The sequence below is a fragment of the Gracilinanus agilis genome, chromosome 2, assembly GCF_016433145.1.
Source record: "Gracilinanus agilis isolate LMUSP501 chromosome 2, AgileGrace, whole genome shotgun sequence".
Classification (NCBI taxonomy): Eukaryota; Metazoa; Chordata; class Mammalia; order Didelphimorphia; family Didelphidae; genus Gracilinanus; species Gracilinanus agilis.
In genome coordinates this window covers 44,033,491-44,104,910 of record NC_058131.1, presented here as the reverse complement: position 1 = coordinate 44,104,910, position 71,420 = coordinate 44,033,491, and the positions used below count along the sequence as shown (strand labels likewise).

The following is a 71,420-nucleotide window of genomic DNA, read 5'->3' as shown; positions in this document are numbered from 1 at the left end:
AAATAATCTATTATAGGGATCAGATCGGTACAGAATCCTTTCAAGGGAAGTCTAATTTTTCCTCTCACAAAGTGCAGTACCATTGGCTGGCTCTCCAATTCATTCTCCACCAAGGACTCAAGAGAGAGAAGGGATCGGCATTTTAGATTTGGTATATCCTAGAGTGCCCAGCCCAGTCTTGTCCTTGGAAATGATCTATGGGCTTTAAAGTATTTAAATGAGGTAATAATATGGAAAGAGCATGAGCAATGTCAGTCTGCATAAAGGGTAAGTCATTGAGAGGAAAGGTAGGAAAACGTAAGAATATATCACCAGTAGTCAGCAGATAACAAGCAATATTCAGACCAACTCTCAGGGAACACAATACAACATGAGGCTTTACTTTGAAAAAATATAGATTCATCAGCTGCCCCAGAGGCCTCTGTTTACCTATATGCCTTTGACTTGGGAGAAAAAGAAAAAAGTGAGTCAGGTCCCAAGGAAAAGACATTTCTTTCTTATTTTAAAGGTATTTAAGTTATAGATATTCAGCTTCCTGGCAGTAACTTAGCCCTAATTTGTGCTTTTAAGCCAAGAAAAAAGATGAGTTGCCCTGAGAGCGTGAGCATATAGAGGTATAAATATTTTCATTCACACCCATAGCTGTTTTGTTCCTGGTTGTCCTTGCTAAGCCTTGCCTTTTTATCTCCCACTGTTCAAGGTATGGCCAGAGAGGGTTGTGGGATTAATCCACAGTCCATAAGGCAAGAGCTGTGAAGGAGATCAAAAGAGGGGAGGGTCAAACACAAGCAGAGTTAACACCATTTTTGGTTCTATCTGGCTATCACAAGGCACTTGAACTCATTTTTTTTTTTTTGCTAACGTTTGGACATAAATATGTATGCAGAGATTCATTTAAGCACATGTAGTCATATACAACAGCATGCTCACATATGTGCACATAGAGAAACATATTTAGATTCAGAAGCATTCAGCTGACCAGAGTTGTTTTCTTGCATTTGGTTGCGTAGTGTTAGGGGATCCCAAGAGGAGAGAGAAGATTCAATGATAGATTTCTCTGATCTTGCTCAGACAATACAGGAAGGTAACCCATCTGGTTCATGGAATCTCTACAAATATTCTGTAATCGGACCACCTCATTATAAGGTAAGGACCAGCGCCAGGCCTGGGAAACATTTTGGGCATTCCTGGAGTTTGTCTTGAAGGCATGTCCTCCCATGCCCTTGCCCTGCGTGATGTTATGCACCCAGGTTTGGAGGTGAGGCAAGAAGGGTAACCCTGCAAATCCATACAATTTGGAGGTTTGGGTAAGTGGGTCATGCACCAAGTCCTCATAGCGTATTAGCAGGTAGCGTTTTCTTAGGGAGTCTGGTAGCAACTTTGCTGCCTTATAAATCTCATTTTGGCTTTGGCAAATTATCTTCATCACGTGATAGGGCCGGTTCTCATTCTTTAGTTTATCCCACAGCCTACCCATGACAACATGGCTGTCGCGTGCCAGCTCTAATCCTGTGCGTTGCCGAGAGCGGAATGTGGCCCTGGGATCCCGTATGAGATGAATGATGTGCAAGTTGAGGGAAGGGTCCCTCAGCAATGGATAGAGGGCTTCCAGATTGAAGAAACGCACCTCCTTGATCACCACATGACTGTAGGACTTACAGGTTTCTTCCATTATGTTGAAGGGCTCCTTGGCACATAAAATCCTGCAGTCATCTGGAGAGATGATGACCTCCCTCTTAAAGAGGTGGCATGAGGGTGGGGAACACAGTGCTCTACTAGTCTCCCATTGGAAGAGTTTAGACAGTGTCTTTGGACCCTGATCCATATAGGCATCAAAGACAGTCATATCACAGAGGAAGACAGAACGAATCAGGTCTCTCACAGCCATCTGCAACTGCCCAGCATTGCCAGAGGAAAGGCTCACCCACACGTGCCAGGCTGGCTCCATCAGGTAAAAGACATCCGGATGCTGGCTGAAGAGCTGGCCCACAAAGGAAGAACCTGAGCGCCAAGAGGACAAGATAAGCACATGCATAGGACCTGACTTCTCTGCTAGACCAGGGCAGTGCCTGGGGCCATACAAATACTGGAAGAAGAAGAAGAAAGCAACAGCTTGGAGCATCAGAAGGACTAACAATCTTGGCTTCTTTACCCAGAACATTGTGCAGGAAGTAAGTAGTCAGCCTGGTGGGGACAAGAAAAACAGATTGTATGAGACCATTGGGTACCCATCTGCCTGCACATCCCCATTCCAGCCAACCTAACCTCCCTCCCTCCAACCCCTACATTGTCATGGCTCAGCCCCACAATGTCTGAACACAATTCTACCTTACTGCCTTTCCCATCATCTCCTACAAGATATGCATAAGTCCCTTTGATCTCATTTCTTAGAGCAAGAATTTTTAACTTGGGGCCTCTATACCTTCAAATGGTATAGGGATACATTTCAGGGAATCTATGAATGTCAATCGTTTAAAATTTTTATCTTTTCATAGAATCAGTTTTCTTTGTAATCTTATGTATTTAATATATTTAAAATTATTAGCCTAAGAAGTGATCCACACTTCCCAGGAAAATCTGCCAAAGGGATCCAGAATACAAAAAAAAAAAATAGAATCTCTCAGAGTTTAAAGAAAAATGTCAATTTTCACCCCATTTTTCACTCAAACTCTTGGTAATTATTAATCAGAGATTTTTAGATATTATCTCTTTGCTAGTTATCTCACGTATTGAAAAACCAAAGAGAAGCAAGTGCCTTCATGAATACTGAAACACGCCCAAAATCCAGGACATGAACCCAGTTTTAGGAGAGAAGATATATATTGTGCTTCTTGGAATGCTCTGGAATTTGCAAATTCCAAGAAAGGCCATTTCTTGATGACTACTTTCTTAATATCAGATTTTTCCTTCATTCTTTTTTCTTTTAAGTACATCAAAAATAATAATCAGTCTAGATATGGTATAAGTTTCCAAGTACAGTTCTCAAATTCAGCATGTTTGCATTCTGATAAAAAAAAAACACAAATAATACAAATTAAGACAAAATGTGAGCAATAACACATTTATATAATATATATAATAATATAATATGCACATTTATGTCCCTTTCCAAATCCTGTTATGTGAGCAAAGATCTACTCCTTTTCTTGCAGTTGATGAGAATACTGTTATACTAAGTATGTAAGCGGTTCTCATTCTGCTGATCTTACTTTGTAAGCATTTCATACACATTTTTCTATTGTCCTTCACCTTCATATTTCTTAAATTTATGCACACTTTTATTTCTCATTCATGCTGTCAAAGGTTTTATGAAGACTGGCTAACCATCCCTCTAATGTCAGAGAATAGAAATTTAAGAATATAAAAGAAAGAATGGATTTTAGAAGAGCAAACAGGAAGAAGACAAAGGAAAATCTAATAACCGAGAAATTCAGTGACAAGATGAGGTAGTCATGAGAATATGACTTTAGTTATGACACGAGAGGTTGTGATCTGATTCCTGAAAAGGTTTGTTTATGTTTAATCTCTTCTCAGGCTTCCCTTGGAAATCCCCTGCCCCCATCTGCTTGCATCCTGAAGAAATGGCAAAGTTGTCATCTTACCCCGTTCAGAATAAATATTATAATGATACAAAAACTTTACATTCCATTAATTCCAGTGTTTTTACCCATATATTTTAGAGAAATGGAGGAAGACCAATATCTCATTTAAAAAAAGTGCACAGAAAGCCCTTTGTTTGGTTCCCATATTCTTCAGAATACTTGCCCAACAAGAAAGTCATAGAGAACCTTTTCAAGAGTGTGAAGTTTGGGGGCAGCTGGGTAGCTCAGTGGATTGAGAACCAGGCCTAAGGATGGGAGGTCCTAGGTTCAAATCTGCCTCAGACACTTCCTACCTGTGTGACCCTGGGTAAGACACTTTACCCCCATTGCCTAGCACTTATCACTCTTCTGCCTTGGAGCCAATGCACAGTATTGGCTCCAAGACAGAAGGTAAGGGTTTAAAAAAAAAAAAAAAAGAGTGTAAAGTTCACTAGCAATGATAGAATAAGGAAGGGCTCACCTAAGAAAGGGAAAAAGTCTTTAAAACTCAAAGGTCTTTCCTAAGAGAAATACGAGGAACAAGAATGAGGACAGAAAACAATCAAGAAAAAGGACTAGAATATTTTATATGATAATACATGTATAATCCAGATCAAATTGTTCAGAAAATGTATGTTGAAAATTGTTACTACATGTAATTGGGAAAATAAAGTATCTTTGAATAAAAAAGAAAAGAAGGGATTGGGGAGGAAGGAGGGAAGGATGTTAACCTATAAATCCACTGCAATAAACCTATGAAATACAGTAACTGGGACTGTTAAAAATAGATGACTAGGGCATTATTCAGTAGTGCTTGAGAACAAAAGAACCCCTTTTAACTTCTCAGTTTCTAGCCCTGGGTCTTTTCTATTCCACTTTCTCTCGTGGGCTCTCAACCATGCTTACCTGAAGACTCTGCAGTCTTGAGGTCACTCAAGCTCTTTCTGTCCTGGGGCCTCATCTCCCCGACTATGTTTTTCGATTCATCTCAATTGCCTAAGACATCTGACAAAGTTTTTCTTCTCTGTTGCTTTCTTTCCATAGGCAAGTTCCCTAGCCCCAGTGAGGGAAGACTAAATTCTCTTGATAACTGAATCCTCTTACTTGTCCCTGGCTTCTGAGAAATGTATTGGTTCCAGATGACTGGTCCATGAGAGGACTTCTCCCAGCCAAATTCAGGGGGAGTCATTCTGCATTCTAGGCTTCCCTCTGAATCTCTCAGTCATCCATCATCAGCCCTAAGGGGGAAATGTTTGATGACCTTGTCTAGCCACAGAAGAATCTTTGAAAGCAGAAAAGGGCTACCTTCTAAGCAGAGCCTTCCCATGAAGACTTCAGATTAGACCCCTTGCCAGGAGAAAAGCCACAAGGCATAGGTGGTCAAATAAACAGGGAACATCTTGGTGTACGTGTGAAAAATTTCAGTTGTATAGAAGATATGGGGATATATTTGGGTGCAGGAAATGAAAGAGTAGGGCTACGGGAGATGGAAGAGCAAGGAAGATAGAGGAGTCTCTGGTTGTTCCCAATTGAGTTAATTCCCTAATTCAAGAAACTTCTGTTAGGTGTTTGAGGAAGAGAGTCATTGTGGAGAGATTAGAAAGACTAGAAGTGTCTAAATAACCACCAAGTCAAGAAAACAGTTTTTACAGAAATCAGAGATAAATACTTTTCTGCTCTTCTACAATTACTACTCAGCTGTATCCATAGTTCTCCATAGAATGAAATGAATGAAAAGTCCCTTACTCTATTAAACCGCTACTATATATCAGGCATTGTTCTAGGCACCAAGGGTAGGACTATACAAATGAGACAGGTGTAACAATATAGCATTTATAGGGGAATGATGATCTGGGGTGTCAGGGATTTGGGGTAGAGTTGTAAGGCAGTTAGGGGAAAGAAGCAACAATGGTCTCTGGAGGTCCAAAACATTAAACTCAAACTCCCACCAGTAGCTTCCCATATCTGTTCCAGCCTAATCTACTTTTAATAGGTATATCTAAATGGAACCTAGTCCAAAAAAAAAAAAATCCCTTATTGGGCATACTGTAAAAATAAAAAGGAGACTGTAAAAATAAATGGGGAAAACTATGCAAATAAAGGTTCAAAACAATACTTATTTTTCTAATATCATCCTTATAATGCACAGAGAGACTCTACATTTTCACTTCGATTTTAGAAAGACAAATGCATACGGAAATATAGAAAGGTACTCTTTTTCTGCCATGTACTACTACTATGAACCAGAAAGATAAATGTTTTCTGGGAAAAAAGGAAGGAAATGGGCTTTTATTAAGCACTTACCATGTGCCAGAAACTGTGCTAAGTAGGGGATAAAATTACAAGCAAAAAGATAGTCCCTCCCTTCCCATTTCTAGTGTGCTTTGTCAACACAGAAAGAAAGTTTATAGCCTTTGTTTTACTTATACAACACCAGATGAGATTTAGCACATATCTTTGGTTATCTCATTTTCTGGTTAGATTAGCAGATTTTCAACCTAAAGAATATCTTTTTAATCACAGATAAAGTATGGAAAAGGGTAATTATGGGGCAATGCTGAAGAGGGAAACTAGAGATCTGAGTTTAAAAATCTCACCTATGACACCAGTTATGTGACTTTTGGAGAAATCCTTTAACCTTACTGAGGTCTAAATGTTCTTCTGTGTAAAATGGAGATCAAAACACTTGCATAGGGGCAGCTGGGTAGCTCAGTGGAGTGAGAGTCAGGCCTAGAGACAGGAGGTCCTAGGTTCAAACCCGGCCTCAGCCACTTCCCAGCTGTGTGACCCTGGGCAAGTCACTTGACCCCCATTGCCCACCCTTACCAATCTTCCACCTATGAGACAATACACCGAAGTACAAGGGTTTAAAAAAAAAAAAAAAAAAGTAAAAAAAAAAAAAAAAAAAAACACTTGCATAACAAAGAAAGTCTTTTTGTAAATCTTAAAACTCTGGAGCAGTTAATATTAATAATATTCTGTTAATGGAGTTAATATTGCTGTGTAAATGTTTGTGAGAGTTATTATTGTGTAATGTTACTGTATAAATATTCCCACGGTGCTGTGCATCTGGTAGATTGAAAAGGAGAGAACTCCCAATAAGTATCACTAGTTATCACTCGCCAGTCCAGGTTGATAAGGGGCCAGCAGACATCTCTAACTTTCAAAGTCATTTTAATTTGAAAGACACTTATTGAGGGACAGTGAGGTAGCTCTGTGGATAGAGTGCCAGGCCTGGAGACTGGAGGACCTGGGTTCAAATTAGATCTCAGACACTTCCTAGCTATGTAACCCTACTTGGGTTACTTACCCCCATTGCCTACTCCCTGCCACTCTTCTGTCTTAGAACTGATACTGAGACAGAAGGTAAGGGTTTCATTAAAAAAAAAATCTGAGTGCCTACTATATGAAGGATAATAAGCTAACTACTTACTGAAGGGGATTCAAATAAGTACACAGTCCCAATCCAAAAGCTCATTAGGATCTAATAGAGGATACGAAAAACTTACAATGACTTTAATACTTCAAGAATCTATAATTTTCATTTCAAATTGAGAGGCATTTATTATTCACCTATCATGTGCCAAGCACTATGGGAAAGACAGGGAATATGCATTTATATAATATCAACTATGTACCAGGGACAATACCGACCCTTTACAAGTATTATCTCATTTTATCTTCTCGACAACCCTGGGAAAAAGGTGCCATGATGATCCCCATTTTACAGTTGATGAAACTGGGGCAACTAAATGACTTACAGCAATTAAGTGTCTGAGGCCACATTTGAACTGATGTCTTCCTGACTCCCAATCCAGAGCTCTAACTATTGGACCACTTAGCAGCTCCGACTGTGCTAAGCACGAGGGATGCAGAAAAAAGGCAAAAACAGTTGGTCTCCTCAAGGAGCTCTCAGTCTAATGGAGGAGACAACATGCAGATAGATGGCCATGTGTATAGGAGACATATTGGGTAAACTGGAGGTAATCTCAAGAGGGAGGTACTAGTATTAAGGGGGACTAGGAAAGGTTTCATACAGAAGGTAGGACTTTAACCAATGAAAATACAGAGTTAGGAAAGGTAGTAACTTTTTTCGAAGGACAGCAAAGAGGCCAGAGTTACTAGATCACAGAGTAGTGGGGAAAAGAATGGGGTATATGTGATAAGAGGGAATGCAAAATATAAGAAGACTGAAAAGTAGGAAGAAACCAGGTTATGAAGGACTTTAAAACTCCAACAGAGAATTTACTGTTTGATTCTGGAGATAATAGGGAGCCCTGGTCACTGGAAATGACATGGTAGACTTGGGTTTTAATATCCTTTTGGTAGCTGAGTAGAAGATAAACTGAACTGGGGCAGAGACTTAAGGCACGCAGATCAGGCTTTTGCAAAATCCTGGAATAAAGTGATGAGGGTCTGCACCAAAGTAGTGGTAGCATCAAAGCAGAGGAGATGGAATAAAGACAGACTCAATAGAAGTTGGCAACAGATTGGATGTGTGGGTGGGATAAGAGTAAGAAATGGAGAAATGGATAAGAGTGAGGATGATACATAGATTATGAGCCTGGATCATCTGGAAGATGGTGGCACCTTCCACAGTAATAGGGAAGCTGGGAAGAGGAGAGAAAGACAATGAGTTCAATTTTGGACATGGTCAGTTTAAGATATCTATGGGACAGTCAGGTCCCAATCAACAGCTGAAGATATGGGACTGGAGGTTGGAAGAAAGGTTAGTATCCATTATGGCTCTATACATATGTGTCTATGGGTATCATATTATAATAGATCTGAGGATCATTCGCATGCAGATGCTAAAGGAATGAGATCACCAAGTGAAATTGTATAGAAGGAGAAGAGATCACAAGACAAGAACTTGAAGGAGCCCACAAATAGTGGGCATGACCTAGATCAATGGTTCCCAAACTTTTTTGGCCTACTGCTCCCTTTCCAGAAAAAATATTACTTAGCGCCCCCTGTCACATACTATCACCACCCCCTTACAGTTTATTCACTGCCCCCAAATGCACCTGTGGCCATCACCATCTTCTTGGATTGCTGCAGCACCCACTAGGGGGCAGTAGTGCCCACTTTTAGAATCACTGACCTAGATGAAGATGTAGCAAAGGAGGCTGAATCAGGAGAGGTCAGATAGGCAAGAGAAGAACCAGGGGAGAACAATGTCATGAAGACCTAGAAAGAGACTATCAAGGAGAAGATGATTGACAGTGTTAAAGGCTGCACAGAAGTCTAGAATGAAGATTGAGAAGTCATTAGATTTAGCTAGTAAGAGATCATTGATAACTTTACAGAGAATAGTTTCAGTTGAATGATGAGGTCAGAAGCCAAATTGCAGAGAATTTAGAAAAGAGTGAAAACAAAGAAGGGACAGTTAGATGGTACAGTGGATAAAGTACTCTGGAATCAGGAAAACTCCCTTCTTGAGTTCAAATCTGACCTCAGACACATGCTAGCTGTGTGACTCTGGGCAAGTCATTGAACCTGTTTGCCTCAGTTTCCTCATCTGTAAAAAATAAGCTGGAGAAGGAAATGGCAAACCATTCCAATATTTTTGCTAAGAAAGCCCCAATTCTGAAACAACTGAACAAGAGAACAAAGAAAGTGAAGGCAGCAAAAATAGATGACATTCTCAAGGAATTTAACCTCAAAAGAGAGGAGAGAGATATGGATAGGATTTTCATCAAGCTCAGAAATTCCATAAAAAAAGGTACAATGAGAAGCATCCTTAGTTAGGAAAGTGGCTAATAATAAACTTTTACAGTAATTGGGAGAAGAGACAAAGATATTTATCACCGTAGATGGGACATAGAGTCACAATGACAGTCCCTGGAAACCAATAGGAGAAATAAGCATAAGGGAACCACAGAGAGCCATTGATTCCTGACATTTTTAATGTCCCTTTTTGACACGACCCATTTCATCTTCACAGTGTCTCTCTGAGATGGACAGGGCAGATACTGTTATGTTTTACAAATATAAAATTATCCTTAAGTGGTGATTGATAAAGAAGTCCTAGAATTTAGAACTTGGTATCATAGAACTTTAGAAGCTGGAAGGGATTTAAGAGTTTAAATTTTTCGGATAAGGAAACTGAGGCCCAAAGTGACTCCACAGTAGACCCTGACAATGTCTCCTGCTGTGACCTTGGTCCATCCTCCTCACTTCTGTGGGTCTCAGTTTCCTCATCTGTAAAGGATCCCAGCCAGCTCTGAAACGCTATTATTCTTGGATTCCAAGAGCTCTTCTTGCTGTGTTTAGAAATAGCTAACAACTCAAATAACACTCCCTTCTCTCCCCCCACCTCCATCTCACTCCCCCACGCCCTGCCCCGGGGCACAAGGGAAGCTCTAACTGCCCAGGGGACTGCCTTGCAGGAGATGGACACAGAGGAGTTGTGTTCTTACCTCTTCTTCTGGGCTGCTGCTGGCCAGTGCTGGCAGCGGTCTTCCTCTGACTCAGGACCTCCTCTCCCTCAGCTTCCAGCCTCCTACTACATTTTGCATAACTGTTCCTCTGCGAGCCTCTTTTCTTAGGAGCAGTTTTTGTGTCTTCTGGCAGCCAAGCAATGAGCCCTCCTCCTAAGACTGCTGTGGGACAGACGGCAGAGCCTGTCAGGGAGCGGTGCTGGGGACAGCTCTGAGAGCCACATGCCAAGTGGGGTGAGCAGTGCGACCACAAGGCTAGCTAAAGCCCGGGGGAAGTTTCCAGCGCGGAAGCTTCCCTGCTTCTGGGCAGGGAGGAGCAGAGGAGGAGGAGGAAGAGGAGGAGGAGGAAGCATTCACTCCCCTGGATAGCAGGGTGACTCTAGCACGGGGACTCCTCCTGGGGCAGGAGCTTTCCGACTGCCTCAGGAATGGGTGAGAACAGAAGGAACGTGAGCAGACGGGGTGGGGGTGAGGCCAGCTAGGGGGAAGCCACAGACCCACCAAGGACCACTAGGATGCCCCAACCTCCATCCTGCACTGATCATAGAGAGCTTTTATCTCCCTGAGATCTTCCCAGAGGAGCAGAAAAGGGGAAAGCTGGGCTCCCACTCTTTTGAGTCTACAATCACTGAAGTCTGAGTTGGGAGGAGCGGGGAGAGAGGTTTAAAATCCCCTGTCTTTGGCAGAGTGGAGAACAGAGCTTCTGCCTTCTTTCTAGAAGAGAGGACACTAAGCTCCCTGGAAAGGAGGCATATTAGGGTGTGTTTGGGGCAAAGGTAGAAGAAACACCTTATCTAGTCTCACTCTTTTTTTCTGCTGCTATTGGCTGATGTCATCAGACCTAATGAATTGAATGGCACATCTCCATCCCTTTAAGAAGAATCCTGGGTCTTGGGAGAGCTAATTTTGGGTTCACCTTAGAATCCCTTTTCTTTGGTTTCAATCAATGAAGATTTGGCTCACCTATCATTCAGTACAGGTGTGTAAGCCTCATCATCACCACAAATCGTCAGAAGCTGAGGCCATAGTCCCAGTTGTCCATGAATCTCATTGGCCAAGCCACCTTAAGGAGACGTAATGAAAACACTCCCTTTTTATTCCCCTTAAGGCTCATAAACATTTACTAAACCCCTCCTAGAGTAGGTTAACCTAATTCCCATTCTCCCTATAGAGAAAAAGATTTTTTAAAAAAGTTTATAATGCAAAGGGAAGACAGACTACAATTCAAGTAACTATATAATGAAAAGGAGAACATGAAGAAGTCGAAGCTAGATACCAATCAAATGTCATCCAGGATCTGAGAGAAAAAAAGATAATAACTGACTCATCCTTTTGTGAACATCTTAACTTAAAATAAATTATAAAGATGAGCCTTATTGCGTAAGACAACAAAGGTTTGTTAGCTTCCTCTAGTGCTTGCTTCAAAAATCACATCAGGTTCATACCAGGCATTCTAGAATGATTCAACAACAGGAAAACAATTTTAAAAATTTTGACATTGTTTCTTTGGTAGATACTAACCCAACCGTTTCTTCCCTGTGCCTTCTGGTATTTTAAATGGGAACAGTTGTATCTTGTAAAAAATATTTTCTGCATCTATTGATCTAATTTTATGATTTTTGTTGGTTTTGTTATTAAAATGGTCAAGTATGTTTGTAGTTTTCCTAATATTGGTATACTCTTGGTATACATCCAGCACAATCATACTATATAATCGTTGTAATAGGTTGCTGTGGTCTCCTTGCTATGTTATTTAAAATTTGAGTATCAATATTCATTAGGGATGTTGGTTTACAGTTTTCTTTATTTTGATTCTCATGATCATATTTGTGTCATAGGAGAAATTTGATGGGACCTCTTGGTTTCCTATTTTTTGAAACAGTTTATTTAATATTAAAATGAATTGTTTTTTTAATATTTGGTAGTATTCACTTATAAATCCATCTGGTCTGGGTTTGGTTTTTTCCCCATTTGGAATCATTTATCATTTGTTCATTTTCTTTTCCTGAGATGGGGCTAAGTTGCCTATTTTCTGCCCTGCTAATCTGGGCAATTTATATTTTTGTAAATATTTATCCATTTTATTTAGATTGTCAGTTTTATTGGCATATACATAAAGCTGAACAATTAGCTTCTAATTGTTGCTTTTAGTATTTCTTCATTGGTTGTGAAATCACTTTAAAATTTTTTGATAATAGTAATTTGATTTTCTTTTTTAAATCAGGCTAGCTAATGACATCTATTTATTAATCTAATGTCTTGTTTTTTATTTTAATTTTGTTCATCTTTCCTTTGATTTTCAGGATTTCTATTTTGGTGTTTAATTAGAAGGTTTTAAGTTATTGGTTTTCTAGGGGTTTTTAGTTGCATGCCTAATTCATTGATCTACACTTTCTCTTTTTCATTGATGAAAATGTTTAAAGAAATAAATTTTCCCCTAATGACTGCTTTGGCTCAATCCTAAAAATATTGGTATGTTGTTTCATTTAATTGAATTATAGGTAGTTTTTATGAGTTTCCTTTGACCCATCCATTCTTTAGAATTAAGTTAGTTCCTAATTATATGTTATCTTTGTTCCATAGGTCCAGTATACAATATAATTTTATGGCATTATGGTCCAATAAACAAGCACTTAATATTTCTGCTTTTTGCATTTATTTGTAAGATTTTTATGTTCTAATAAGTGGCCAATTTTTTGTAAAGGTACCATGCACAGCTGAAAAAGAGGTCTACTCAGCATACTCCAGAGATCTAGCATATATATTCAGATCCTTCTTGTGTATTTTGTAGTTAGATTTATCTAGGTCTGAAAAGAGTAAATTGAGGTCTCCCAGTATTATAGTTTTACTGCTTATTTCTTCCTATAATTAATTTTAAATTTCCTTTAAGAATTTAGATGCTATGCCATTTGGTGCATATATGTTTAGCAATAATATTAATTCATTATCTTTGTTAGTTTTCATTAAAATGCAACTTATATCTCTTAATTAGGTTTATTTTTGCTAAAAGCAAAAATTGTCTGAAATTGTTATTTCAGACATCCTTACCATTTGATTTCAGCTAAAGCATAATAGATTATTTTATTGCCCCTTATTTTAACTCTGTGTATGTCTTTCTGTTTCAAGTATGTTTCTTGTAAATAACATATTGTTGGAGTAGAGTTTTTACTCCATTCTTTTACCTTCCATTTTATGAGTGAGTTCATTCTATTCACTTTCATAGCTATGTTTGTTAATTGTGTATTTTCCTCTTTCCTATTTTCTTCAACTTTTTCTTTTTCATCGTTTCCCATCCTGCTATAAGAGTTTGTTTTGTCTCAGACCAATCCTTCCTTAATCTTCACTATTTCTTAACTATCCTTTCCCTTGACACACTTTCCCTCCTGTTTCCTTTTGGAGTGAAATATATTTCTGCAACCTGCTATGTATGGATGTTATATGTATTCTTTCCTCCTTTGATCAATTAAGATGGAAATGAGGAACAAATGGCACCCCTTCTTCAGACTCCCTCCTTCTTCTTGCATAGATTTCTATTTGTGTACTCCATTTACATAAGATAATACCTCCCCAATATTCCTCTCCTCACCCAACTCAGTATATTACTCTTCTCCCTTTCCATTCTTCTAAGGTAATCAAAACATAGAGAATCACTCCCAATGCCTTTGTGTTGGTTGGTTCTTGTCCTTCATAGTAGAAGATGACCAAAATGATATCACTGTTGGAGTCAACATAAAAAATGTGTCCTTCTGTGGCTGATCAGACCAATACAAGCTTGGGAGGCTCTCTGGAGAATCTTTATAGGGCAATAAGATAACCAAATTTATGGAAGACTCATTGTATGTATAAATCATTAGGCACGAATTAACATAGTCTGTGCTCTAAAGTTTATGATATCAATGGGGGAAAACACATAATCCAAAAAATATTTTCATGTAGATTTAAACAATTCTGAGATACCAATTCATACCTATCAGAACAACAAGATGAAAGAGATGGAGGTTAAGACAATGTAGTGGCCAACACCTAACCCCGAGGTTCATTTGACCTTCAGACTGCAGGCTTGAGGAGACAAGATTTGAGTCCCAATTCAATTCAAATATCCAGAAATCAATTATTTGAAATATTAGAAATATATCTATAAGTCTGGTGTATTAACGCATTGCTCATAAGAGTCAGCTATTGAATGCATCTTTAATACTTTCATGATTTGTTCATACCTGGAGCCCTACATCTGGTCTGTGTTTTATTTTACAACATGGAATATATATGGAAATATACTTTTCAGGACTTCACATGTATAATCTTTATCAAATGGTTTGCCTTCTCAAGGAAGAGGGAGAGATGGGAGGGAGAATTTGGAATTTAACATTTTTTTAAGGTTTTTATTTTTTTATTTTTGTAGTTGAAAAGGAATCTGTTTTATTTAGGTTCTTAGAGTTTTCCTTTAAAGGACTGTTGGAGGCATGACTCTGGATCAGTACTCTCATACTTCAAGTTAACTTCTGGAGAAAAATCGGGAACTTTCAGTTATTGAACATTCCCAAAAGGCGGTTTTCTCTACCCTTAACAAGGGTGTATATAAGGTTTTTAAAAATGTACACGTATTTTAGAAAAAAAATTTAAAGCATGAAACCAAAATAAGCTTTGAACAAATATAAATAGTAGGTGTATGTATATGTATGTACATATATAAATGTGTATAGACACGTTTTTATATACTCACACACATACACACCTATGTATGTAAGCAAATGCTAGAGGAATATCAGAATGATTATGAGTACCAAAGACTGTGTAGGATTTGTTTCAGAAATTCCTGTAGAGAGGATTTTAAAGAGATTTTTGAAGGAAAGAAAGGTTAGGTTTTGGTGGGGAAAAAAAGAAGAGGAGAGGAGAGGAAGAGGAAGAGGAAGAGGGAATTGTGAATTGTGAAAGGCAGAAATGGCAGAATAAGGTTATATGTGAAGAACTTAATGATAGAAGATAAATTTCCTGTGGAATGAAATCAAAAGCAAATGGACTAGAAGTTTGGAAGTACAACTATTTCTTGTATTCCTACTGTGCGCAAGTGGAAATGTTGTCTTACTTTTTGGAGACTGACCCTTCCCAAATCCCTCTTATTCCTCATCTTCACATCTCAAATCTATGTTGGGTTCCTCCCTGTGGCTACATTTTCCTCTCTTCATATTGGAAGGGAGCTACACTGGCCAATGACTTTTCACTAGTCGGATCTAAATTCCAGCTTGGGAAAGGGAGAGAAAAAAGATAATGAAAGAAGGAGGCAAGGAACTTACCTGAGGGGAGTGTGAAGTTTTCTTTCTTGTAGCAAATATTTCCTCATTTTTTAAGTTGTAAGGAGACAACTGTCCATGCCTCAAGAACATCAAACTATGGAAACCAAGTGTAAATGGACAAAATCTTAGTTAGGAAGTATGACTATCATCTAAGCTAGTAGTAGCTCATTTCCTCAAATCTTTGGGTCATTAGAGGAAATATCCTGCTAGTCTAAATGGGACCCACCTGGCAGGGGCAAAACCTCTGATAATTCTGGCAAAGAGTTCAAGCTCGGGTACATTTTTCCATGCTATTTTAATTTACTTATGATATCACCCTTTATGTCTAAATAATATACCTATTTTGATTTTATCTTGGTATATACTATGAGATATTGGTCTATGCCACATTGCTTTCCATTTTTCCCAGAAATTTTTGTCAAATGTTGAGTTCTTACCACAGAAGTTTGGATCTTTGGGTTTATCAAACATTAGATTAGTATGATCATTTACTATTGTGTTTTATGCACCTAATTCCAATGATCTATTATTCTATTTCTTAGCCAATACCAGATTGTTTTTTGATAATAATGATTTCATAATATAGTTTGAAATCTGGAACTGATAAGCCACCATCCTTAACAATTTTTATCATTGATTCCCTTGATATTCTTGACTTTTTGCTCTTCCAGATAACCTATGCTACTATTTTTTGTAGCTCTATAAAATAATCCTTTGGTAATTTGATTGGTATGGTACTGAATACATAATTAAATTAGGTAGCATTGTCATTTTTATTATATTGGCTCAGCCTACCAATGAGCAATTAATATTTCTAGAATTGTTTAGATCTGTCTTTATTTGTGTGAAAAGTGTTATTTAATTGTGTTCATATAATCCCTGGGGTATCTTGGCAAGTGGATTCCCAATAATTTTATATTGTCTGCAATAGTTTTAAATGGAATTTCTCTTTCTTGCTCTTTCTGCTGGATTTTGCTAGTTGTACATAGAAATTCTAATGATTTATGTGGTTTCATTCTATATCTTGCCACTTTGCTGAAGTTGTTTCAACTAATTTTTAGTTGATTCTCTGGGTTTCTTCATATGCCGTCCTATCTGCATAGAGTGATAGTTCTGTTTACTTGTTGCCTATTTTATTCTTTCACTTTCTTTTTCTTGTTTTATTGTTATAAGCTACCATTTCTATCTAGTACAATATTGAATAATAGTGATGATGATAGGCATTCTTGCTGCATGGCTGCTCTTACTGAAAAGGCTGCAAGTTCATCTCTATCATAAATAATGGTTACTTTTAGTTTCAGATGGGTATTACTTATCATTTTTTAAAAGGCTCCATTGATTCCTACACTTTGTAATTTTTTTAAAACTCTTACCATCTGTCTTAGTTGTCTTAGCATTAGCAACTGAACAAGTATCAGTTCCAAAGCAGAAGATAGGATAGGCAATTGGAGTCAAGTAACTTGCATAGGATCACACAGCTAGGAAGTGTCTGAGGTCAAATTTGAACCCAGGACCTCCTAACTCTATTCTAACAACCAAATAGCCTAGCTGCCCTTTCTAGTGGTTTGTTTGTTTGTTTGTTTGTTTTTTAATAGGAATTCATTTTGTATTTTATCAAAGACTTTTTCTGCATCTATTGACATAATTATATTATTTTATTGTTATTGATATGGTCAATTATGTTTATAACTTTCTTACTATTGAACCAGTCCTCCATTCCTGATATAAATCTCCCCTAGTCATAGTATATAATCTTTGTGATATATTGCTATAATCTAGTTGCTAATATTTTATTTAAATTTTTTGCATAGTATTCATTCAACAAACTGGTCTATAGTTTTCTTCCTCTGTTTTTGCTCTCCTGATTTAGGAACTTAAATTATTTTTGTGTTATAAAAGCAATTAGTGGTAGGACTCCTTTATTTTTTCAAATTGTTTATATAGTGTTGAAATTAGTTGTTCCTTAAAGTTATGGTAGAATTAATTTGTGAATCCTTCTGGTCCTGGGAATTTTTTCCGTGGGAGGTTCATTGATGGCTTGTTCAATTTATTTTTCTCAGGTAGCATTATTTAAGTATTCTCTTTCCTCTTCTGTTAATTTGGGAAGTTTATTTTTTGTAAATATTCATCCTTTTCACTTAGATTATCAGTTTTACCTGCATATAATTGAGCAAAATACCTCCTAAAATTGCTTTAATTTTGTCTTCATTATTGGTACATTCACTATTTTTGTTTTTAGTCCTAGCAATTTGGTTTTCTTCTTTCTTTTTTAAAAATAAAATTAGCCAATGGTCTTTATATTTTATTGGGTATTTTTTATAAAACCAACTCCTGGTTTTATTTAAATAGTTCAATGGTATTTTTAATATCTCTTTTTTGATTTTCAGGAGTTCCATTTTGGTATTTAATTGGAGTTTTTCATTAGTTTTTAATTTTTTTGTTAAATGCCCATCTCATTAATCTGTGCTTTATTTTATTGACATATACATTTCCCCCCAAGTACTGTTTTGGCTACATTCCTCAAAATTTGGAATTAGTGTCTTGTAGTTTTTGTTAATAAAATTACTTATTGTTTCTGTGTTTTGTTCTTTGATCTACTCATTCTTTAGGATCAGATTATTTAATTTTAAATTAATTTTAACATCATCTGTTTATTGTATTTTTATTTATTTTGTTAAATATTTTCCAATTATATTTTAAAGTATTTTAAAATTTATCTTTTTTTTAAACCCTTAACTTCTGTGCATTGGCTCATAGGTGGAAGAGTGGTAAGGGTGAGTAATGGGGGTCAAGTGACTTGCCCAGGGTCACACAGCTGGGAAGTGTCTGAGGCCGGATTTGAACCCAGGACCTCCCGTCTCTAGGCCTGGCTCTCAATCCACTGAGCTACCCAGCTGCCCCTTTATCCTTTATTTTTAATATTCTTTTCTCTTTTTAAATTTTGAGTTCCAAATTCTCTCCTCTCCCACTCTCACTCACTGAGAAGACAAGCAATATATGATATTAATTGTATATGTCAATCATATTTGCAAACTGTATTTCCATATTAGCCATATATTTTTTTAAAACAAGAAATTAAAGAAAGAACATTATACTTCAATTTGCACTCAGAGTCCATAGTTCTTTCTTTGGAAATAGACAGTATTCTTTCATTATGAATCCTTTGTAATTGTCTGAGATCCTTGAATTGATCAGACCAGTCTTTCTTGATTGATCATCATTACAGCATTTCTGTGACTGCAAAACGATCTCCTGGTTCTTCTCACTTCACTTTACATCAGTTTATATTGGTCTTGCCATAGTCTGAAATCAACCCCCCTCCCTATTTTACACAGCACAAAAGTACTCCATCATAGTTATATGTCACAACTTGTTCATCCATTCCCCAATTGATTAGCATCCTTTCAAATTTTAGTTCTTCAGTACCATAAAAGAGTTGCTATAAATATTTTTGTATATGTAGGGACTTTTCCTGTTTCTTCTCTTTCGGATACAGATCCAGTAGCAGGACTGCTGGGTCACAGTTTTATAAATAGCAAAAGTAAGAAAATCTGTAATATACTCTCTAAAATATACACATCATTAGTAGAGAGAGTGAGCATGCATTAGGATGATGCATGAGGAGCATTCAAAGGCAATACACACAGATGGAAGCAACTCACATAAAAGGGAGGTGCATGCAGAAGGGCAACTGAAACTCTAACACTGCAAGACTACCTATGTTTTGTGGTCACCATTATTGCTCTGTTTTAATTTCCTAGAAATATTTTTCACTGAAAATTACAGCCTACTCTTCCTCTGTATTCTAACACTGTATGCGTGTATATTTTTCTTCTTGCTCTCATGAACCTTGGTTGTGGTTGGATCTTTTTAAAAGTTTTTTTTTAGCTCAAATGATTATTAGATTATTTCTTTTAAATTCTAGTTCTAATGATTATTAAATTATCTCTTTTAAATTCTAGTTCTAATGATTATTAAATTATCTCTTTTAAGTTCTATTCCATTATCCTTATGAAGTTTTCAAGTCCTTTTCCACTTGAATAATCCTTTGGTTTGTTTGCTACATTTTCTGTGGCTTCTACCAGTTGACCTTCTTTTATATTGATTCTATCCTTTTTTTTTTTCAAATTTTCCACATTTTTTAATTGCTATGGATTTTTGGGATCAAATTGTTTTGTTTCATTTTTAATGAAGATAGATTTCTCAAGAAATCAGACCTACAGAAACCATACTTTAGTGGTAATATGTCTTTCATTTCTTTTGAAGTGTTTATATTCATTTTGATATGTATTATATCAAGCTTAGCTTCATTTGAGAGGACACTCTTTAGGATCTTTTAATCCACAGTATTTATTCATCATATTTTCTCATTTCCTCATATCTTATTTTTCCTTCTCTGAGAGGCACTTTTGAGTGCCCTTATTTGTCCCCCTTCTTTCCTCTTAATTATTTGGGGAAAGTTTTACTCAATCTGGAGGTGGGTTGGGTGGGAAATTGAGATTTGGCACTTTATGACCTCTCTCTTCCATTTTGCCTGAATGCTGGTCAGAACTTCTTAGAATAGGAAAGTCAATGGATCTTCCATTGAATCTACTTAGCCATCAGATTAGGGTAGTTATCTATTATTTCCTTAAGGAGATGTATCCTAGCCTTCCAAATAAAGAAAGCTGATTATTTATTATAGTGCAGATATTGACTTTGAGTTAAAAAGAAAGTTTTGTTTTGTTTTGTTTTAAATTAGATCAGACTATCTCATTGATATGTACAATACTAATGCTTGTGGAATAGTCTGAGACAGTACAGACACCTACCATTTGGGGAGCACCTCTCTCAGGATATCACTGTTCTTAGGGAAAGAAAATGAGAGATCATCTAATCTAACTTTATTTTACATATGATGAAATTGAGGCTCAGTAAGAGATTTGAACTTGGGTCTTCTAACTCCAAATCTAGTATTCTTTTCTCTATACAATGTCATCTCCCTCTTAGAGGTATATTTTAGAACTGCTTGCTCTTGGGGGCAGTGAGGTAGCTCAGTGGATTGAGAGTCAGGTCTTGAGATGGGAAGTCCTGGATTCAAATTTGACCTCAGATACTTTCTCCTTGTGTGACCCTGGGCAAGTCACTTAACCCCCATTGCCTAGCTCTTACTGATCTTCTGCCTTGGAGCCAATACACAGTAGTAATTCTAAGATGGAAGGTAAGGGTTTAAAAACAAAAACCAACTCTGAGTTCTTACCTCTCACCCATCAGATCAGCAAAGATGACAGAAAAAGAACGTGACAATATCTGAGGGACTTTGGGAGCAGGAGCCATGTAAGATCCTGTCATGGGGTCCCATCAGTTCCTAGCAGACCACTGTGCTTTGAGTGTGGGGTGAGGTCAAGGCAAAGGTGAGGGGAAGGGGCAGAGGAGGGCTGGGCAACTCCCTGATTCTGTAAAATATGGAGGAGTGATATGAGAGCTCCTCCCACCCAGGGTTGTTGTAAGGATCAAAATGAGATCATATTTGTAAATGTAAAAACTTGAAAGCACCATATAAATGCTAGATACTGTTTTTATGAACAACAATGACAATACCAAGAATAATATGGATGTTTTTGCATGACTGCACATGTCTAACCTAAATCAAATTGTAGATAAATTGGCTTTGCTACCCAGAGACATTCCTAGTTGTGGTTCAAGAGGTGGTGAATTCCCCTTTTGAAGGTCATCGGGGGCTGGCCGGGTGGCCACTGATGTTCTAGCATGGATTCTTTGGGGGTACAGGTTGGACTAGAAGGTCATTATGGATCCTTCTTAAGTCAAATTCTGTGACTCTGTGAACTCCACCTAGATATTCTATGGGCATCTTAAATTTAACACATCTAAAACTACATTTCCTCAAAACTCATCCTTCTTCTTTTGAGGTTCCTGACCTTATTTGACGTGGCCTCTATTATTAGGTAAACTCTCATCATATCTTCTTTAGAGGGTTGCTGGCCTCCTTGCCTTTCTTTCTTCCCTTCTTTGTTGAATTAAATTGAATGGAGAGACTTGTGATGAATGTACCTAGGTGGCATCCTATTTTAAATGATGGTTTACTCTTGTAGCTCCCCCAGCCAGCTTTCAAGGAATGAAGAGGTAACTCCCTAGAGGTGAGAGTTGGCCATTGACAGCAGCTATGTGGGTAGGGAGAGGGATTGGGAGGAATGTGACAAGGAAGTATTAAACTGATTGGGATCTGGATTAAAGAGACAGCAGAGACTATTCCAGCAAACTAGATGTCCAGCACCATCAATTGAGAAGGCTAGCAGATGGGGTCTTCTTTCTTCCACTTTAGTATCCCCCTTCCTGGGCCAGCTGGAGAGGACTTTCTCCTCTAGTCTTCTTTCATTTCACCCCACCTTCACATACTCCCTTTCTCTAGAGACTTAGGAGAGCAGAAATGATTAGCTTCAGGGACCTGCTAGGTTATTCCATGGTGATTATAATCTAATAAAAACGAAAGATAGGCTCATGGCCTGAAGATAAGGGAGAAAGCAAGCTCCAAATTTTGTCTCTGGGAGGTTAGTTATAAAACATATTTAGAATAAATGATTCATTAAAACATTTCACCAGGAGGTTGATTCTCTTAATTACCAAGCCAGGACTTGGGTCCTATCTGGGATATTCTTTAAAGTATGAAGAAAAAACATCTTCTCAGTACCATCTCTCCATTTATCACATTGGGATGGTTTCACTATCATACTCAGTAATCTTTAAGCTTAACAAAAAACACCATTGCCCAGTGAGAGAGTGGTGTAATGGGAGTATAAAGTTCTAGCAGGAAAAGTCCTCAACTGTCCACCTGGAGATAAAGGAAAAAAGGAAGAGAAAAATCACCCTTGCATGACTACCTGCCTTTGAAACCAAGGGATCAACGACTATGTCAGCTCCTCTGCCTATTGTAGATATCTGTTCTCTCTCCAACTGACTCTTTGTCCCCCATTTTCCCAACTGTAAGCAGTAAATTACTGAAATATTTCATATTCTCTCTTCCACAAATCACTGAGACCTGCTAGTCAACTAATTCTTCTCTTCAGGAAACTATTTCTTTCAAGTTTCTGGAATCTTTCTGGAAGGCTACATGCACAGGAAATGGTATAAAGAATAGCTCTGTGAAAATGTATGATCAATGAAGAAAGTGGGCCAGTCGACACTCTGGGAGCATGGTAGAGCTGGATATCCTGAATTCAATTTAATTGAGGGACCTTGGTATCACATGAACAGCAGGAGGGAAGCTCAGTAACTTTCTTAAAATCACTTAAATTCTCCAAACAACTTTCCTCTCCCCACAAGTGAAACAGTCAACCAAAATACAAAGTAATGATAGATAAAGCCACAGAATAAGAAGACTGAATCCTTGACAAGGTTTTTACCTTTCATATAATTCAGAAAATCCTTTATGAACACCAGAGAATTATAATACTTAGAACACTTCCTTGGCACTCCTCTCCTACCAGCCTTTCCTCTACCAGCACAAACAAATTAGCAGCTCACATAGGGCGCAATTCTATGGTAGGGAGATTCTGTGGCTTCAATGATATTGAACAAATTTCCCTTTAAACACATAAGAAATGGCAGACACCGCCTCAACCCAGATACATGAAGGAAAAAAGAATGAAGGAAGAACTGGGCAGGCTTAAAATAGATCACTTCCTGACCTGGGCACAGTTTTAGGATAAAGACTAGCCCCAAAGCTGAGCTGAGGCTCAGTGTTAGGCTAGGAAACAGCCTAAGTTCAGAGAGGTTCAAAAGCAGGCTTGATTGCAAGCTGTTGAATTTTGAGCCATAGTAGTTCCTGGAGACTATTTCAGTTTGGTGGAAGAAGTGACCACACCAATTAAATCATTGGTATGATAGTAATTTAAAATACTTACCTACTCCACCTCTGTGCTAAATGGGCATTTACTCTTTTATCCTTAAGTCAAGAAGATGTGAGAAGACACAGCTCCCATCAAAATGGAAGTTAGCAATGAGTAAGTCCTTAGTCTGACGATTTTGAAGAAAGGCATTCATTATCTTTGAAGAAGGGCAACATCTCCTTTTTGTTTTGTACAAGGGTAAATTTGTAGAAGGGCATTAAAGCTGTCATCTTAATAAATCTACTTCCTGTTAACCAATTTTTATAATAGACAAGATTAAGACCAAAGCCAGTCAAGCCTTTGTACATAGCTTACTACTTTAAGCTTTTAGTAGCCACTTCCTCACGCCTGTGAAGGTTTCAGAGAGCTGATATCATGAGATCATTTTTCTTAAAGGCTCCCTTTCTAAGTCCAACAGGTTTTTGATTATGTACCCAGGCATCTTAACCAGAAGACTGGGTTGATTTGGATTCAACTGCTCACACATCTTAAGGCATGCACCTTTATGTAGGTACAAGATGCCCAAACATTGTCAGTCTCCCAACAAAAATCAGATCCTAAATAACTTGGGGGTGGAGGGGATCCCAATGGATTTCAGACTCAGTATCTTTTGGAAGACAGAAGGAAACTCGGTTTTACCAGAAGTGCATCCAGGACCTTTTTCTATTCCATATCATTCATAAGAACTACTGAGAATATGTGTGTGTGTGTGTGCATGGGCTCTCTGGCTTCCAGACTCATCTAAACCAATAATGCTGCAAGGTCACCGATAATCTCTTTATTACTAAATCCAGTAGCCTTTTCTAGCTTCCATCACAAATCACTCCTGTTACAACAGGAGTGTAAAGCTACAAATAGCAGCTTTAAGGATTACAAAGGGCTTTACAAATGTTATCTCTTTATCTTCACAAAAACTCAAGAAGGTAGATACTATTATTGATTTACATTTTATAGATAAGGAAACTGAGGCAAGCAGAGATCGAATAACTTGCCCAGGTTCAAATAAGGATCCTCTGAGGTTGGTCTTCCTAACAACAGATCCACACTTTCACCCATACCACCTAGCTGTTTCACATACACTAAATTTAGGGAATAGGAAAAATAACAAGTAATAGTACTATTTTGATAGTGTTCTGCCAGTACTGATAGGGGCCCAGAAAGAGCATGCTACATTCCTGCAGATATGCCAATGATTACTAACCTTTGCTTTAAAAAACAAAAAACAATACTAATTAGCATCAGTTTAAAGGGGAGAAAATGATAAACCCCAATTCTGAATACTTTCTCCCCTGGGTTTTTGTGCCCCCTACTCAGTTGTGGTTTTCTTCCTTAACCATCTATTTCTTCTCAATATCCTTTGCAGGTTAGTCATCTATATTGGGTCCCCAATGCCTGTCCCTAGAGCTGTCCTGAGTCCTCTCATTTTTTCTTGATACATTCTTCTCAGTGATCTCTTAACTCCTAATGATTCAAATATCCCCTCTGTGGATTTCTTCCAAATATAACATCCAGCCCTCATCTCTGCCCTGAGTTCCAGCCCTGTTTTGTTTGTTGAACATGTCAAATGCATATTCCCTAGTGCAAAAAGAGCACTCAAGAGCTCTCTCTGTGGGGACGAGAGCTGTCACACACCACAGTTCATTACTTAGAAAGGGAGGAGAGCTCAGAGCTGCTCCCTTCCCCACCTCTACCATGCTAAGGATATTTTTTCACTTCACCCGCCCCTCCACCCAACAGCCCAAGGAAAACACTTCCTCCCCTGGTCTGAGGTAAGTGGGATAGGGGGCAGGGTCTCTAAAAGGTTCACCATCACTCGCGTAAATACTCACCTGGATTCTTAAAACTGGTAAATCTTTCCTTTTCTGTACTCAGGGAAACTAAGATTGTTACACCATCTCATGCCCCTAAATAATTTTATCTGCCTCAAAATGATATCAAGGTATGAGCTTTAACAAAAAACTGTCACTAAAGTCTGTTTTGGGATAAGGATTTTGCACTTGTGTTAAAATCAACAAGAATGTGAATATGAGAATAAAGTACAAAGTTATTCCAAATAAAGTAGACATCTAAACACAAAATCAAAATTCTGTATATGATTTTTAGGTCATCTTCAGCATAAATCTATTGGTAATTGACAATAAGACTCCTCCACTGAAAATTTCAATTAAGGTCCTGAGTTCTCTTTCTAGTAAGACTGTTATGTCTCACAGTTAGAGAGGGACATGGGGAGTAGACTTGAGTTGGGCAGGGAGAGTTAAGTCTATAAACATGTCAGAACAAGGTATAAAGAAGAAACAGGATCCCTTCAAAGAAAAGTGAAAAAGATGGGGAAATTTTTAAAATATATTTTTATTTTGTTTTTATATCACTTCCATTTCTCAATGTGTGCAGGTATCCCTTTATAAACAAAATGAAAAAGAGGGGGGAAGACAAGAGAAATTAAATTAGTCTGGCATTATAGATAGCATTCCACATCTCTTTGAAGGGTGGGAGAAGGTAACTTCTTTTATCTTTTGTAGGTCAAGCTTGGTCATCATCATCTTGGAAGTGCATTCAGATTCCATGGTTTTGTTGCTGCAACTCTTATTTCCATTATTGTACAGGGTCACTGTTACCAATTTCCTTTTCTGCTTTTTTCTCAGTGTTCACCAGCTTCTCTGGATTCATCATTTCTTACAAAGCAGTAATACTCCATTGCAAACAATGAACCACAACTTGAGTCATTCTTTGAATGATGGGCATCTCAGTTTCTTGTTCTTTGTTACTACAAAAACTGCTGCTATTTTTATCATGACATCTTTTATCATTATTATCTATTAAATTTTTATCTTTTTCACCATCAGCTACTTGAGAGTAAGAGCTATCCTTTGTCATTCTATCTCCAGAGCTCAGCACTAGGCCTGGCACACAGTAGGCACTTAATAAATGTTAGTTGACTTGCAGCATATTCCTAGCAATGTAATTTATTGGTAAAGGAGTATGGGCATTTTGGCTACTTTCTTCATATTATTCCAAAACTGCTTTCAAAAATTGTTGGATCAAGTTAGTTAGGTGGGTGATTTCAAAGAAGTCAGGAAATCAAATTTTGTTGCTGTTTTCTTTGGTGATTAGCAAGATGCATGAGTTTATTAGTTAAATCTTTATCAAGGGTTCTCAAGGTGGGGTCTATGGATTAATTTCAGGGATCTGTGAACTGGGATGGGAAAAATATTACATCCTTATTTTCACTAACCTCTAATTGAAATTTAGCATTTCCTTCAATTATTTAAAAACATTAATTTAAGGGCAGCTAGGTGGCTCAATGGATAGAGAGACAGGCCTGAAGATGAGGTCCTGGACTCAAATCTGGCCTTAGACACTTCCCAGCTGTTTGACCCTGGGCAAGTCACTTAATAGCAAATGACTAGCCTTCAGCACTTTTCTGATTTGTAACCAATACTTAGCATAAAATCTAAGACAGAAGGTATGGGTTTAAAAACAAACAAAAACTGCTCTAAAACATGGTTCAAAGGCTTTACAAGACTTCCAATGGAGATTAAGAAACCCTGATATTTACCAATTGTAAGAACTAAGCAACTTTTAAAAGCCTATAACTGGCTTTTGATGTTATTAGGTTTTCAAAGGTTCAACTAATTTACATTAGCTTTTGCCAAGGGACAGCGTGGTACAGTGTAAGGAACACTGCCTCTGGGTTCAAATTCCACCTGTGACATAAACCTGTATGGCTTATAATCTTCCTGGGCCAGTTTCCTCATCTGTAGAATGAGAGGTTTGAAATAGATGGCCTCTCAGATACGAAATCCCCTTGGGTTTTTCAAGTCCTACATCTAACAAAAGTAGTTGGTCCCTAACCCCTTTTCTATTGCCCCCCCCACCCCCACAGTAGCCTATTACATTTTTTTTTTAATGAGACTATCATTACATAATGGATAGTGCACCAGACTTGGGAGTTAGGAAGACCTGGATTCAAATACTAACTCAGACATTTAGTAGGTGTGGGACCCTGGATAAATCACCTAACTGCTGTGCCTCAGGATGTTTTCCTATAAACAAAGGGACCAGAACTGATGGGTTGGAAGGTCCCTTCCATTTCTAAATCTATGATCCTATGAATCTATGACTAGGCAGAAAACACTAACAGTTAGAGGTTCCCTATTGTTGGTTATTTTTTATGTAAAAGATAACTTCATCTTTTATCTCCCAGTTTTCACCAAATGGACTTCATGAATATTTAACTGCCACTACTGAAATAGCACTAGCTTATTACTCTTTGAGGAACAGAGATTATAGATTAAAATGAACTGAAGTTCTTACTTAAGTCTTTACACTAATAAATATTTCAAACAATTCTTGGAAGACAGTGTAATTAATACAGCAGGAAGAAAGCTGGACATAGGAGCCAAGTAAAATGATTCTGCATATCCCACCTCTGACACATAATTCTAAGTACTAGTGGATGGGTAAGATTCTTAATTTGCTCTTCAGTTTCTTCTATAGTGATAAAAAAAAAAACCAAAAAAAAAAAAAAAACAACACCCAACTCATTGACTAGTGTAAGGACCAAGACAGAGGGAATATAGATGCAAAAGCATTCCTGGGATCTTGAAGCATTACATGGCTATCAGCTGTCATCATTTTTCTTTTTTTCAGATTTCTCTGCTTTTTATTTTCTTAAAGGGTCACATTTGCATCAAATGCTACATAACAGAGCAATCCTAGGACTGGTTAGCAATTGTCAGTCTTTTCCACTCCCCATCCTCTATAAATGCTGATTCTATGAACCCTAGTATCTGGCCTTTCTCTGACATCTTGCCCTAATTACTTCTAAATTCAATCCTCCTTGCTACATTCTTAGCACCAAATTTTTTTAATAATTTACTTCTGGTGTTCTCATCATCTTTCTGCAAATCCACATCATCCTGACGGGTCCAGATTGGATATCCATCAGACCTCTGGCCTGTCTGCAAGAAAGAACAAGTGGCCTCCAGTTCTCCACTGTTCTTCAAGAAAGCTTGTGTGACTGTTGCTAGATCCACATTAAATTCCTCCATTAAATGTCTGATGACTTTGATGGCAGCTCCCACATCAGGAGAAAGAGAAGAAGGGCTTGAACTGCTTTCCTCTGCTTCAAGCTGAGTTTCCAATACAACAGCATCTTCAATGACCTCATCATCCTTTGAAGCCTCTTTTGAATTGGAGTTATTTTTCCCAAGGCTAGTCAGCTCTCCATTCTTAATCACAATTAATTCAAGGTCAGGGTTCTGATCATGAACCTAAAAGTAATGAAATAAGAAAATTGAGGTATTCCATATTACCTAAAACTACCAAAGGAAAAAGGTAATTAGTACCTCCAAGCAGCTATTATAGGATATTATAGCTTATCAGAGATGACCTAGGACAGTCTCTGATCTTACAGATCAGAGGCCCACAAATGCAAAGTAACTCCTAGGTCATTAGTTACTAGCAGAATCAGGAAAAAAGCATATTCTCCTAATTTCATTTCAATATTCCAAATCATACTACCACTATTTGAAGTCTGTCATGACTATTATTGAGGACTTTCCATCCACTCCACATGGTGGAAAAATCAATGTAAACCACATATTTGAAGAAGTGATAAAGAGTTTCTACAGTGGGAAATAGAAAGTCAAAGGCAGATCACTGGCGCGTAAAAGGCAACTAGGTCTCATAGACTTAATTAGTTTATTCATTTATTTTTAAAACCCTTACCTTATATTGTGTATTGATTCTAAGACAGAGGAACAATAAGGGCTATGCAATGAGAGTTAAATGATTTGCCCAGAGTCACGCAGCTAGGAAATGTCTGAGGACACATTTGAACCCAGGACCTCCCATCTCTAGGCTTAGCTCTCAATCTACTGAGCTACATAGCTATTTAGTTTATTTTATAGCTATATTTTATATATATTTATAGCTAACTAGTTTATTTTTAAAATTAATTTAAAGATATACATAATATTTTTCTTGTGTCTCAAAAATAGACTAATGGGATAATTTTAATTACTAATATTCAGTGTGGTATAATAGATATACAGTAATTCTCATAGATGGTGTAACTCGTTCCCTGGTTTTCCCCATAAGAATGGGATAAACCCACCTCTGACACATGAGGATGGCTGTGTGATCTGAACACTCAAAGCAATTCTCAAAGACTAGGAATTACAGAGAATGTGATGCTCTATGCTGGTAGAGGTGCCTACACCAATGAAATCTTAGGTCTAGCCCCTATCCCTGGTCCTTACCTGCTTCACTTTCAAATCATTACATCTTTCTACATATTATTTTTCTAATTTGTCATGTCAATACATGTTTGAAATGATACTGAAAATGACAGAATATACACACAAATCTACATTTGAAAAAAAATTTTTAAGTTGCTTTTTCCCCTAATGTTTAAAGCTCAGCTCACATTCATGAGGACAATTTAAATCATTTTTCTAAAAGTATAAACCAGTCTTAATTTAAATAAATAAAAGTGAATTTGGGACCAGTGATCAAAGGAGATGTATTTTATAAATGAACATACCCATTGTATTGCTCTCCCTCCTCAAATGATATAGTTCCATTTTTGAGGCCTAATAGACCCTGTGCACAGGTCTTTCTTGGAAAGGCCTTACTTTCAATTATGCTCTGAATTCCTAATGTGTTCTGGGTCTATATCTCTAGTTTGAGTTGAGCAGTAGTTCAAAGGAGATGAGTGGGAGGTGGGAAAAAAAAAAAAACCCATTCTCTACAAACCTCATTCTCCTTAATCTCCTGGTTTTTGGAGCATAAAATGTCCTCCTCTGTGGTTTCACTGTCTTGCACTTGCTCTTCTGGACTATCTTCCTCAGGTATATCAGGGTTTTTTTTCTTTTGTGGTTCTATAAAAGACAAAATATAAAGCAAAAGAGACACCCCCCCAAATGAGCAGTTATTAGCTGTTTTTGCCCAAATACAGAATGTATTTTTCACTCCACATGCTTTGATCCAAGGGTTGGTCCCAGTAATTTCTTCCAATAGAATGCATCTTTTGATTCAACTGACACATGAGGAAATAAAGATATATAACAGCAAGAGCTTCTACTCATACTTCTAAAAAAAATAGCCTCTTTGGAATAGTACCAGTATTCCTGGATTCTGAAATACAAACCATAGTCTATTTAAGTAAAGGACTAGGAATAAGTTTCTTAATGTCAATTTTTTCAAATAAACTAATCATTTTAAAGTCAAAGTTTTTCCAAGAACAAAGTTCTCTAAAATCCTTCCTTAAACTACTGGGAAGTTTAGACATACTGGAAATCCTTTTAAAAAATGTAAAATCCATGTAGCTTTTCTTAAAAGGGCTTATAATACCACCAGCAGGCAATGAGTACCCAAATAGTCTTTATAGCAAGAGGCTAGAAACCAGATGTAATGGGGGTGTTCTTTTGCTTTGACATCCCAAAAGTCTGATAGCTTCTTTTAAGGGTTAATGATTGCCCAAGTAGCCTTTTAGGGCTTGAAGATAAAAGTTCTCCCTTAGAGGGTTCACCACTAGCTTATCTGAGGTGAAAAAGGAAAAAGTTTTATTCTGGGGAATTTAACCTTGAGACACTAGTGATTGTTACTGTTTTGGGTGATGATTTAAACATTGATAGTATAATCTTATAGTTGCATTGAATCTTAACTTACCTTTAAAAATCCTTTCCAATACACTACCTCATTTTATTCTCACAAGCCTCTGAAGTAAGCAAAAAGGCATGCTTATTATTGTATTGCTCATAAGAAAAATGAGGCTTGTAAGGACTAAGAGATTTACTCAATGACATACAACTCAAAGAACTAAGATCTTTCCATTATAAAACCAGTGCTCTTTCCACTATACCTCATGTCAAGTGGATAAACGTAGATCTATACATAGAAAGAAAATTTTAATTTTCAGCCTTTACAGTTTGACCTGCTTCTCAATATTAATTCCCCTGCAAAGTCTTCTTTCATTGCCTGCTCCCTAGAGAAATAAAGAGTAGCAAGGCTAACATTTAGAGGTTAAACTAGAAGGGCAGTTGCTCCATCATTCCACAAACTCCCCCTGGGAGTTAATAGCTTATTAATCTCTAAGACACTTGGTTCTAAAGCAGTAAACAAAACAAACAAAAGCAACTGGGTTGAGTAGTTTAAAAAAAATTGGAATTGACTCTATTCTTGCTGTCATTTTTGTGTCAGCCTTAGAGTGACAGGTTAAGCAGACTTTAATGTTTAAGAAAAATTAAGATTCCTACTAGGGCATTTACCAGCAGATCATTTCTGGGGAGGCAGAAGACTAGCTAAAACACAACTCTCAGGCAAAGCTGGTTGTTTGGCTTGCCTGAGGGTCACAATGGTAGTAAAAGTGGCACAGCCAGGATCCAAACCTCCTTCAATTTTGCCCTTTCCTCCCACTTGGAATCATATTTATTTGCGTACAAGTACGTGTCATATTCTTCTTCAACTCCTTTGTGAGCTCCTCAAAGAAGGAATTCTTTTTACCCTTACCTTCCTGCTTGGAATCAATACTGTGTATCAGTTCCAAGGCAAAAGAATGGTAAAGTCTGTTAAGTGACTCCAGAATACACAGCTTTGGAAGCATCTGAGGCCATATTTGAACCCAGGACTTCTCATCTCTAGGCCTGGTGCTCTATCCACTTAGTCACCTAGCTGCCTCTTTCTACCCTTTTTTTTGCAGCCCTATGTACTACCTGACATAAGTGTTCTGCCCACAATGCAGAGGGATATTTGTTGAGTTTGGTTTGGGGCAATGAGTACAAATGTGGGGCTTTGCTTCCACAGAATCAGAGACTACAAATTTTACCTCCCCCAAAATTAAGATTTGTTTAAAGGTACCCCCAAAATGGATCCTTGGTGGGGGTGAGAACAAAAATCAAGATCTGTTTCTTTCCAGTACTAGGAGGGCACTGTCCAGTAAAAGTGGCCATTACCCCAGTCTGCGGGTTCTGTTTCTTCTGCTTTTCTCTTGAGCTTCTGGCCCGGGCTGGCAGGCTCTTCCCCCTCCAGGTGCTTGTACTCCAGCCCCTTCAGGTGCTTGAGATAGCGGTCTTTCATGGCCTGCCAGGGATGCTGTGTGAGGGCGGCCTTTTCTAGGGCCTTCCACAGGGTAGTGCCGGTTTGCGCGCTGGGGGAGCGGGAGTTGTCCTTCACATATCGGACGATGGCCAGGTCCTCGGCCTCAGTGAAGGCGTCCCCAGGCTCTCCAGGGGCCGGCTCTGGGCTCTCGGAATCCCTACGGCCCAGGCGGTAGTCCTCCAGCTCCAGCCTCTCGTTGCGCTCCACGCAGTCGGTGATGTACTGAGTGGAAATGAAGTCCCCTGAGGCCTCAGCCTGTGGCTCCCCGGGCTGCGCCAGCAGCACTGCCTCGGGCTCCTGCACCCGGCACAGGCTGCCTCCGCCGTGCAGGATGAGTGACGACAATCGGCGCTTAGCAGGGCCCGGCCGCACGTAAAACGAGATGGAACTGCCGTCCTCCCGGACGAACAGCGACCGCGAATGGGTCGAGTCATTAGGGTCCTTGCCCATCTCTAGGCTCTCGGTCATGGCCCTGCCGGTCCACAGGGCCGGAGGCCGAGATTGTGAAACCCCGCGCTCGAGGATGCTCGTCAGCCCCTTCTGCGCATGCGACACCTCAGCACTTTAGCCCCCTCAAGAAGCCACTGCCACGCGTGCGCACTCACTCAACAACCCGAGAAAACAGGTCCGTACCAAGGCTTACCCCAACCGTGCCCACCGCTAGCCAGCGGGACAACGGCTTCAGCGCGTGCCTCGCTTCTTCAAGACCTGAAGCCAAGGGAAGGTGAGGCACCGAGTAGGATACAGATAACCTGACGCGGGGAAAGGTCCTGCGAGCCTCCAAGAAAGAGGGGAGTCCTCCGTGCGCAGCTAAGTGATGGAGCGGGGCCAGTGGGCGTGGCCTGAAAACCTCTATCCGGAAGTTGGAGGCTTGCTGGGAGTGACCCGGAAGTAGGTCCCCGACATCCTCTGTTCAGGTTGGGCTTTTGGAGTAAGATGGCTGTGGTGTAAGAAGCGGCTGTAGCTGAAGATAGCATCGGGACGGAACTGAGGACGAATTTGGGGAATAAACGCTGCCAAAGGGAACGTTAGGGCCTGTGAGGTCCGTAAGGTCTGGGACTCGGAGCCGCTTGGGTTTGGGATAGTCTCGCCCGTGCTGCTTTGAAGAAGCCGCCTTCGCCGCTGGAAACTACAAATCCCGTGATGCATCGGGCTCGGTTGTCTGGCTAGAATTCGTTCTAGGGAATTCCGCTGTCTGAGGCCGCCCCTCCTAAAACCTGGTCTCTACCTAAATTCGTTTTTAATTTGGTGGGAGGGGGGAAAAGTGAACTCTGTTCTTTCGTTATTGAACTCTGAGACTTTTAAAAGCTTAGAAGATATCCTAAGTGAGTCTTAGAGTCCACTAACTACGGGTTTGAAAAGATAGAATCATTGATCTAACGAAAATCCAGGCAGGATTTCCCCTAAAAGCAATGTTAAGATTATTCGCTTTAAAAAATAATCCCTACCTTAAGTCTTAGAATTATAACTGTGTATTGGTTCCAAGGCAGAAGAGTGGTAAGGGCTAAGTCAGTGGGGGTTAAGTGACTTGCCCAGGGTTACACAGCTAGGAAATGACTAGGAAGCTAGATTTGAACCCATAACCTCCTGGCTGCCGGCCTGACACAATTCGCAGAGCCACCCACCTAGTTGCTCCCAGAATAGGCTTTTGACAACAGGCTAAATTGCATATTTTTCAAAGCAGCCCTCGGAAAAGAACTTAAAATCTCTAGCTCTTCATAATTCATTCTACTTTGCTGCAGAGACATTTCCGAGTCACAAATGTAAAGAAAGTCACCCATCAGTAACTACTTTTAGTTTTTCCTCTTGCTTGAGTGCTAATTTGATAAAAAAGATATCAAATGGAGAGGTCTTACTCTCTAAACAAATATTCAAGCATAGTCACATCCATTGAGTTTGTGTGTAGCACATTGGCTAGCCATTCTTTACTAAATTAGAAAAATTATACGAATTGGATCCACAAACACTTTCTTCCCAAGCATTGAGAAATGTTTTTCTTATTTGTCCTATTATCTTTAATCACTAAAGTAGATACTCTAGTGTTGAGGTAGAGGCAGTAATTGCCTAATAGAAAGAAATAAAGACTTGCAAACAAAAGAGAGTTGGTTTTATCCTGTATCCAGAGGTAACAATAAATATTTCATGAGATACTTACTTGAGTAAGTATTACAGGGCTTATGATAAGCATTTGAAAATAAGCCCCTCTGATAACCTTAAAGATTAAAAGAATTTGCAGCTTGTGTATCTCCTTATATTGCTGAGGATGAGGATATAGAAAAATTCTATCAAGAATTTAAGACCCTAAAAATTAATTCATCATATATCTTAATGCTCCCTCATTTCAAAGAAAGGTAGGCCTAGAGTAAACAGACAATGCAAGTATACAGAGAACTTGATCTAGAATTTAATAGGAGGAAGGGAGTAGGCTGGATGGGAGTAGGCTGGATTACCTTTGGAGAATTCTGGAATATTTTTCATAAATTTGCTCTTTAGAAATTCATTCAAAGAAATAAACCATTTTTCATATGGAGAAAATTGAGAAAGGAAAATTTAAACTCTTCTGATAAAGCTTTACTCTTTGGGGAACTCTCCTTTGAAACTTTACAAAACCAATAGGGATATGTCTTAGAGCAGTGATGGGCAAATTACAGCCCACGGGCCAGATGCGGCCCCCTGAAATGTTCTTTCTGGCCCTGGGACATTATTTCTAATCTGACAAATACAATGAGTAGGATACAATACAATGAAAATTTGAAAGAGTTGCCTTAGAAATAGACTGATAGTTGAGCATTTCCTTTCCTTTGGCCCCCTCTTTAAAAAGTTTGCCCTTCACTGTCTTAAAGCTATATCTTAGTGGAACTGAGCTATCTCTAATGGCTTATGAATACATTTGGAGCTCCTCAGGTTGCAAGTTAAAGTTAATACTTTGGGGTTAGAAGGATTATTAGAATGAGTTGGAGATTGAGGTAGAAGTTGAACTTGGAAAAACCTAATCTGTCTCCTGAATTCATTCATGTTAGCCAGTAGTTTCTGGTGTTCATATTCATCTAGCAGCATAATTTGGAATTTAAATTTTAAATATGATCAAATACTTTAGGGAATGAGAATGCATGGAAATAGCTTGACTATAGTATGTTTCTGTTTATAAAGTAAATGAGATGAAATCTCAAAATGTCAGAATAAAACAGACCCTGGATTTGAGGTCAGAAAGCCTGGGTTTGAATCTCATTTCATCTCATCAAACTCTGTCATTTAACTAGTTATGTGACCTTAAGCAAGTTGCTTCACCTCTTGATTTCATTTTCCTTGGCTGCAAAATGAAGGATTTGAACTAGATCTAACTTTTTCTGATTTATTCTCATTAGTCTTATACATCCTCAGAGCCCCAAATATTAGTATTTGGTGGCAGTTATCTCTTACTGTTTGTTTTTCCATATAGAAACTTCCAGATAATAATATATTCTTATCCATTTCTCAAAACCTTTTCGAACTCCCTCATTATAAACATTCAGTGTGTGCCACCTGTATATCAGGCATTGTTCAACAGCACCAAAAAGATTATTGCCCATTTAGTTCACGGACAAACCCAGACCCTAATCTCTATTTCGTCTCTATGAGAGTTTCCTTTTCTGTATAAATAATATTAATCCAAATTAATCTTAATCATTTCCTGAAATTTCTTTTCCTCCTTTTTTCTGAGATAGTTGATCGTTTTTTAAGTCTTGATTTTAATCTTGGCTATGGTCCATGAGTGAAATTCATAATGACGTTTTCATTCTTCTATCTTCTCTCATTGTCTTCCTCTCTCCCAAAGATTTGATATCAGGAGAGAACTGTGACACCAGTGATACTTCATCATCCCTAGTGGGTATTTTCCCCCAGCGTATGCAGGTGGGTGGAGGCAGGGGTAATGGTTTTCAAAGACAGTTTCCCTCAGTGTGGCAGGGAAGACAGTGGAGGAAGATAGTTTCCAAAAATTTCTCATCTTTAACTTGATGTTGAACTATAACTTGATTGGATTACTTATTAGTTGGCCACAAATAGGCCTCTCTGGAAAGCGTAGGACTGAAAATTCATTTGTCAATTGGAGGGGGGCAATAAGAGTCTCCTAACATCAGAAAGAAACTTTATTTATACATTGATCAGGTGCTCCTTCTGATCTACCATGTTCATGTTTCCCTTTAGGCAATAGTAACCATTAGCCCTGGAGTGTTCTGCCATGTTGAAGCAAGCTGTAAGTAAGCTTATTCGTGGATCTCTGCACCAAGCTCGCTGGACAAAATGGTTTCAGAGGGAATTTCGGCTAGGTCAACTTATATCCGTCACCCCACTTCACAAGGACAAGATCCTTTCTGATAAAAGAAGGTTGGTGTGATTATTACCTTTTCTGTTGTCATATGAACAAAACTGAACTTCTTTTCTGATTTAGGGAAGCCTTAGGTGGTCTAGGCCCATTACAATAGAAAAAGAAGTCTTGTTATCAACACCAGAAGCTTAAGGAATTCAGATTGTTTTTTTCTCCCAAGTCCCAAATTAACTGTTTGGGAATACAGAAGGTTTTGTTTTGGGGGTGGCTCTGAGATCATTATTGCCCCTAGATGTAAGGGATAAAAAGGAGTTTTTGTTGGGTGAATATTAAAAGGTTTGGTTGCCAGGGAATTGAATAATTATCAATCCCCAATTAAAGAATAACCTCAAGTTAAAATGACTTTTATGGAAGTTTATTTACAAATAATAAGAGAAAGAGAAAATAAGAAAATGAGAGAGAGGATAGGACAGGATAAGTAATCTAACACACTAAATAATTTGCTCTGGCCCCCTTGTTCAACAGATCTAATCAGTCCTCAGTTGAAGGGGGCTCAGCCTTGAGCCCAAGGCCAGAGGGCTGGAGGTGAATGAAGCAGGAACTTCAGTCACAGAATCTCTTTTTAAAGAGCAGTTCCTTTAGAGAAGTCCAGAAAGATTTAGTCTTTACACTCACCACGTGTAATTCTAAGGAAAGATTTAAGAACAGTCTCACCAAAATCTCAGAGTCCCAGGTCCAGCACTCCTCCAGGTCTCAAGTCGCAAACAAGAAGAGCTACAAGTGTGTGACCCTGGGCAAGTCACTTGACCCCCATTGCCTACCCTTACCACTCTTCTGCCTTGGAGCCAATACACAGTATTGACTCCAAGACGGAAGGTAAGGGTTTAAAAAAAAAAAAAAAAAAAAAAGCTACAGGAAGTTGTCACTCTCTTTTAAGGGGGCTCTTTTGATTCACTTCCTGTGCCTTCCTCTTAGTTTACATGTCCAATCACAACAGACGCTTTTCTTAGGACTGCCTACAAGAGAGTCAATAAATTCTGATTCATTTCTCACTCTAGCACATGTGGGTCACAGACCTCCCAACTTGTGAATTAAGTAGAGTTGTTTACACTTTTGGGGATTAGATTTGAGAATGGGCAAATTAGATTTAATCTCATTATCACATAGAAGAAGAAGTAAGTGTTTGTCAAGGTAATAGTTGTGGCTTTTTTTTTTTCTAAGCTGCTACTGAGGGCCTTTTCTCTGCTTAGACATTTTGTTTTAATCTTAGACATTTTGTTTTAGCCAAACCATTAGGGAAGTCTTTAGGAATATCTTGATGTGGTTTCTTTTTCTTTTTTTTTTTAAACCCTTATCTTCTAGCTTAAAATACCAAGACAGAACAGTGGTAAGGGACTAGGCAACTGGGTTAAATTACTTACCCAGGGTCACACACCTAGGAAGTGTTGGAAGCCAGATTTGGACCCAGGAATTCATGTTTCCAGGCCTGACTCTCTATTCACTGAGCCACCTAGCTGCTTTCTTTGCTGTGATTTTATTTTATTTTTTTTTAAACTTTTCATTTTTTTAAACCCTTACCTTTGTAAAGGGAGAAAAAGGGTTTTTGGTTGAATATACTAAATTTTGGTCACCAGGGTAAATTTCTCCAATTAAGGAATAACCTCAGGTCAAAATTGACTTTTATAGGAATTTACAATTGAGAAGAGGTAGAAGAAATAAGGAAATAAGACTCTAACACAGTAGTTAAATTACTACGATCCCCTAATTAATCCAGTTAGATCTAATTAACCCAAGTCAAGAGTCAGAGGGCCCAGAGGCAAATGAAGCAAAAGCTTCAGTCACAGAGTCTCTATTAAAGGGAATTTTTTTAAGAGAAGTTCAGAAAGATTCAGTCTTTAAACTCACCACATGAAATTCCAAAGGAGGATACTAAGAGCAGTCTCACCAAGGTCTCAGTGTCCCAGCCAGCACTCCTCCACAGACTAGAAAAGCTAGAAGACTCAGCCCAGCTAACTGAGGTCTCTTTTTAAAGGAGTCACTTATGGGTCACTTCCTGTGCCTCCCTCCTAGTTTTGCATGTCCAATCACAACAGACGCTTCTCTTAGGACTTCCTAGAGGGCAGTCAGTTGATTCTGATTCATCATCCACTCTAGCACACATGGGTTACAGACCTCCCAAAATTGGAGGTGCTCTCACCTTTGGTGATTAAATCTAAAGATGGGCAGTGTAGATTTAGTCTAATTATCACACCTTCCATCTTAGAATCAGTATTGTTTATTGGTTTTAGCTAAGTACTGAGAACTAAATAGCTTCTTATCTTTTTCAAATCTTTTTTTTTTTAATCACTGCTTGTTTGGTCTAGACTTTCTGTGGTTAAACAACTGGATTTTTAAGTGATAGTGTTTCTAATGGAAGACTACTGGAACGAAAGTGTCTTGGAAGTAGATGTATAGCAGAGTATAATACAGGGTAATATACAGTGCTTTCTTCTCTTAGGCAACTGCCATATTGAATTTTATCTCTTTTACACAGTGAGCTGAAGAGACATTTGAAGGATGAGAAGCAGCTGAATCAACCACCTGTCTCCAGTCACTCTGTTGACAATGGGCTGCCCACTGATGAGGAGAGCCTGGATCCACATGTGAGTTTCCTAAACTCTAGCTCAGTAGTGTTAGAACTGGCCACCTCTCTGATTCCATTCTGCCAGATAATTATTTCTTCTTTTTATCTGTTCTTGGAAATCCTAAGAAAGATTGGCTCAGAGAAATAAACAAAACAAAATCTTTTTAACTTGTCATTGGTCCCTTGAGATATTTTTAAGCCCATTTATTGGATGAATGATGGACATTTATTAAACATTTACTTGGAGGGGAGGGAGTGTCCTGTAGAAATTAACTGACAGAAATGATGTCCCAGAATATTTTTATTAATTTACCCAAACTGAACTTCATGCGAATAAGCTTAATTCTGTTCTCTAAAATTATAGGCTTTCTTCAGGACAGGCAGTTTTTCTCTAGTGGTCTGTAAATAAACCAAGACACATGAACTACTCAAAATGGGGACCAGTGATTTTTTTTTTCCCATGATTGGTGGTAGATTTTATAGCCAAAAAGTGAAGGAACCGATGGTGCGCATAGAGGATAGAGTAGAAGGTTAAGAAGAGAAGCACAAACTAAAGAACAGGCTAAAGCTATATGAGTTATAGAATTGAAGTAGTGACTCTGCAATATGAAAGGATGCCCGTAGCAATCCATAGAAGAAAAGAGTTGAGAGTTACTTTTTTTTTTAACACTTACCTTCTGTCTTAAAATCAATACTAAGTGTTGGTTCCCAAGCAGAAAAAAAAAAGTCACATTGATTTGAAAGTATGCCCAAGTACATGAGATACCCCAGTTTCCTCTATATCTTTTCACAAGAAAAGACAAGAAGTATTTATTGTGTGTAAATAGAATTAGCTCAAGCCCATTCATAGTTAAAACTCTAGCCACCAGAGATAATGTCATCCCCACCTCCCTTAGTGGGGAGGGGAGATGAGTTACCCACACGTGACAATAAGTAACAAATCAAGAACAAGGGACGGCCCTTTGGGCAGTCCAAATCAGTTAGAGGCTGCCATTTGTCCACTTAAATTAGAGGTGGACCCACAGGGAGTGACGAGAGACACTATCTCTTCAAGTATGTTGGTTACTTCCTGTGGAGGAGTTCCCGCTTTGAACTTGGTGCTGAAGGTTCTTGGCTGAGACCTCAGAGGGCTTCTCTCTGAATGGTCACATGGGTAAGTTAGGCTGACTTCCTTGGCCTACCTTGGCGTTTCCAAACTCTGCCTTAAGTAGGCTATTTACCTCTCTGATTGCTATGGTCTTGTGGCTTGTAGCCTAGTTTAATTAGCCTTTTAACCCTCTCTCTCCGTCCAGGCCTCTGCAGGCCTGGACTAGCCTCTCCCTCTCTCTATTTCCCTACCTTTTACCTTTGTAATTGTAAATAAACTACCTTAAATCCAATCCTGACTTGGGTCTATTTAATTATGGAATCAATCTGAATTATTGATTCCTGGTGGCCACACTTTAAATATATATCTATAAAATACCTAAAATCAACCTCTTGCAGGGTGAGGGGGAGGTGGAAGGAGTCTGACCAAAGGACTTCTAGTGCCAAACAGAGCAGTTTATGCTGTCTCTGAAAGACAAGGCCAGGTCACACTCTTTATTCAGTAATCTTTCGGTGATGTCTTAACCTCTAGGATAAAGTACAAAATCCTTAGTTTGGCATTTAAAGTCCTTTGAAACCTGGCTCATACTGACCTTTCCAGACTTATACCATGTCATACTCCTTTGTATTCTGTTACCAGTAAATAATTCCTACCTCTCAGCCTCAAAGGAAGCTCTTCCTCATGCCTGGAATCCACTCTATAAGGATTAAAATTGGGGTTTTTGTCTCAATAAAAGAGTTATAAAATAATATTGTGGTTGCTGTTTTTTTTAAATATTATAGTTTAAGTCAAAATAACTTTAGCAGCTATTATTTACAAAGAGGTGGGAAGAGAGGAAGAGGGAAATGTAGATAAAGAAACAGATTCTTAACAAGCCTACCAGCCCTAAGAGCTTCTCCAGTGAAGTGAAGTCTGATTCAGCACTCTGGCAGGAGGCTTCCTCAGGTCTCAATATCTGCATGGAGTCTTCAGTCAGAAGTCCACCAGCACAGCCTCCTCTATAGCCCAAACCACTCACCCAGCAAGCCAATACAGGACCCAAGGAAAGAGTCTCCTCCAAGGCCACGGCAGGAATCTCCAGAACCAACCTCTCTCAACGCCAGGAAAGGAATGGTAGAAGGCCATCCTGGTCTCTTCCTTTTTGCTCCTTTTTTTTCTACATCATTTCCTGTCTCTCCCCCTTTTTCACAGAAACCAATTGCAGTCTTTCAATTTGCTTAGTCCTACCCAGAGCTGGGTAGTCCCCTTTGGAGGTCAGAGTTTTTGACTTGTGAACTCTTACTTAAGTGTTGAGGAGGGGTGCTTTGAGTTCTTGATTGATTGAGTTAAAAGTTGCTGACTGATTTCATTAAAATAGTCAAAGAGATAATTCTATCTTCCCAGCTCTCTCCTCCTACCTCACAGAATCCTATGCACAATTGGAACCACCTCCTACCAGTAGTCTTTTCCAGACCTCCCTAGTTAGAAGCCCTTTGGCCTGCCTAAAAATACTTTCTAATGATTCATTTTGCAGCTGTACCTACCCCCTATCCCCAGTATAATATTTATTGCTTCAGCATATGCTCAATGGCTTGCATATTGGCATTAATATTTAGTGAATTTTGGATTGAGTAGTTCAGTGTCTTGAGAAATAGGGTCTGTAAGTGACCCAAGACATATTAGTTATGTTGGGTTCTGGATTTTTTTTTTGCTTTAATTTATATAGAAACTCACAGAACTAGAAAATAGGAGGGACTGGTACCTCATAAGAAAGTTAGAAAAGCTAATTACATATCATGTATACTTAGAATAATTTAAAGGGAGAAAATAGTTGTTGGAACAAGAAGAAAGTATATAGGCAGTACATATCTAAGAACCAAAAGAGTGAGTAGGGAATTTAAGGAGATGCCCAAAGCTGCCCACAGCAGAAAAAGATCAGGAGTTCCTGATCTTGTGCTGAATTGTCACACTGAAGAATGGTGGCTTCTGACTCTCAAGGGAATGGCTGGAAAAGATAAAGCCTGTCTATAAGGAGTAATGGCACCTGACTAAAACATTCCAGTTCAGCCCACCCAAAGGACATCAGAGAAAATGTCAGCCATTTCTTTGGACAAGTTGGGACCATTTGCTCTTCATCTCAGCTACAGCTCTGGATTTGTCCACCTTATAGATGTCCTTTGTTAGTGATGTCTTCCTCCCTTTCCAACCTTTTCTTCTATTATACCATGCCACACGTTTGATTCTTTCACCAAACCAATCAATTCTCTTTCCCTGCTCTCATATGTGTGCTCTTATATCTATATCTCTGCTCTTCCTCTACCTAAAATGCCTTCTTCACTCTCTTGGCCTATTGTCAATTCATCTTTTACAGTCTAGTTCTAATGCCCTTCCTCCTCGGTAGCCCTCTTCCTAATCTCTTCTACTATTAATGATTTCCCCCCTCAAATTGCAAATTGCAAAGTGCTATTATCATTGATGTTCTTGTCTCCTGTTAGCTCTTTGGGTACAGCAGCTGGGGCTTATCTAAACTTTTTATTTCTCCCTCTACCCCCAAATTTAACACAGGATTCCTGTACATATGTAGTAAATGTTGGTTCTATTTGCATTTTGGATTTGGAGGGCATTAAACGCCCTCCATTTTCAACATTGGGTTGAATTCATTCAATAAAATTGTGAAGAGTACAACTTGAACACAGACTTTTCAAACAAGTGCTAGAGTTTATGGGTAGCCTTTATGCTTTGAAAGGAAGTAATGCTTGATAGAGCAGAAACTTAAGGAGCTCATTACTTTAAGAAAGTGTAGAATCTGAAAAAAAGTTCAAGAATAGCTGATGGATTTTCACACGAAAATAGAATGCTTAGAATGAATCCCCAACTTTTTGAGGTTAATATTATGGAGAGCAGCTATGCTCAACCATAAGCTCTTCCTTGATGCTCTTAAGGAAGAGAAAACACTGGGCTAGGTAAGCCTTTTGTGTCACTGAATAGAATTCATCTTGGGCTCTTATGTCTTATCATAGCAATATTACAAGATCCGCAGTCAGGCGATCCAACAGCTGAAGATCAGTGGAGACAACCCCTACCCACACAAGTTCCATGTGGACGCTTCACTCAGCCACTTTATCAAGCAGTACAGTCACTTGCAACCAGGGGACCATCTGACTGATGTCACCTTGAGAGTTGCAGGTAGGTATTTCTCTCCTGTCAGGTAATTATATATTCTGAACTCTAACAGCTGGGCAGTTGGTTGCACAGTGTGCAAAATGCTAGGCCTAATCAGGAAGACCTGGGTTCTAATCTAGCCTCAGGTACTTAGAAGCAATGTTATCTTGGACAAGTACTCTACTAGCCTCTATTTTTTTCAATTATGAAATGAGGAAAAGAGTAATAACTACCTACCTCATGATCCAGTGAGATATTTTTTAAAGTACCCGGCACTTAAAAGGGGCTATATAAAGGTTTATTCCCTCCCTTCCATTATAAAGTCTGCTGTGACCCTATATTGTAGACACAGTAGCGAATATCCCTCCCTTGGAGTTTCCCTTGTAGTCTAAAGGCTAATTTGGAGAAAGGGAAAGATCTGTGTGTTGGGATTATCTGTTTCCTTACTCTTCATAGATGAAGGTAAGGTAGTCCTAAGGGATCAAATTATGTTGAGAGGAAGTGGAAAAAAGGTCCACGAATGAGAGACCCAGATCCATGGATGGGGCATTGTCTGTAGCAAGCTCATTGCCTAGCACATGCTGGTAGTACTTATCCTTTTATGAGGAACTGTGTTCATTAGTGAGACAGGGGGCATTTATACCCTTTAGACCCAGACATATCCTTAACAGATGTAATTTGAGAAGCAAGACAGATTGACTGGTACAGCCTAGTTGTATCACTGAGGCTGGTATCACTGGTTGCGTTGCTTCTAGGTAAGAGCAGTTGATACTTTCCTTAGCATGAGTGAGAATGCTCCTCTAGGACCTCAGAAGAGGAAAATGTTCCCCTCCGTGTCATGCTCTACAGGGAGAGAGAACTCTTTGAGTTTGAATATAACATATTAAGGTCACAGGATGGACTTGTCCTTTGTCAGTGATGGCAGTAATGAGACAGCAGGGATTTTGCTTCTTACAGGTCGTGTCCATGCAAAGCGGTCTGCAGGGAAAAAGCTTGTTTTTTATGATATTCGAGGAGAGGGCAGCAAGCTGCAGGTCAAGGCCACATCCAAGTATGTAGAACTGTCAGCCCAACACATGTGGGGTTTAGAGGTACTCTTGGTCTTATTTCCCCATCCTTATTCTTTAAAACTATGGTAAGGTAGTGTTGGGTAGTCAGAATTCAGGTCATTCAGTTAACTAGAATTTATTGGATACCCAGATGGAGAGATCAGTAAACAGTAGAGGGGAAAGTCCTAGCCTCACTTGACTTTAACAACAACAACAATGACTGGTGTTTATATAGCACTTTAAGTTTTATAAAGCACTTTGAAGAAGATGCTACAAGGGGCAGCCTTACATGTTTGTTTAGAATTTTAGTGAGGGATTTAGGGTGAGAACATTGGTCATTATTATGTGCTGAATTTAATAATTCTCTTCCACTCAGGAATTATAAATCAGAAGAAGAATTTTTTCACATAAATAACAAACTTCGACGGGGAGACATTATTGGAGTTCAGGGGACTCCAGGGAGGACCAAGAGGGGAGAGCTAAGCATCATTCCCTATGAGATTACACTCCTGTCACCATGTCTTCATATGTTGCCTCACCTCCATTTTGGCCTCAAAGACAAGGTGAGCTCTTGGTGCCTCCTTCCTCTGGATGCAGCCCTTCTTGATACCTATTTTTTTTTTTTTAATCCCCTCTACGTGTTCATGTTCTATAGGCCTTTGGTCTCATGTCTGCATTTTATGGATCAGGATATGACTTGCTAATTGCTGTGTTTATTTCTTAAAAGGAAACACGGTATCGGCAGAGGTACTTAGACTTGATCCTGAATGACTTTGTGAGGCAGAAGTTTATCACCCGCTCCAAGATAATTACCTTTATAAGGAGTTTCCTAGATGAATTGGGCTTCCTGGAGGTGAGGATGGATCCTTTGTAACATCTATTCAGGCACCCTAAAATGTGCACATTCCCTGCCATTCCTGCTCTTTCCTGAGGGTTGTTCTAGGTCGGTATCCTCCATTCCTGCTGAAGATCATCCTTTCTCTACCACTGTCCTTGTTGCCTCATGTTTCCATAATTTCCCAAGTACTAGGACAGGACCTGACTGTCAGAGTGGCCTTCACACAGGGAACAGGGATACTGGCTTGAGCAGGTGCCTGGTGGGCGTGCTAAAAAGGCCTAGCTTGATTTTCTCATGTATTGGGGATTCCCATGCTATAAGATTAATGGCGTTTTGAATTCTTTAGTAGGAAGTAGAAAAACATGTATACAGGGTCCATGAAGTTTCTTTCCTAACTCAGGAAATGATAAGTTTAGAATTAATAATAAATGTCAAATGCCTAAGATCTCCTCTAGCATGGTGGTCCAAGTTTCTCTTTCTCTTTCTAGATTGAAACTCCTATGATGAACTTCATCCCAGGAGGAGCTGTTGCCAAACCCTTCATCACCTACCACAATGATCTGGACATGAACTTGTATATGAGAATTGCTCCAGAGCTCTACCACAAGGTCAGAAGAAAATAGCCCCTCTTCTTTAATGAAAGGGCTAGCAAATCCTGGACAGGTAGTTAGACAGTTGGTTAAGAAGGCAGCTTGACCAGAGGGATATCTAGTTTTGCTAATACCTCTCAGACCTCAGATGCCATCACTGTCTCTCCAGAACTTAGTCTTGAGTCACTGGCAACCTAAGGGACATTTCAAAGTGGATCTCTCTTATGCTTCTCTGCATGTCCAAAGTAGAACTCATTCTCTTCCATCTGTCCTTCTTCCCAACCTCTGTTTCTGAGGAGGACCTCGCCATCCTTCTAGGCATAGCAGATTATTTTCTTAAAGTCATCCTTAACTTTTCATTCTCCCTCAGCCTCATGTCCAATCATTGTCAAGCCTTGTCAGTTCTTCCTCCAGATCTCTCTTATATCTGTGCCCTTCTCCTTACGTAGCCTCTGTCCTGGTTCAGCCTCTGCATCAAGCCTCTTTTTTCTAATCCATCTTCCCATGGCTACCAAAGTGATAGTTCTCAAACACATCTGACTGTGCAGCTCCCACATTCAGAAAACTCCAGTGATTCCTTATTACTCCTAGAATAAAAGAGAAACTCCTCCTTGGGGCACTTAGAATCCTGCCTCTTTCTAGGCTTATTACACATGATTTCCCTTATCCTTTTCTACAGTTCTGGATCACTTGGCTGATTTTGGGTTTGTTCTCCAGTATATTCCATCTCCTATGTGGGTATAGGCCCAGAATCTCCTTTCTCACGTGCTCCTGGACTCTGTGACTTCTTTCAGATCTTAGCTACCTTCCCCTCCCAGGAGGCTTTTCCTGAACCCTTCAGCTCCTATCATCTTCTTAATCTACTCTAATGACTTTATATATACAGTTATCCTTTCTGCTTCTGAGGGTTTAGGGATGCGGCATCCCCCACAATCTGGAAAATCTGTATAAAATGTTTCAGCCCTCACTCTGTACTAGAGAAGAATTCTAATTTTTTTTCTAATAGTACCTTATTGTAAATTTGGGTTTAGTATGCATTTATTTGTCTGAGTTTCTAAACTTTTTTTGTCATCTGCTGGCCTTCGCTTGTCATCTGCAACTTCTGCATAACTCCCCTCAAATTCCCATTTAACTTCTTATGCTGATATATTGAAACCACAAAGCAGAAAGTCACAATGGAGAAGGGTTACATATATTTTGTTATTTAAATGCATTCGTGATTTTTCCTGACAAAATGTAGGTTCCTTGGGGGCAAGGCCTGCGAAGATTTTGTCTTCATATCTTTAACACTTAGTACCATGCCTGCCACATTGGAGGCAATTGGTCAATCCTTCTTGATTGTTTTATCGATTGAATAGAAAATGAGAGTGAAGATAAGAATGGCATCTAGGGGAAGGAAAAAGAGATCTATGTCCTTTTTTCCTTAGGATCTGGTTGTTTCTCCTCTTTCTTTTTTTTTTTTTTTTAAACCCTTGTACTTTGGTGTATTGTCTCATAGGTGGAAGATTGGTAAGGGTGGGCAATGGGGGTCAAGTGACTTGCCCAGGGTCACACAGCTGGGAAGTGGCTGAGGCCGGGTTTGAACCTAGGACCTCCTGTCTCTAGGCCTGACTCTCACTCCACTGAGCTACCCAGCTGCCCTGTTTCTCCTCTTTCTTGACAGCTTAGTTCCTTTTCTTGTCTGGCCTACCTGAGACACCAAGTGAGCTAATAAACATGTTTACTGCTATGTCTTTTCCTTTGGAGCTCATTTTAGTTTTTTTGTGGAAAGGACTTGTGTATACCTGTGTATCTCATCAGCTTAGATAATATCTTTAAATCACCATGCATTTTTAGGGGAAAAGATAGTACAGATCAATGAGTAAATATTGATTCAATGCCCATGGTGTGTGTACCATAGTCATTAAATATTCAAAGTACAGAGACTTCTCTCTATAAACTATATTCCTGGACTATAAAAAACATATTTGTTCTGAGCTTTGTAAGCAAGTAAAGGAAGATTTTAAAATAATTATTGAAAATACACTTTATTTTAACTTCTATTGACAACAAGGTTTCACATATTAAAAAAATACAAAAAAACTCTGAAAACAAAAAAGTATTATAAATAGCTATCAACTTCTATGAATTATCAATCATTTTTAAAAGATGTCTGTTGACTTTTACAGAATAATAATAAAACTGTGTTATTTTTATTCCTCTTATGAATTTGTCTTATGTAATGTATTTTTTGCTGTTTTTATCTTTATGTAATTTGTTTTTATATTTTGGAGAGTTCTCTTTTTTCTACTTTGTATCTTTTCATATAAATCTTGCCATTTAAAAATAAAATTCTTTATCATCACCATTTCTTAATGATGTAGCAATATAGCAACATTTCATTGCATTCATACTCCCAAGAGGTGATGAGAGCCCAAACTAGAGTAATTGTTATACAAGAAGATGGATATACGTTAGGAGGAATATACTGGAGGGTAAAACGGACAAGACTTGTCAACTGATGAGGTATGAGCATTGAGGAAGAGGAAAGAATCCACTTTTTCACAAACAGTAGGGCACATTATTTTTCCCCCAGTTTTCTTGCTGTTATAAATAGCAATCACTGAACTTCATTTGCCTAGCCCAGTGGTTCCCAAACTTTTTTGGCCTATCGCCCCCCTTTCCAGAAAAAATATTACTTAGCCCCCTGGAAATTATTTTTTTTATTTTAATAGCAATTAATAGGAAACATAAATGCACCTGTGGCCATCATCGCCCTCCTGGATCACTGCAGCACCCACCAGGGGGCAGTAGCACCCACTTTGGGAATCACTGGCCTAGCCCTTGCCCTTCTGTTTTAGGGATGTTACTAGGTTGGAAAGTAAGGGTTAAAAAAAAAAAATAGAAAAATCTTTTTGTACACATATATCCTATTGTAAGAGTGGTTCCAAAGTGCTTGCCATTAATGTAAGAAATAATATTAGTATAGAATGATAAATTTAAAAATATTAGGGTTTTAAAGGGTTTATTGATATCCACTTAGAAAAATGAAGCCACGTGCCTGTTTAAAAGGACTCGCCATTACCTGCTCCTCCTATCCTCACGCCTACTCCACAATCACAAAAGAGGAAGTACCAATCCCGTCCTCAGTCTTTATACTTTTCTCTACTTATTACTCTTCCTGCCGACATGATTACAAGCAAGGAATCATGGGAAATGTAGTTTGAAGTCTGGAAGTTTATATCAGGGACCTCAAAATTAGTTCAAGGACCCCCAATTTTCCAATATCACACTATTGCTAATTATATTATGTTTTGAGCTATAATTCCAATAGTGGGATCACTGAATGAATAGACATAAACATTGTTTGTAACTTAATTTTATAATTCCATATCTTTCCCAAAATATTGATTAGTTCATAGCTCCACTAAAATTGCACAAGCATACATGGTTTTGATTTTGGTTTTCACCAACACAAGCATTGAGTTTTAACCTTTTTTTATTATCTTTCCCAGCTTGAAGGATATAAAGTGGTAGCTCAGAGTTGTTTTAATTTGCAATTTTTATAAGTTATATATTATGAATACTGTTTCATATGGTCATTGATATGTTTCTTCTATTGAAAATTCTCAGGCAGGATTTTTATAGGGCCACTTAACCAACCCTTGCTATGACTTTTCTTCATATTTAGATGCTGGTGGTGGGTGGCATTGACCGAGTTTATGAAATTGGACGTCAGTTCAGGAATGAAGGAATTGATTTGACTCACAATCCTGAATTCACAACCTGTGAGTTCTACATGGCATATGCAGACTACCATGATCTCATGGAGATCACTGAAAAGATGATATCAGGTAAGCTATCCACCCTACCTTTGGTGTTGGCTCTCAAGGACTTATGCCCCTTATTAGTGGGAAGGGGCATGTGGGATTTGGGTAGATCCTCTTTAAGAAGCAGGTTTCTCTCTCAGGAATGGTGAAGAGCATTACAGGAAGTTACAAGGTCGTCTATCATCCAGATGGCCCAGAGGGCCAGGCCTACGATATTGACTTCACGCCACCCTTCCGCAGAATCAGCATGGTGGAAGAGCTTGAGAAAGCTCTTGGAATGAAGCTTCCTGAAACCAGTCTTTTTGAAACAGAAGGTAAAGACATTATTCCAGTTTGTTTCTTCTTGACCATAGCCATCGAATCAGAAACTATGTTGATATCATTATGAATAACTCAGTTTTATTTACATAATGCTTTAAAGTTTACAAAGCCCTGTAGTCCTGCCCCAGTCACAAAATTCCTTCCCCAGGGGTTTGGGAGCTCTCCCCTCATTTTGTTTATGTGGATAACAGAAACTCGTAAGATTCTCGATGATATCTGTGTGGCGAGAGATGTGGAGTGTCCCCCTCCCCGGACCACAGCCAGGCTTCTTGACAAGGTAAGTGATTGTGACTTTGGGTTTTGGTCCCTCTCAACCAAGGATGGGTGGCTCCTTCTGTTCCTTGAGAGGAGAGTCTAGGTTAGACATCTTCAGAGGATTAGATAGAGAGGAAAACCTTGAGCCAGATATTCAGAAGCAATATTGTATTGTAGCCTTCCTTTGGCTGGCAACTTCGTACTCTTTCAAGGATTGGGACTAGGAGAGCATTATCCGAATTTGTTCTCTAGCCACATGTTCTTTACTGTTCAGCTTGTAGGTGAGTTCCTGGAAGTGACCTGCATCAACCCCACCTTCATCTATGACCACCCACAAATAATGAGCCCACTGGCCAAGTGGTAAGATATAGCATCTCTGTCTTGGAGAGGATTAGTTCTTCACCCAGTTCAGGTCAACAAAATTTATTATGAGTGCTTATGATGTACCAGACCCTACGCTAGGAGTTGGGGATGCTAAGACAAAAACAAATAGCCTCAGCCTTTTAGGACCTTCTGTTATACCAGGAGGATATGGGGGTGGGGGAAGGCTAGGGAAATGATCAGGCACTCATTAAACTCTTATACACTCCAGGGGCTGTGCTAGATTCTTCACAAATGTCATATCATTTTATTCTCACCACAACCCTGTTTGATTCTATATGTATACAGACATGTAAATATAATTTCATGAAGATTTGTGATAACTGGGGGATCTACAGAAGCTGCATACTAGAAGGAGCAGCTTATAAGCTGGGCTTAGGAGGAAGTGAGGGACATTCCTGGTGGAGCTAAAAGAGAGGCATATTTTAGATTGGGGCCACAGAGTAGCTGTGGAGAGAGAGGGCATTGTGAGCATCAGAACAATTACTAGGCCAGTTTGAACTAGAGATATGTGATGGGGAATCACAAGAAGTGACTAGAAAGGCATATAGGAGCAGATTTGGAACACTTTAAATGCCAAGATGAGGATATATTGTCTTTCACTCTGGAGGCAATAGAAAACTCTTTAAAATGTTTAGTGGGGGGGCATGTGACATGGCCAGATCTGTGTCAAAGGACCATGAGTTGGACAGTTGGACGACAGACAGTTTGGAAAGAACAAGACTTGAGATAGAAAAACCAGTTAGAAGGCTGTTGCAGGCTGTTCCAAAATGGTGGCAGCCATGCTGGGCTGAAAGTTCTGGGAAATAGGCAGCATCTTCTCCACGCTCTGTACTCAGTCCGCCCCAAATAAGGCAGCCCCCTTGGCCCATACCTGTTCCCCCCACTTCACCAGAGCTGCCAATGGCTCCTAGAATGGAAGGGCTCACAAACTTCCCTGTCTTCTTAGCCAAGCCCATAGACCTCAGTGGGTGATTCAGCCCAAGTAGAAACATGTTTTCTACTGGAGCCCAAGTAGAAACATTAAAGGGAAGGCAACTGGAAAAAGGGCCAACCATCGCTATCAACTGGCAAACAGCTGCTAAACACCAGCAGGCAAGCCAGCCTAGTGGAAATAGTGAGACCTCCAAGGGAAAGACAAGAAGCAGAATGGGCCACACAAGTCAAGCCACCACCTTGACCACTCACTGCCCTCAGACTATCTGAAGGAGACAGCTCAGGACCCTGAGAGCTTTGGGTATAGCAGTGCTTCCTACTCAGAGTCCTCAAGCCTTCATCCTGGGAGGGGCTGTATATAGCCAGAGCCACTGAAGTCTTAGAATCAAGGTTCTTGCCACCAGAGCCCTTGTCCCTGTGGGTGAGAGCAGAGCTGCTGCACATAAGGACGTGGGGCTCTTCATGTGGCATTTGAGTGTGAAAAGAAAAAAGAGGTATTGGCGATTAGTGGAATGATGTAGACACCCTGAGGATGAAGGTGGAGGAGGAAAAGAGCCAAAGGACAAAAAGAAATAGAAGATGGAATGGTTGAAGGAGTGAGCTCCTGGGGAATTGGGAAGGGCTAGAGGATCAGAAGGACAGGAAGAGGGGGTTCCTAGGCAAGGAGAACACCTCTTCATTAGAAACTGAAGCAAAAGGGTAGGGACTGAAGAGGAAGAGGGAGACAAGGCCTTCTGCTGAGAGGGGTGAGCAGGGGTCATCCAGGCAGCCTCAGCAGAGTACAGGTTTGGAATGGCCAGCTGGGTAGAGTCAGTTAAGAGTAAAAAGATAGTTATACCGCAGTGAGGCTCCCGGTGGGGTCAGATAATCTAAGTTTGTAATGAACCCATGGGTTCCAGGGTTGTGTAGCTTTCCAGGAATCAGCAGCACATGAGTAAGAGAGAGTGAATGGTGCCAGTAAACCATACCTGACCTTAGAGCACACTTGATAACAGGATAGAGTGCAAGATGGGATTCAAGGGTAGTTGATAGATAGTAATGGGTTGGTTAGCTGATAAGGAGAAGGTTAGGCTGATAAGAGAGGGAGAAAGGTGATGACTTGGGAGAACAGAAAGTGCCAGGTGTCACAGTGCGGATGAATGTAACAAGTCAAGAAACATGTAGTAAGTGGCTGCTGTATACTAGGGATTGTGCTTGGAAAAAGATGCTCCCTGCCCTCACAGGCTAATAGAGACAACATGCAAACAGCTCTCCACAAACAAGCTGTGTTCTGGGTAAATGGAAGATAATCTCAGAGGGAAGGCACTAAAATCAAAAGGGATTGGGAAAGGGGCAGCTGGGTAGCTCAGTGGATTGAGAGCCAGGCCTAGAGACAGGAGGTCCTGGGTTCAAATCCGGCCTCAGCCACTTCCCAGCTATGTGACCCTGGGCAAGTCACTTGACCCCCATTGCCCACCCTTACCAATCTTCCACCTGGGAGCCAATACACAGAAGTTAAGGGTTTAAAAAAAAGGGTGGGGGGGTTGGGAATGTAGTTGCAAAACATAGGACTTCTGCTGGGAAAGCAAGGTGAAGGAGAGCGTTCCATGCATGGAGCATGGCCTATAAAAATGGCTAGACTTAGCGAATGGAATATCTTGTGGGAGGAACAGCAAGGAGGCAGAGTCACTGGATCCAAGAGCATGTGGAAGGGGAGTAAGGTGTGAGAAGCCTAGAAAGGTAAAAGAGGAACAGTTTATGAAGGGCTTTAAATGAAGATTAAATATATTCCCTATCACCTCCATATATTATCACATCCCCCTAAACACAGTTAAAGTCTTTTTTTTTTTTTTAAACCCTTGTACTTTCGGTGTATTGTCTCATAGGAAGAGTGGTAAGGGTGGGCAATGGGGGTCAAGTGACTTGCCCAGGGTCACACAGCTGGGAAGTGGCTGAGGCCGGATTTGAACCTAGGACCTCCCGTCTCTAGGCCTGACTCTCACTCCACTGAGCCACCCAGCTGCCCCCCAGTTAAAGTCTTTTTAAAGAAAACAGGATAAGATACAACAATTAAGACTAATTTGCCAGACACACATTCATGGCTCTTTTATTTTTAATAACCCTTACCTTCTGTCTTAAAATCGATAGAAAGCATTGGTTCCAAGACAGAAGAACAGTAAGGGCTAGGCATTGGGATTAAGTGACTTGCCTAGGGTCACGTGGCTAGGAAGTGACTGACACCATATTTGAGCCCAGGACCTCCCATGTTTAGGCCTGGCTCTATATCCGCGGAGCCACCTAGCTGCCTCTTATAGTTATTTTATGAAAAGATGATGCAAAGACCTATTGATTCTAAGTAACAAATTAATTTTCTAATTGTCTCTTTCTCATTTAATGTCTCCTCAGATCATAGCTTGCTACTTGCAGCATTCTTTCCCTTACCTTAGCAGTACTTTGGGTTAGAGCCTCTTCAGTCCTTATAGGAAAGAATAAAAAGAAAGAGAAAGGAACATAAATGAAGCTCCTGCCCAATATAAGAGCAGGTGGCATTCCAAATGGTTTGTTGACAAATCGACTTCAGAAGGGTAAGATGCAAATAGAGTTGAAATGAGGTTATGGTCAGAGAAATTTCAGAATTCTGGATAATGGAGGTATAAAAATTCTAGGTAAAGGTCAGATCAAGGGCATCTCAATTGTCACTGAAATGAGAAAACCCAGAGCTGAAAGGTTAGCCTGGTAGAAGTTAGAAACAAGTATTTCCAGTGTTCTTGATCCACTGCTTTGGGGTGGGATGGTAGGCATGAGAGCACCAACACTAATAATATAAGGGTATTCAGAGATATGATGGGGCGATACTAGGAAGAACTAGGTTTCTAATCGCCCAAAAGATGGAAAGAATATGAAGTAAAGAGATCTCTGTGGCAGAAGAATTTTGTTAGGATGGAGAATAACCAGTTCATAGGTGGCTTCCATCCCCAGGTTCTTTTATGATTAACCATAGGATCAATGCAGGCCCTCATCACCTCTGGCTCCCAAAGGACCAGACTCTGTTTTACTTATGGTAGCCTGGTGGCTATGAAAGAATAAGATGGTGGACTTAAACTGAACTCATATTTCCACAGCGTCATCTCAAGAGAGCAGAGATATGATACACTCAAGAAGCCCAAGGCATTTGGCTCCTTTGAGTCCCTGAAAACAGTCCCCAACCTCCAGCACATACCCACAGACACACACAGTGCCCTAGGCACATTGAGGCGCAAGATGTGAAATAACTTGGAGCCCCCCTCAGAACAGACTACTGCTCCCGGGGGCAAAAGCAAAAGTTCTGAACTTGGGGTCCATAGACTTGTTTTCTTATCGTTTCATCTTACGCATTTAAAAACATGGATCTTCCCCAGATTGGCACAGGGGCCCACAACACAAAAAAAGTGGAGTAGCCACAAGCACCAGGGTCTGTCCTGAAATGTGTCATGTCTCTGCATTCTTGGTTGTGGATTTCCTATGAGGTTTGGTGCTGCGACCCAACTGTTAATTCAGTTGTTGAATTACTGATGGACTTAGAACTTCAGGTCCCCTCTCTGAATTGGACAAGTCACTTCTGTGGACCTCATTTGTAAAATGAAAAGCTGAACTAGATGACGTCTGAGGTCTGGTTCCTGACCAGCAGAAGCCTCGCTTCTGATCCCCACACTGTCTCTTGGTTCCCACTGTCCAGGCATCGCTCCAGGGATGGCCTTTCGGAGCGCTTTGAGCTCTTCGTGATGAAGAAGGAAATATGCAATGCCTACACGGAGCTGAATGACCCTGTGCGGCAGCGGCAGCTTTTTGAAGAGCAGGCCAAGGTAGGGACGAGTGAGTGTGAGCAACACAACCTCCTCAGTTACACAAACTGTAGCCCTTGCCGAGTACTCTTCCCTTTGTGCCTATACCAGAAGCTCAGCAAATAGCCGTGGGTCTGTTCTAAGGAGACACGTATGGAAATAAAGACCTTGATGGACAGACCATTAGGACGTGAGGGGCAGCTTGGAATCCCTGGAAGCAGTCCTGCTAAATCCCAGGCTCTCTGCTCTGTAGGCGTCATTCTGTTTGGATTTCTTCCATGCATGTGTCTAGAAGTTATAGGGAAACTTTGTTCTGGGATACAGTCTGATTGTTGAGAGTTCCCTAGAATGGTGGGCCACCCGAGCACTGTGCAGATGGGTACTAAAATGTATATGCAGCTTGTCATCGATAGGCTCACGATTTTTTCTCTAATTAGGCCAAAGCTGCGGGTGATGATGAGGCCATGATTATGGATGACAGTTTCTGTACTGCCCTAGAGTATGGGCTCCCACCAACAGCTGGCTGGGGGCTGGGCATTGACAGACTCGCCATGCTTCTTACAGACTCCAGTAATATTAAGGTAAATAATTGGCCTTCCCCATCTCCTAGTAGAGGACAGATTTTCTGGGGGGTTTTTTCCCCCTCACTTGAGGCTTAAGAAATATTAAGTTCTCTATTTCCCCAGTTAATAAAGAAGCAGAATTAATGCAAGAAAAAGTCTGTCTGGGAGGTCCTAGGTCCAAATCCGACCTCAGACACTTCCCAGCTGTGTGACCCTGGGCAAGCCACTTGACCCCCATTGCCCACCCTAACCACTCTTCCACCTAGGAGCCAATACATAGAAGTTAAGGGTTTTTTTTAAAAAGGAAAAAGAAAAGAAAAAGTCTGTCCTTTCCATCTATTTTGTGACATTTTCTGATTTGGGATGGTGCAGTCCCCCTAGAGTAACAGCTAAAGGCAAAAAGGAAACCATGTTATCTTTGCTCTTTGTCTGGTATCCACTGGGCACTTCCCTTCAAAGTCCTCTAATTCCTGATTCCTATTCAGAAAGAGAACAATTTTAACGTGGAAGAGTGGCATTAGAAGAGTTTACACACAGCTTCATATGTACGGACATATTTCTCTCTTGCAGGAGGTTCTTCTCTTTCCTGCCATGAAACCAGAAAACAAAAAGGTGAATCCAACAAATAATGCTCTTTCAGAAGACCCATCAGTTGTCACCTTCAGCTAGACAGTAACCTGTGTGTCTTGGCCAACTTTTCTGACTATCATTTGTTCAACTTCTGCAACACAGTCCATTCACCAAGCAAATATTAAGCATTTAGGCTGTTCCAGGAATTGTGGTGGCTGCTGGGGGTACAAGGACAAGAATGAAGCTGACCCTTTTCTCAGGGAGAAACTCCAGGGTCCCGCTCTGCCACTTGACATGTTACTGAAATAAGACAGCACCATGAGGACAGCTGGCTGCATCTTGTTCCCAGTCAATCATACCAGTCTCACTGTTCTACTTCATTTCCCCTTAACCTTGGAATACCTCCATTCAGCCAAATCTATACTCTAGCAGGGGTGGCTGCTTTCTTAAACTTTACTTGGGACCCAGTGCTGGCAGTGCTCAGAAAATGGACCTTTTTACTGTAAAGAGCCATTTGGAGAGTGAAATGCTACCATATTGAGATTCTTTCAGAAAATCAGGAACCATCCAACAGGAGGATATAGCATGGTTGGAGAGATGACAGGATTTGGAGGCTCCTGGTTGTGGATACCCTGTCAGCTCCTTACAATGGGAGAGTCTCTGGTAAGTAACCCTCCTCTAGGAATCATGGTCTTCAAATGGGAAATGAAGGGATCGTCCTCAAGCACTCATTCCAGCTCAATCCAGTTAATTTCAGCAAGACATTCTTGAGCACCTATTCTATAGGCTGAGGCTAAGCACAAGAAAACACTTTCTGGTGGAACTGGCCCCTGGGCTGGACCTGGAAGAAGTCTTGGGATCTGAGAGGCAGGGGTCAGAGGGAGTCTGGCCCAGAGATAGGGATCAGCTGGCAAAGATCTAGGGGCAGGAAATGAAATGCCAAGTTTGGAGGAATGGCTAGCAGACAGATTTGATCAGCTGCCTGATAGAAAGGCACCTACTTTTGTTTTTTAAACCCTTTCTGTCTTAGTAACAACTCTAAGACAAAAGGGCAAGGGTAAGGCAAATGGGGTTAAGTGATTTTCCCAGAGTCACACAGCAAGGAAGTATCTGAGGCCAGATTTGAATCTAGGCCCTTCTGACTCCAGGCCTGGCTCTCTATCCACTGAGCTACCTGGCTGCCCCAAGGTAGTTTTAAGCATTTTAGTGTGTTTAACATTTTTCCCACCACTGATGACACATTTTTTTCTCATTGATGTATCTGTTAAATCAGCAGATACGTCATTTTACATTTTAATTGACTCAATTTTAGTGACTCAGTAGGATTCATGGTAGGATAAAGGTTTTTTTTTAACATGTTTTAATAAATTTTGTTTCTCAAATTCATAATCCTGGGCCTTAGAATTAGAAGGGCCTTGATGATAATCTAGTCCAACTCTTACCTGAAATGAGAATTCCCATCATAGCATACCCAACAAATGATCTTCTACTGTTGTGAGGAAGATTAATTTAGTATTAGTGTTGGATCTAGCAGGAAGGGCTGGAGGATTCCAAGATGGAATAAAGGAGCAGGAAGTGGGGCTTGGACTCTGAGGGAGACTCCATTAGTGGTTGGGGACATAACTGTTGCTAACCCTGGGAGATCTCAGAGTTAGGGAAAAACTGCATCCAAATTCCCTGGGATCCTGAGAGGTGGAGGCTTTCAGCAGTGGACAACAGACCTGCAGAGCAGCACCAAGTGGGGAAGTGGTTTGTGATCTGGTGGACAGCATTGCAAACTCACTCTCCCTACCTGGGTACCTTGGATCACCTGTCCTAGTGGAGCTGGTTCTTGGCATCCAGTGACCATCCTTGGATTTACCGTGAGACCCCAAATGAAAGCCATCCTCAGACCCTTTAGCTGAGCTGACCAAACCTGGCTGGAACCAGGTTTGGAGGAGCCTCCCTGTGACTTCAGTACTGCTTCCTTTGGGCCCTGTCTGGCTTAGGTCAATAGAATAGTGTAGCCAAGTCCTTCCCTGCCCCTGTGGTTTGCCCTTAGGTTGTAAGTATAGAATCCCTTATTCCCATCCTTTTTTATTGTTTCCCTCAATTAAACTGTTATAAACTTTTACCTGTTACCTGCTGGTCCCATAGGCCCTAGCCTAGGAGGGCTGAGTGACTATTGGCCTAACTGCCATTCCTGTGACAGTTAACAGCTTGGCAGTAAACCCTGGTCTCCCTATCCTGGTTGGTCCTGTCTCTCCTTCAACCCAGTGTGAACCCACAAAGCATTTAGTTACAAATAGTAATAATAGTTAACATCCCTTGTGCCTCACCATTACACTACCCTCTGCTTGCAGACGTGTAAGGTGCAGGGAACCTAGCAGTGCTAAGGAAGAGCCCATCTTATTTCTGGACAGCCTTCACTATTAGGAATCTTTTCCTGAGACCAGACCTAAATTGTGTGACTTCCTAGTTATGCTCTCTAGATCCAGACAGAATAAGTCAGATCCCTCTTTCATAGGGCAGAGCTTCAGATACTTCACATCATGTCTCTAAGTCTTCTCTAGGCTAGCCTCCTGCCATTTCTTGAAGCCCTTCTCATGGCATGCACTTCAGTCTCATTGTCCTAGTTGGATTTCTCTGGTTACTCTTCCAGTTTACTCATTTGTCTTGTACTGAGGCACCTCGAATGCAGCACAGTGCTGCAGATAGGGTCTGACGAGGGCAGAGGACTCCCCTCACCTCCTTGTTCCTGGTCTGCTTCTCATTGCAACCCCAGACAAATGAGCTATCTAGCTGCCATATCAATACACGCTGACTCCCCCAGTTTGCAGTCCATTGACTCCTATGTCTTTTTCAGCCAAATTACTTTCTCCCAGGCTTCTCCCATTTTCTACATGTGAAGCCGAGGGGGATTCTGAGCTGACCTTTCTGGCTGAGCTAGCACAGGGCCCAACTCTTTGAAGTGAGCCCTTCTCCGTGTACCATGTTGATGGATTGGTGACTAAAAGGAATATCTAAAACATTCTCCAGGGTGTGGTTAAACTCAGGAATGCAGAGGAATAGGAGTTCACTTGCAGCACACAGGAATGAGTACCTGGAAGATTGTCAGATAGAAAAAATCAGAGAAAGAATTTGAGGAAGATTCCGTGCAGAATTTCACAAACATTGTGTATTCTGTCAGGCTAGGCAAGTCAGCCACTGATAAATTAGCCACATAGCATCACTGTAACCAAGGATGTTTCTGTGTGTGGAGTTATAGCAGTAGATATGTTGTTTGAATGACCCAGAGTTTTTGTCCGAATCCTCTTCTCTAAAGTCTCTCCCTTCCCTCCTTGCATAAGTATTCAGTGGAGAATGCCAACTTTGGTTTAGCCAAGAAATGTATGCTATCAGAAAGGTAGGAATGAAGGGAGAACAAAAACAAGAGTTTATTAAGCTCCTGCTATGTCAGGCACTGTGCAAATTTTATCTTTTGATCCTCAGAACAACCTTGTGAATGAGGGGCTGTTATTATATCCTTTCTTATAATTGAAGAAACTGAGGCAAATAGCAGTCAAGAAACTTGCCCAAGGTCACACAGCTAGTAACTATTTGAGACTGGATTTGAACTCAGGCCTTCCTGATTCTAGACCCAGGGCTCTGTGTACTGTGGCACCACTTAGCTGCCAAGAGAAGAGAAGAGGTTTTAATTAATTAGGAGCTCATAAGTTTTCTAGGATGAAGGATGTTTTACCCCAAAAGAAAGGCTATCTGAAGAGGCTGAGATTTGAAATAGTTTAGGGACCTGACTTAGTGGATATATTGTTGACCTCAGAATCAGAAAGAATCTCTTTTGAATCCAGCCTTAGATTCTCACTAGCTAAGTCACCTTCCTTCTCTGACCCTTAATTTCCACCTCTCTAAGTGGGAATAATAATAGCATCCGCCTCACAGAATTATTATAAGGATTATATGAGATAATATAATTAGAGTGCTTTGAAAACTTAAAATGCATAAAGGAAGAAAGCTATGCCCCAAATAGGAAAATGTATTCTTTCCTTATATAAAGGAGGTATTTATGAAAACATGTTTTTTTTAGGTGAAGGAGATTTTACTAGATAAACCTGGATAGTGGATATAACCTAGTCAGGAGAAAGTTTTGGTTTTGGAGTAAAGAATATAGCACTAGTTGTATGAGAATTAAAATAAAAAGATAGTCCAGTATACTTTCAGAAGGAGGACATCTCCAGAGTAACATGCCTGAGGTAAAGAAAAAGTCACAATAAAAATACTGAATAGGAAGTCCTCAGTGTCAAATCCTATTTGTAAATGAACATTAGAAACTGAAAGAGCTCTAAAAAAATGCTTTGCTAGTGCTTTCCTAGCTCTTAGGCCTGGATGGTATTCTTATGAGGCCAGACCAACCATCATAAACATGTGTAACTCACCTCTGGGTGTAAAAGGGAAAAGGGGGTTTGGGGTGGATATATTCATATTTAAAGGTGCGGTTGTCAAGAATTGAATAAATATCAATTCTAAAATGATTTTAGTAATTTATTTACAAAATATAAGAGAGAGCAAAAGTAGAGAGATGAGAAGAGGGTAGAGTAAGAGATCCAAAGATCTAGACTATGCACTCAATCCCTGGCTGTATTCTGGCAGGGCTCCAGAGGTCCCAGCCAGAGAGCCTAAAGAGGCTTAGCCATGAGGGCTTCTCCCAATCAAGGGACCTTCCAGGCTAAGGTAGTCAGCCTTCTTCACTTGCCATGTGTAGTTCCAAGGGAAAGATTTAAGAGCAGCCTCACCAAGGTCTCAGGGTCCCAGCTAAGTGTTCCTTCAGGTCCAGCCCCAGCCCGAAGAGAACTGAACTGAACTAACTGGAAGTTGTCACTCTCTCTTAAAGGGGCTTCTTTTGTGTCACTTCCTGTGGCCTCCTCTTAGTTTATGTGCCCAATCACAACAGATGCTTTTTTTAGGACTGCCCTGGTGGCAGTCAGTACATTTTGATTCCTCACCCACTCCAGCACTGGTGGGTCACAGACCTCCCAACTTGTGATTAGATTAAGGATGGGCAGGGCAGATTGAGAGGGCCTCTGGCTCTTACCAGCCCTTCAGAGCTCAGACCTTCTGGTAGGAGCCAGAGGCTGAGGATACCGCTGAGCTCCAAGTTCTTCTGGCTCTTAAATTAGTCAACTCGGTGCTCCTTAGCCTAGAATTTACGGCCACGTCAGCCAAGACATTGGTAGACAAGTGGGTCCTTTACGCTCTCCAGGACTGACCATCAGTGAAACAACTGCACGGAAGCAGACGAGCCCAGGAGCTCGAGGGGGCATCGAGTGAGAAGTTAGGTCTGAAGAGATTCTGTGTCTCCTGCCCCCCACTTGGGGCCCAGCCAGTCTGCCCAAAGCTAGGGGTGCAGAGGAGGAGGAAGCTCTAGTCTCCCGATTCCTCCCTTCAGCTCCCGGCCTTCTCTGACACAGCGGGAGCTGGAAGCCAGGGGCCCTTGTAGCCTTTGCTCTCTTGGCCACTGGCTGATCTCGCCCTGAAAAACACCAGCCCGGGCTTACCTTCATCATTTGTTTTATCCTCCGTATGTGCTGCGGAAGCCTTTCCAGAAATGCTTGCTGAATTCATTACATGTCATCTAATCTTAACTAGGTCCTTCTGTACAACAGCATTTTTACCCATCCATCGACCTTATCCACTGCGGGTGGAAAGTGCACGGGACCACCATCAGCAAGACCCGAGTTCAAATGTGACTTTGGACCCTTCCTCGCTGTGTGACCCTGGCAAGTCACTTCTGTTGGCCAAGAGCGTCTGCCTCCCAGGCTTGTTGGGAGGGTCAAAGAAGAGAATATTTGTAGCTCGCTTTGCAAACCCTAAGGGCTATGGAAATGCCCCCATTATTCTAAACCTCCTCCCTTCTGCCCCCACTCCCACGCCATGGAGGACCAGGAGGACCCAGAGCAGGAACTCCAGCGCCCCTTAGCCTCCTCTGTGCGCCTGCCTCCCCTCCGGGGAAGGTTCTGGAAGCTAAGGCGCGGGTGCGAGTAGAGCCTGAGACAGGCTTGATTCATTAACTCTTGGGAACATGTTAGTTCACAAAGTGAGGCATCCCCAAACTGGATTTGTCTTTTGATTTCCTGTAAAGAGATTATAAAGAGAAAACAATTGTATTTCAAAAAATAAAATGTGGTGCTTGTGGATGGAAGTTGTCTGTGTCCGCGGTGTTCCCTCCTGTGGAAGGCTCCGTTCGCATCCCGTCCCTCGTGCTTTGGTAGAACGTGACAGGGAGTGTTTTTTCCCTGCGGGTTGAGTGGCATTTATGCACGGCCTCTTGTAGCCTGGGAAGTGTGTGGCGAGCCGTAACCGTGTTGGGGCGGCTCTACGGAGAGCGGGGCGTTCAGTCAGGGCGGCGCACAGGGTGAGCCTCGGAACCGAGAGCTCTAGCTCTGAGGAAGCCCATCTAGCTCAGTCGGCGCCCGGCGCCCAGTCTGGGAAACATCGTGGCCATCCCTGGAGGTCAGCTGGAAGGTTTCATTTCCCAAACCCTGCCCGAACCAGAGCCCGGTCAGGCGCTGAGGCCCGGTGTGCAACCCTGAAACCCGGAACACCGGAAAGGGTCCCCGGGGCGCCGTGAGAGGCAGCGTCTGCACCGGGCGGCTGGTGGCTCAGCCTCAGCGTCTCCTGCCGGCTTCGGCTCGTCCCCTTCCTCAGATGCCTTATCCTTTAGCCTGCCCCTCTGCCGCCCCAGCCTGTGTCCCGGCATTCTGGGGAGCAGAGCTGCACCGGGCGGACGCCCTGCCGCTGAGGGAGGGAGGGGTCAGGGAGCAATGATGGCCAGAGGCCCTTCGGGCTGAAGGAGCGAGCGAGCACCCCAGAGGACCGCGAGGCTGTGGAAATGGCGGGCCTGTAGATTACACAAGCGCAGGCATTCAGACCCACAAATAACGTCACCCCAGGCCGGTGGGAAGCCCGAAGCCCCATCGGCTTGTCCTGTGGATATGGGGGCCGAGCGGCTCCCGAGGACCGTCAAGTCAGAAAGGTGGAGCAGAGCAGATTCTGCGCACATTCCTGCAGCCCCGAAGCCTCGTGGCCCCGCGTGCCAGCGGGGCTCGCTCAGGAAGGCGTCTGGGTGCTGGCTCCAGACTGGCCCCCTACCCGGAGGAGCCAGAGCTCGGCCTAGACGGGCGCAGCCCCCGCCCCTCTCGCTTCTTCCCGCTTCTACCGGAGCTGGGAAGTTGGAAAAAAACGATGGTGACGGCTGACTGCCACGCCAGAAAGAAAAATCGCCTTGGCTCGTTTTCCAGAAGAACTGTACGGGATGTCCAAGAAGAGGTGCGCTCTCAAACGTCTCCCCTTTCCCCCCGGCATTCTGTGAGGAGCTGGCCGGTGCCTGGCCCCAGCCTTATCTGCCCCCACTTCCCTTTCCCTGGCGCTTTCCTCCTTCCTGGCTCCTCTGAATTCCGCCCTAATCCTGCCTTCCTGAACCCCGCCTAAAGGCTCATTTTTGTCTTTCCGCATCACCTCCTCCTTCCCCATGTAGCCTATGAATATGTCCTGGTCCTCAGGCCCTACGACTTAGCCTAGCTTCCACACCCCCCAATGGAGAAGTGAAGCGAAGTATGGCCCGTTTCTCCCCCCAAACTTAGCTCATTCTGGTTTGTGTTCTTATGACGTAAGCCACCGGGAAAGAGTGATGTCACAAAGGAAGTCAGCATGCCACAGCCTCACACCGGAAGGAGAGATTCTGGTGGTAGCTAAGAATCTGCTCAAGACAACATCTCTAACTCGGTCACATAGCAGGAGTTCTTCCTGGTTAGTGTACAAAAGTAAAAGGCAAAATAGTTTTTGGTAACTCCTGGCTCAGAATCCATAGCCCCGAGGACTCTGGCCCTGGAAATAGCTGGACTTGATTCATTCCTATTCCTGTCCTATAATTCAATTCCCTTGAAAGTTTCTGAGGCTATCCAGACAAGGAAGTCAAGTCAATAGGACTTCATGTCCCACCTCCTAGGTGGCGGGCACTATTACCCTTAATCACTGGCATTATAAAGAAAAGCAAAAGTAATTCCTCTCCTCAAAGGGCTCACATTGTAATGAGAAAGACAATGTGCACACAAGAGGATAGATTTTGTATAAATGGAAGGTAATCCCAGAAGGATACAAGGAATAAGGGAGACCAGGAAAGGCTTCTTGTATTAGGTGGAATTTTAGCTGAGACTTGAAAAAGTCCTGAGAGTCAGAGGGTGGCTGGGGAACCCAGAAGGTTGAGATGAGGAGGGAGAGCATTCCAGGCTGGAGGAACAGCCAGGAAAAATGCCACGTGGAGATGGGAGCAAAAGAGCCCATACCGTATCACAGAGAATGGAAAGGACAGGAAAGGTTCAGATGAGAACAGTCAGAGGACCCCTGCAGCCCCCCGTGTGTTGATTTATTAAGCAATGAATACCAATTGCCCAACAAATTGGCTCAGTTGCCAATTTCCCTTCCTCAGTTTAGGTTAGACCCCAAATATAGGGGAAGACAGACTTTTAGACAGTAAAAACAATCAAGACCAATTAATTAAAAAAAGATATTTATGGGGGCAGCTGGGTAGCTCAGTGGAGTGAGAGTCAGGCCTAGAGACAGGAGGTCCTAGGTTCAAACCCGGCCTCAGCCACTTTCCAGCTGTGTGACCCTGGGCAAGTCACTTGACCCCCATTGCCCACCCTTACCAATCTTCCACCTATGAGACAATACACCAAAGTACAAGGGTTAAAAAAAAAAAGATATTTATAAAACATTAGGGGTTCTGATTTCTAGTTGTATGAAAGACTAAGGCCTGGGAGCAGTTTGGCTCATTGGATTGAGAGCCAGGCTTGGAGACTGGAGGTCCTGGGTTAAAACATGACCTCAGATACTTCCTAGCCGTTTGACCCTGGGCAAGTCACTTAACCCCCATTGCCTAGCCCTTACTGCTCTAAAACCTCAGAACCAGTGTAAAGTAATGATTCTAAGAAGATAAGGGTTAAAAAAAAAATTAAGGACTTTCCAAGTTGGGAGAGGAAGAGCAAACAGGTACAATTCCCTGAATTCAGGAAAAGAAGTTTCCCATTCTTTCCCAGGTATCTGTAAACAGTCAAAGGAACATGGAAACAATAACTGATTGATATAACAGACTGAAAAGTCCTTATCTCAATCTTTGGATCTGGCAGTGCTTCTCCTTAGTTATAGGAGGTAAAGACAGGTGGTCCAGTTTCCCTCCTATGCAGGCTAGGTTCAAGCAACACCATAAAGTTTGCTCTCAACTCCTACTAATAACTTTTCTCACTAAACAGAATCTAGACTGCACCCATAATTGAATAGAAAGGGAAATAAGCTAGCTCCAGAATTGAGTTATAAAATGGGGTCAGTGTGTTCATTCAATTTCCACAATTAACCATTTCCTTTCTGATCCCCTTAATTTTCTCAAACTTTCCCCCCCTTTTGATTTGGGGGAGTGCCCACTCCCCCCTATGGATCCCCAAATCTATAAGGTTTTTCTTATGTTCATAATCAGAATTGCTTATCAGGTTATGGATCAAACTACTTAAAGGCCTCACCATGGAACAGTTTTGAAAAGGGAGATTTACATGTCACTAAAGTAACCGAGAAAACTTAAACATATGAACATCATGGAGCAAAAAAAAAAAAAAACAAAACACTTATCACCTAATTGAATCGTTTAGTCCTGTTAGGAGCATTCCTTGGTCCAGTACCCTCAAAAGAATCTGTCCAGGGGAGAATCTGAAGGTATCTTATTGTTAGAAACTATTTTTTGTCCCCACCATCTTGAAAAAAACCTTAAACTTAGTCTAAACAAAAAAATACCCAATTCTAGGGCTGCCTTTCTAGGGGTAAACCTAAAATCCAGGGTCTATCTCTCCAAGGGCAGAACTAAAACTAAAATATTCCCAAACCCAAGAGCCCTTGTCAAGACTTAATGAAAAAAAAACCAAAAAATTAAAACTAAACTTGACCTTAGCTGAGAAGAAATATGGAGTACAAGAGACAGTGAAAAAGTCCCCCAGTGAAAGATTAACCAGGGAGCTCTAAGGAGTTTTTCTTGAAGGTTTGGGGCATGTTGAGTTTAAGATGTCTATTGGACAGCTAGTTCCAGATGTCCAGTTGAGAGTTGGAAATGTGAGATTGGAGGTCAGGAAAGACTTTGGTTGGATAAATTGACCTGAAGATCATTTGTATACAGAACATGAATACAGAACAAATTTCTTATGCCTAACCAATAAAGGAAATCTGAGCCCATAGTTAATATAACCCCTTTTGAGGACATCATCTTGCCTAAGGACTTAATGAGTCTGTCCAGCCTTAATGCTTTAAAAAAATTTTTTAGTTACAGATTATTGACTCAGTTAAGAGTTTTCTGTAAGTATGAAGATAAACAGCACTTTTTTGATACAGCCATCCTATTTTGTTGACAGTTTTGTTGAATAATGGAAAAGACTAAGGGAAAAGTTTTACATGTAGAGACTCAGTTCTGTCTCAGCCACTCCTGAGTCACACCAGCTCTTCCTTCTTGAAAGCCTTTTAGAAGACTGTTCTGACACTTACCAGAAGTATGGCCCTGGGTCAATGGATCATTTCACCTCCTCTGAATTTCAGTTTCCTCATCTATAAAATGGGGCTAATCCCTGTGCTTCATAGAATGATTCTGTGAGGTAGAAACTTTAAAATGCTTTATGAATGACTTCTTTTTCATTATTAAGATAACGCTGTATACAAGATAAAAACTAGCAAATGTTTGTTGAATTGAGCCATTGCATCTTGAAAGTGCCCCCACCCCATTTCCTGTTGGTTCCCCATCTGGCGTTTATTAAGATAATTGCACCAGAGCCTCACTGAGTGAGTGCTACAACCTTAAGGCTTGTTTTCTGCCTCTGGACACCAGAGCCATAACTAACATGGGCAACAGAGCACTGACCTAGGATGCCAAAGTTGACAGGAGGACTTACTCTAGTCTCACCATCTCCCGGTGGTCCTTCACTGGGAGGAAGGAGACACCAGGTTCTTTGCTGGTCAATTCTAGAATCATGAGATTCCAGTGGGCGGGTCATTGCTCTTTTAGACCAGGTATGGCACCAACCAGAAGGGGAGTATAGATTCTGGAATAATTTCAGGGATAAGTGACAAGAGGAGAAATGATCAGGATGATGTATAAAGTTCTTTAAACTCAAAGATTCCATGGGCTTACAATTTGTGTTATAGAAATGGAGGGATGGATAATAGAGGCTTTAGAAGATTGGATTGGATTTTGATGGGAGAGAAAGCACACTCTCACCCACAGCCTCTGTATAGGTGCTGCTAGCAAAAGGCTATGCCTCTCCTCTCCTGACAGGCTTGCTCAGCTGAGCCTGTCAGCTATCCCCTTATAACAGTTGCCAAGACAGGGAACCACTGAGAAGTTATATGTGTAGTTAACCTCTCTAGTTCCTCAGTCTGGGGTTGGAATAGTTATTGATAAGGGCTATTGATGTGCTGTTTGAATAACAGTGAAGATCTGACTGCATTATTGACTCCCCTTCCCAAAGGCTTGGATATATTGACCACTCAGGAAAGGTACTTGATAACAAACACTATATTTAAGTTTAGTTAGATGGAGTTAGGAACAAGGATAAAGACGGAGGATTTGGGAACCTTATTGCTAATAATCTAGTTATGATCAAGCTGTGGAGATTGCTAGATCAGGTAGAGACTGGAGGTTCTTCACTCTCTCACTAACTCTGGCCTGACTTGGCCAGAGCCAAGCCAAAGATTAGGGAAGATGATCTTTGATGACAGCATCACTGATCTCTCTCAGCTCTGTTGACAATGATGGTGATTGCCTTCTAGCTCTCTCAGTAAGACAGGTTGCAGGTACTAGCTTACCCTCCTTCGAGACCTCCCACCTCCCAAGTTCTGTTCCAGACTGAGCCCCATGTGCTGTGCCTGGTAGATATTTATAGGGTTGGCTCCAACAGACTTTTGCCCTGGCTCATGGCATCTGGGTACATTAGGAGGTGTTCAACTGCCAGTCTTGTCACTCATAGTTGGTGTCCATCTTGTCCCAGAAATCAATATAACACTTAAAACTGTGCCAACCCCAGGAACAAGACTCTCAGCCCAACATACTGTCCTCTGTAGAAGGCCTATTAGAGAAATAGGGTCAAAATAGGGCCTGTTATCTGGATTCCCTACGTGACCAATCCAGGCTGAGGCAATCTTTGTGTTTGGTCCTGGTCACCTGCACCCATTGCTTAAATCACTTTACTTAGTCCTTGATACAAGGACCTGCTATAAATTTAATTTTCCCTACATTTTTGCACATAAGACTTTGATATTTTCATTTCATTCACAAGTTAATTTTTTCTCTTTTATTTGGATTTTTAAAATTTAAAAATTTTTAAAATTTCTTTTGAACAATTGATTTACACAACCCCAAAACACTCAGCCATGTATCCTTAACTGATCTGGATGTTAGCCTTAACCCTCTTCAAGGGAGAATGTATATTTTATAACCTATAATGTAAAGTTTAAATTCTTTGGAGAGTAATTTCAGGATAAGAAATTTGCCACCTCCCTAGAATCCGGACGACAAACCTGTTTGGAAAAAGACACCATGAAGATACCTGCAGAGACCTACACTGCATCAAGAAGATCCAAAAATGAACTTTGGGGTGCAATTGATTGAACTATGGGGAGTTGAATGCATCTGTTTTGAATGTACACTAATTGGCTTTTTGTCAATGTGCCTAGCAATCATTTGATCATTGGTTTTATCCTCTTTTCTTTTTATCCCCAAATTTGTGTAACTTAAAAGTTAGTTATGTTTGCAAGAGCCTTCAGGGAGACCAACTTCCCTTTCACACACCCCAACATGTGGATGCCCTATTTTATTATTTATAGTTCTGTTTTGCTTTCCATTTATCATTAGATCACTCCGTTTTACAATAAGGCAAATTCAAGTTGAACTAAAATCTCTTCAATTTAAAACAAAAGAAAAAGATATTGAGAGCAATAAAGAGACACATGGTCGATTACCATAATCTATGAATCTGAACAGAACCTGCTGTAGTTTGTAAACTCTCTATAACTGATAGTTGTGACCACTCTCTATAACTCTTTTCAAAAAAAAAAATAATGGGGTATATGTAGAAGGCCGATTGGAGAAATAGGGTCAAAATAGGGCCTATTATCTGGATTCCCTATGTGACCAATCCAGGCTGAGGCAGTCTTTGTGTTTGGTCCTGGTCACCTGCACCCTGAAAAGCTCTGGTGCCAGCAGGTTGGTTAATCCAAAAACAACTTGACCCCTCCAGGAGGCTGTTGGGAGTCATTTAGAGAAATAGAGTCTGTAATAGATATTTTATCTGGATCCCATTACAAAATCATTGGCAAATAAAACTGTGTGTATGATTTTTTTCTGCACTGCATGTCAGGTTGCAGACCAAATGGGCCATCTAAGGTAAAAATCTGAGGCTCCTCTTTTGACTCATTTTCAGATCCCCACCTTTTCTCAATATTCTTATTAGAAAGCTTTGAGTCTTTAGCAGACCAGCAGCTACTGAGTTGACCTTTTTCTCCATGATAATTAAAAAGCCTGAACTCTAAAAATATATTACTTAGACAGTCAAGGCCGGACACAAACAAAGTTAGATTGGAACTTATCTGCCCAGGTGCAGTCCTGGACAGAACACAATTAGTAAAAATCTCTATGAAATATATTTCTGCTCCCAGAATTAACTTCTTACTAATTGGTGGTTGGAATTTGGCCCTTGCCCTTGTACCCATCTCTCTACTTTTTAGACTTTAATGGGTTGTGTATGATTTGTAACCCCTTCACAGCTGTGATTCTTTCTTTGTGTTCTTTGTTTGAAACCAGTATATAATAAAGTCAAAACTCCATGAGGTTGGAGCAGCTATGAGCTAAACAATTAGTCTGGCTGTTCTCACTTTCTGTTTCCTGTCTTTTCAATCCAACACCACTAAACGCCACTCAGGAACCCCAAAAATATAGATCTGGCTCTCTATATAACGTCGGGGCTTTTTGAGCAGTGTGAATACCCTTCCCCCCCAGCCAAAGCATTTCCCAAATTCAGGTGGGTAGGAGACTCATCCCCTGGTTTAGCTGCTGGCTCATGGAGAGGAGAACATGAGGGATCAGAGGTGAGTATCTTTGATCTTTGATCTTTTATCTTTACAACTTAAGACAAACAGAACACCATGGAGCACAGTGAATCAAAGGAAAGAACTCTTTTTTATTGCTATAACTAAGCACACCCTCAGGAAATGGGGAGTGAAAATTAGTAAAGAACAGCTCACTAAATTTCTTGATCTTATTCAAAACTGTAGCCTAGGGGTCAGCAAGGTATGGCTCTTTCTGCAGGAGCCATAAAGTCCATTTTTTTTTCAGGTGCTGTTACAGGAGCCGCACTGTGAGCACTGCACGGCTCTCACGAAATTACATTTAAAAAATGTGGTGTTTATGGCTCTCACGGCCAAAAAGGTTGCCGACCCCTGCTGTAGCCCATGAATTCCCTTAGAATTCTGGCAAAAAGTTGTTAAAGGAAATGCCTCTGATGATAGTGATGGAGAGAAGGAACCCTCAATGGGAACCTCTTCCCCTATAAAGTTCTTTTTTTTTTTTTAAACCCTTAACTTCTGTGTATTGACTTATAGGTGGAAGAGTGGTAAGGGTGGGCAATGGAGGTCAAGTGACTTGCCCAGGGTCACACAGCTGGGAAGTGTCTGAGGCCAGATTTGAACCTGGGACCTCCCGTCTCTAGGCCTGCCTCTCAATCCACTGAACTACCCAGCTGCTCCCCCTATAAAGTTTTAAAAGAAATTAAGATAGCCTGTACCT

General features: G+C 40.6%; 3 protein-coding genes across 4 annotated transcripts; 1 reads left to right on the top strand and 2 right to left on the bottom strand.

Moving 5' to 3' along the window:
- Nucleotides 1-1,012: 1,012 nt before the first annotated feature.
- Nucleotides 1,013-2,173, bottom strand: CHST4 (carbohydrate sulfotransferase 4). The gene has a single exon (XM_044660490.1). The coding sequence runs from the start codon at nt 2,159-2,161 to the stop codon at nt 1,013-1,015; it is 1,149 nt and encodes a 382-aa protein (XP_044516425.1). The 5' UTR covers nt 2,162-2,173.
- Nucleotides 2,174-27,129: 24,956 nt separating this feature from the next.
- Nucleotides 27,130-33,115, bottom strand: LOC123234576 (TERF2 interacting protein). 2 transcript variants are annotated; one of them, XM_044660489.1, is made up of 4 exons: nt 32,156-33,115; nt 29,964-30,088; nt 28,445-28,477; nt 27,130-28,387 (listed from the first exon to the last, which is right to left on the bottom strand). In XM_044660489.1, exons 1-4 carry the CDS (start codon nt 32,772-32,774, stop codon nt 28,019-28,021), a joined length of 1,146 nt encoding a protein of 381 aa, XP_044516424.1. In that variant the 5' UTR covers nt 32,775-33,115; the 3' UTR covers nt 27,130-28,018. The 2 variants fall into 2 exon arrangements, with proteins under 2 accessions (XP_044516424.1, XP_044516423.1); XM_044660488.1 differs by having other exon boundaries at nt 27,133-28,477; nt 32,162-33,110.
- A 309-nt stretch (nt 33,116-33,424) lies between these two features.
- Nucleotides 33,425-62,753, top strand: LOC123236732 (lysine--tRNA ligase-like). The gene is made up of 16 exons (XM_044663124.1): nt 33,425-33,526; nt 36,492-36,671; nt 39,146-39,254; nt 43,322-43,487; nt 44,421-44,514; nt 44,889-45,075; nt 45,240-45,365; nt 45,839-45,958; nt 49,611-49,773; nt 49,890-50,063; nt 50,262-50,347; nt 50,600-50,685; nt 55,337-55,463; nt 55,880-56,023; nt 56,576-57,238; nt 62,201-62,753. Exons 2-15 carry the CDS (start codon nt 36,526-36,528, stop codon nt 56,672-56,674), a joined length of 1,827 nt encoding a protein of 608 aa, XP_044519059.1. The 5' UTR covers nt 33,425-33,526; nt 36,492-36,525; the 3' UTR covers nt 56,675-57,238; nt 62,201-62,753.
- The last annotated feature ends 8,667 nt before the right edge of the window (nt 62,754-71,420 follow it).

Coding starts and splice junctions, on each gene's coding strand:
- LOC123234576 (XM_044660488.1), bottom strand. CDS start 32,774: ATGACCGAGAGCCTAGAGATGGGCAAGGACCCTAATGACTCGACCCAT. Junction 30,089..32,161: donor AACAGAACCCGCAGACTGGG/GTAATGGCCACT, acceptor TGTCTTTTATAG/AACCACAAAAGAAAAAAAAC. Junction 28,478..29,963: donor AGGAGATTAAGGAGAATGAG/GTTTGTAGAGAA, acceptor CATTACTTTTAG/GTTCATGATCAGAACCCTGA.
- CHST4 (XM_044660490.1), bottom strand. CDS start 2,161: ATGTTCTGGGTAAAGAAGCCAAGATTGTTAGTCCTTCTGATGCTCCAA.
- LOC123236732 (XM_044663124.1), top strand. CDS start 36,526: ATGTTGAAGCAAGCTGTAAGTAAGCTTATTCGTGGATCTCTGCACCAA. Junction 45,076..45,239: donor ATTTTGGCCTCAAAGACAAG/GTGAGCTCTTGG, acceptor ATTTCTTAAAAG/GAAACACGGTATCGGCAGAG. Junction 50,064..50,261: donor CAGTCTTTTTGAAACAGAAG/GTAAAGACATTA, acceptor TGTGGATAACAG/AAACTCGTAAGATTCTCGAT.